General features: G+C 38.0%; 1 protein-coding gene and 2 pseudogenes across 2 annotated transcripts; 1 reads left to right on the plus strand and 2 right to left on the minus strand.

Annotated features, from left to right (window-relative positions):
• Window positions 1-20,023: 20,023 nt before the first annotated feature.
• Window positions 20,024-20,886, minus strand: LOC149832117 (lipid phosphate phosphatase gamma pseudogene; annotated as a pseudogene). The gene has a single exon (XR_016433080.1). The product of XR_016433080.1 is annotated as a lipid phosphate phosphatase gamma pseudogene (transcript).
• Window positions 20,887-27,255: 6,369 nt separating this feature from the next.
• LOC149832118 (xyloglucan 6-xylosyltransferase 2 pseudogene) lies at window positions 27,256-27,798 on the plus strand (annotated as a pseudogene).
• Window positions 27,799-36,668: 8,870 nt separating this feature from the next.
• Window positions 36,669-47,563, minus strand: LOC149832119 (uncharacterized). Its single transcript, XM_090013165.1, has 9 exons — window positions 47,470-47,563; window positions 43,635-43,957; window positions 43,255-43,493; window positions 42,941-43,122; window positions 41,472-41,643; window positions 41,194-41,396; window positions 37,338-37,460; window positions 37,147-37,262; window positions 36,669-37,033 (listed from the first exon to the last, which is right to left on the minus strand). The coding sequence occupies exons 1-9, from the start codon at window positions 47,561-47,563 to the stop codon at window positions 36,887-36,889; spliced, it is 1,599 nt and encodes a 532-aa protein (XP_089869291.1). The 3' UTR covers window positions 36,669-36,886.
• Between the last annotated feature and the right edge of the window lie 24,526 nt (window positions 47,564-72,089).

Raw genomic sequence — 72,089 nt, forward strand, 5'->3', positions numbered from 1 at the left:
TCAATACAAATAAAAGTTGTTACCAAAACGCAATTGTTGGTTGTTGAGAAGAAATCAAGACAAATCTTTTAACGTGGTTCGATCATTAGATCTACATCCACGAGGAATATATTTTACAACTCTGAGTCCCTGTTTATATAGAATCAAATATGAGCTCTTTGCAGTTTTGAGTTACCGATCTTTTAGGTAACTTACAGATTTGATCCTTCGATTTAGGATCGTGATTAACAATAGAATCACATTTGTGAACGGTTTCCTTATCATAGGAGATAAGATCCTTGGTTTTAGGATCTGGTATCATGTGACGCCTTCTATCCTTATCTATTCTGCAACCTTCTATAGTTATCAGATTTGGTTTCTTAACATCCTCCCTCAAGTGAAACTTGTCTTGCTTGATGTTGAGCTTGGTTCTAAAACTAGCAAAACTAGATGCACCAAGAGGTTTGGTTAAGCCATTGGTAATTTGATCCTTCGAAGATAAGAACTGAACTTGAACTAATCCTTTTGCCACCAAGTCTCGAACAAAATGAATATCTGTCTCAATGTGTTTGCTTCGAGTATGGAAGGATGGATGAGCCGCTAAAAAGTTTGTGTTGATGTTGTCACACCATAAGACAGGAATATTTGGAACGTCCACTTGAAGTTCTTTCAAGAGATGTCGCACCCACAAGACTTCAGCAGCAGCATTCGCAATGCCTCTATATTCAGCCTCGGTGCTTGAACGGGATACAATGTGCTGCTTTCTTGAACTCCATTAAATAATGTTTGGTCCAAGGTAAACAGCATATCCGCATATCCTGAAGTGGATCTTCTATCCATGGGGCATCCACCCCAGTCAGCATCTGTGTAGACATAGATGTGCTTGTTTTGAGAGGCTTTGAATGTGAGCACATATTGAATAGTAGTTTTCAAATATCTCAAGATTCGTTTGACTGCACTCCAGTGCAGATCGGACGGTCTATGCATAAACTGGCATACCTCGTTGACACTAAAGGCAATATCTAGATGAGTAATAGTTAGATACTGTAGGGCACCAACAATGCTTCTGTAAAGAGAAGGGTTTTCAAAATCTGGGCTATCCTTAGTAACAAGCTTTGAAGATGAGGACATTGGCGTGGAGATTGGTTTGCACTCATGCATCTGGGTCTTCTTTAACAACTCAAAGATGTATTTCCTTTGAGATAAAATTATCTCCTAAGGCTTATATAAAGCTTCAACTCCTAGAAAGAAATGAAGTCTTCCAAGATCTTTTAGCGCAAATCGTTGATTGAGCATCTTGATGACCTTCTCAACCATGTCAGAGAAACTCCCTGATATTAATATATCATCCACATACACCAATATATAAACAATTGTAGTATATTGATGCAAAATAAATAAAGATGGGTCAACCTTTGAGCTTATAAATCCAATCTTTCCAAGGTACTGACTAAGTTCTTGAAACCAGGCCTGAGGAGCTTGTTTGAGCCCGTAAAGAGCTTTCTTTAGCTTGCACACATATGATGGTTTATCACAGTCAATGAATCTTGGCGGTTGAGCCATATAGACTTTCTCAGAAAGGGTACCATTAAGGAAAGCATTGTTAACATACAGTTGTCGTATGTTCCATCCCCTTCCTAAGGCAAGAGATAACACAGTACGTATTGTGTCTGGTTTGACGACAGAGCTAAATGTTTCAAAGAAATCTATTCCTTCTTCTTGATGGAATTCTTTAGCAACAAGGCGGGCTTTGAACCATTCAAAGGTGCCATCAAACTTATGCTTAACTTTGTAAATCCATTTGCAACCCACGACATTCTCAGATGGTGATGGTGGGACAAGATTCCAAGTTTGATTTTTGTGAAGGGATTCAAGTTCATTCATCATGGCGGCTCTCCACTTGGAGCTATGATAAGCTTCGTTAAGGCTTTTTGGTTCGACATCTTGAGTTAGGTTGGAAATGAGCTCACTGGAAAGAACATACTTAGGATTTGGTTTTAGGTTTCCAGTTTGGGCTCGTGTCACCATATGATGAGCACGCTGAGGTTGAGGAGTTGATTCTTCTTGAGGCTCAATACTTTCAGGAGGAGATTCAAGGGTTATCTCTTTGATTCTATCATTTGAGTCACCATGGGTAGATTGAGTTGTACCTTCTTGGTGGTTGTTATCTGGTTCTTGTTCCCAGGTAGAGATAACAGGTTCCTATTCCCAGGTAGTGATAACATGAGGTACTTGGGTTGCCTCATTTCTAGCACCTTTGATATTTTCCTTTTGAAAGGGAAAAAGGGCCTCATTAAAAACATCACGAGACACAATAATTTTGAGATTGCCAGGATCCATGCAAATATATCCATGGTGATTCTCACTGTATCCCATGAACACATGTGGTTTGGACCGAAAGTTGAGTTTGTGTTCTTTGTAGGGCCGCATATTTGGAAAACACTCACAACCAAAGGTCTTCAAAAACTTGTAGTGAGGTGTTTTCTGAAACATGATTTCAAGAGGGCTTTTGTTATGTGTGTTGTTGGAAGGTAATCTGTTAATGAGGTAAACAACAATACAAAAGGCATAAGACTAGAACTTAGTTGGAACATTACCATGAGCAAGTAAGGTCAAACCTGTGTCAACGACATGTCTGTGTTTCCGTTCTGAGATGCCATTCTGTTCTTGAGTATGAGGACACGAGTACCTATGTTTGATTCCAGCCTGCTCTAGATAGAGATCCAGAGTCTTGAATTCACCCCCTCCATCCCTATGCAGATTTAATTTTTATCTGTTTTCCTGTCAAGTTTTCCACCAATAATTTAATTTTTTTAAAAATGTCCATGACTTCTGATTTATATTTGAGAAGAAATATCCAAGTAAATCGGGAAGCAGCATCAACAAAAACAATATAATATTGATATCTGCCTATACTTTGAATTGGTGCAGGACCCTAAATATCGAAAAAAAATTAATTTCTAGTAACTCAAGTTTACTATAGTCGATTTTCTCAAAAGGTAGTTTACAAGCTTTTTCAGATTGACAAGAAGCACAAATCTTAAACACAGAATCAATGAAGGGCAGTTTAAAATTCTTAATAATTTTCTCCACCATTCGGAGGCTCGCATGTCCTAAACGATTATGCCAGATGGTTTGATCTGCTTTTTCTCCCACAAAAGTTGTCTTCTCTTTAGCCGTATCAAAATCCAGTAAGTAGATTCCATTCTTCACAGGTCCTCGAAGTAGCTCTCTCTCGGTTCTAGCTTCTTTAACTCTACACTCCCTTGAATCAAATTCAAATACGATATTATTGTCTTGCGCAAACTTTTGAATAGATAAGAGTTTCTTAGTAATAAGAGGGACGTGCAGAATGTCCTTTAACACGATTTTAGATTTATCAATTTCAAAGGTAGAATTTCCAATATGTAAAATTTTTAAACTTGTACTGTTTCCCACCTTGACAGAGTCATTGACTGTGTAGGATGAATAGAGAGATAAGGAGTTTAAGTCAGGTGTTACATGGTGAGATGCTCCTGAGTCAGGATACCATGACTCATCCTTGTCGATGTCAGCAGCAGAAGCATGATAGGCGTGCGGCAGGCTGAAGGTTTCAGATTGGATCTGATGACAATTCTTTGTTGTGTGACCTGGTTTGTCACAGAATTGGCAAATAACTTGCTAACAATTATCATTGCCCTTTTGATTATGTTAAAAGAAATAGCTTCTTCCACGACCACGACCTCTAAATCGGCCTTGACCTCCTCGATAGTTGCCTCTTTCATTGTTTGCATAGTTTTGATTGAAACAGTTAGGATTACCTTTCTGAGCAATATTGACTACGGATGGTGGTTCAAGATCTTTGTCCCCTTCTCCACTGCCAATGAAGGCTTCATGAGTGAGGAGGTTGAAAAGTTCGTCTAAGCAATAATAGTAATGTCTTTCTGTTTTTGTTCCTTGTTTTATTAGATTCTTTCCTTATCGATGGTTCTAGTAATATCTCCATTTTAGACAGATCAAATTTTTCTGATTGGAAAGAAATCATATTATTCACTTTGGGCTATATGAATTTAGATCTGACCCTTAGAATTGACGAACCTCCCGCTCTTACAGAGCAGAGTACAGCCGATCAGAAGGTTGCCTCTAAGAAGTGGGAGCGCTCGAACAGACTTAGCCTGTTGCTTTTGCAATCTCGGGTGGCTAAAAATATTCGAGGTGACATTCCTCACTATGAGACAGTGAAGGAATTTCTGGGAGCCATTGAGGCTTAGTTCGTCACTTCTAGTAAGGCAAGGGCCAGTACGCTCATGTCAAAATTAGTGTCTATGAAATATGTTGGTGACAGTCACATCCGACAGCACATTTTGAAAATGAGGAATATTGCGACTCAACTGAATGACATGAAGTTCGTCATCTCTGACTCCTTCTTAGTCCATCTGATCTTAACCTTGTTACCTACTGAGTATGGACCCTTTAAAATCTCCTACAACACACATAATGATGAGTGGTTTTTTAATGACCTATTGACCAAGTGTGTTGAGGAAGAGGAGAGATTGAAGAGTGAGAGGGTACCAAGTGCACATATGACCTCTCATAAGGATAAACAGAGGTCGAGGCCAAAGAAAAGCTCATTCAAAAAAAAGAATCAGAAGAGAGCCCACTGAGCAGAGTTCAAACTCTCAGGCGAAAGCTAAATCCTAGTTAGGAGGCTCTTTTATAAAGTGTTTCTTTTGTAAAAGGAAGGGGCATAAGAAGGTGAACTGTTTGAAGTACAAGAAGTGACTCGAAAATAAAGGTAATAAGTCATTTGTTTCTGATGAGTGCAATCTAATTTATGTTCCATTGAATAGTTGGTGGATTGATTCTGGTGCCACGGTGCACATTGCCAACTCTTTGCAGGCATTTATAAACAAAAGGGAACCAACAGAGCATGAAAGAAGCATCTTCTTAGGAAATAAGATGCGCTCGCATGTCAAGAGTGTTGGGACCTGCAGAATTGTGTTGGAGTCAGGATTCATATTGGATTTAGTCGATACATTTTATGTGTCATCTTATAGTCGGAACCTAATTTCAATTTCAAAACTTGATAAGTTTGACTTTGTATTTAAATTTGAAAAATCTGAACTTATTATTATGAAAAATTCAATGAATATAGGTTCTACATATATGTGTGATGGTTTGTATCGATTAAGAACCAAATTCCAAATTCGGGAATTTCACTCCATTGAGAACACAATGATTGACAATAAATGTGGCCTAAAGGATGATCGATCCTATTTGCTTTGGCATCGGAGGTCAGGACATATCTCGAAAGAGAGACTCCAAAGACTCGTAAAAGAGGAAATCCTCGGATCCCTTGATTTTACAAATATAGAGCCATGTGTTGACTATATAAAGGCTAAGTAGTCTAACACATATAAGAAAAATGCCAAACACAATAATGAAAAATTAGAAATAGTGCATACGGATGTGTGCGGCCCTTTTTCATCGTGTTATACGGGTGAAAAATATTTTGTCACCTTTATAGACGATTACTTACGGTATATGTATCTCTACTTATTAACTGAAAAATCAGAGGTCTTTCAGGTTTTTAAGGACTTCAAGAAAGAAGTAGAGAAACAAACCAGTGAAGTTATTAAGGTTGTCAGGTCTGATAGAGGTGGCGAATATTATGATCATTTCACCGAGATGGGACAAAAGGAAGGTCTATTAGCGCGGTTTCTAAAAGAGAAAGACATTGTACCTCAGTATACCATGCCTAGTAGTGCTTACCAGAATGATGTAGCTGAAAGGAGAAACAGTACGCTTAAAGAAATGGTTAGAGCGATGTTGAATCACTCAAACCTCCCTTTGACCTTGTGGGGTGAAGCTCTTAGAACAATAGTGCATATTCTGAATAAGGTTCCTATGAAGGTTGTTCAAAAGACTCCTTACGAGTTATGGACAGGTAGAAAACCTTCTTTATCATATATGCACATATAGGGATGTCCAACAGAAGCTAAATTGTATAACCCATATATAAAAGCTTTTGATCCTAGGACAACTAGTGGATTTCTTTATTAGTTATCTAGAAAGATCGAATGACTTTAGGTTTTATTATCCATCTCATACACCACAGATAGTGGAAATAAATAAAGCAAGATTTTTTTAAAATGGCTCTGTTGGGATAGATGCATCGCAAAATATTGATTTTGAGGAAATGCAGGATTCAGGATTCAGGATTGCTAAGGATAAATACCTGATTTTCTCTATCATTGTTCCTTCGAGTAATGTAAGAGAAACTTCAGTCAATGAATATCAATCCAACTAGATGCGGTTGTTGATGAGGATATACAATAACAACAGGATACAAAGGCTCATTTTGAATCACCTATAGCACATGTATGATGATCCACCAGAATTAGGAAATCTGCTATCCATCCAGACTATGTGGTGTATTTACAAGAGTCAAATGATTTCATAGACATTGATGAAGATCCCTTCACATTTGCAGAAGCCATTGAAAGTGAGAGATCAACACATTGGATTAATGTCATGAAAAAAGAGTTGACTCTTTGGCAAAGAACCAAGTGTGGGATCTAGTACCTCGACCTGATGGAGTTAGACTGGTTGGTTATAAATGGGTTTATAAAACCAAAACAAACTCTAAAGGTCATGTGGAGAGGTACAAGGCTAGGCTTGTTGCAAAAGGTTTCACACAGATAGAGAGAATTGATTATAATGAGACTTTTTCTCCTATCTCAACTAAGGAATCATTGAGGATAATCATAGCCCTCGTAGCTCATTTTGATTTAGAGCTGCATCAGATGGATGTGAAAACTGCCTTCCTGAATAGGGATCTAGATGAGGAGGTATACATGCAACAACCTCCTGGTTTCAGTATAGATGACTCGAATAATTTAGTTTGCAAATTGAATAAGTCAATTTATGGACTTAAACATGCCTCCTGCCAGTGGTATAAGAAGTTCAATCAAGTAACAATGAACTTTGGATTCACTGAAAATGTTGTTGATCAGTGTATTTACATTAAGACTAGTGGGAGTAAGTTTATAATTTTGGTTTTATATGTTGACGATATTCTTCTTGCAACTAATGATTTGAGTCTATTACATGAAACAAAAGATTTTCTTTCCTCTCATTTATATATGAAAGACATGGGTGAGGCCACTTATGTCCTTGGAATCGAGATCCATCGTAACAGAACTAAGGGTGTTCTTGGCCTCTCTCAGAAATCCTATATTCTTAAGGTTCTTAAAAGATATGGGATGGAGAATTGTTCTCATTGTTCGGCACCTATAGTGAAAGAGGATAAATTGAGCTTAAAGGATTGTCCCTAGGATGATATTGCGAAGGCTCAGATGGATGTTGTCCCATATGCTTCGGCAATTGGAAGTTTACAGTACGCGCAGACCTGCACTCGACCTGATATAGCATTTGCTGTGAGAATACTTGGTAGATATCAGTCAAATCCAGACATTGCGCATTAAAAGGCAGCGAAGAAGGTTATGCGCTATTTACAATGAATGAAAGACTATATGTTGACCTATAGGAAAGCTGGTCACCTAGAGGTCGTTGGATACTCTGATGCGAACTTAGGAGGATGTATTGACAGTCGAAAATCTACTACTGGATACATTTTCCTTCTATTGGGTGGTGTTGTTTCATAGAGAAGTGAAAAGCAGTCTACCACTGCTGCAAATACCATGGAGGCAAAATTTATTACTCTGTACGAGACTTCGTCACAGACCATTTGGATAAGAAACTTCATTATGGGTCTTAGTATAGTGGACTCTATTGAGAGACCACTAAAGATCTTTTGTGATAATGAATCAGATGTGTCCTTTTCAAATAACAACAAGAGCTCAACATCGTGTCGACACATAGAATTAAAATATTTTGTTGTTAAAGAAAGAACTGAGAATCATCTGGTATGTATTGATACAATTGGGATGAAGGAAATGACTATGGATCCCCTTACTAAAGGGCTAGCACCAGGATTGTATTCCCAACATGTAAAGGGGATGGGTCTTTTTGTTTCATTCTGATGTATGACAGTACATTATGTGATCATATTTGTGTTTATGTTCTGATTCTTTAAGGTTTTGTGTTATTGTTGATTTTGCATAAAGAATCTCTCATATGGGTTAGAGAGAATAGCAGAATAACAATATTAAAAGGACCAATAAAATAGGTGAGAGACCAACCTATTCATAAAGGTAATTTTCTACATGCCTAAGCATTGAAGGTGAATTGTAGCGTAGTACATGGGAATATGACATTTCATAAAAGAGTGTTCATATCCATGACTCATACGATTCATCCTTGTGATAAAGGGTGGCATGTGAACCCACATGAAGAGTTAAATCGAGATAACGGTATACACCTCAATTTAACACACTTTGGGTGTTAATGGATCAAGTGGGAGAATGTTGGACATTATGGGTTATGGATCCAACCCACAGTGTGACCCGGTTTGACACTTATTAGTGGGTCACATTAATGGCCACGTAATGGGGTTAGCGGGTAGGAGTTACGTGAATGTGGAGAGACCACATTCACGTAAGTGCCTTATTCTCTCATTATATAAAGGGTTAGAGGCTATGAAGATGATGAGACACTCATAGCATTTATCCTACCAAAAACAGTTCCATATTTTGATATAGTGGAACAGGATCTTGCTCACCGTCGATTTAAGGCCTGGGCTCATTGTGCGCGTCGACCGGCGGAGGAAAACGCCGAATTTTCTACACGCACTCCATGACGAATTGAGGTACTCTTCCTGCATTTTGTTTTACAGGATTCACCAACATGGGAATATGTGATTAGACTAGGAGAATATGATCGGGTCCCCTCTTTGGGGAATCTTCAGAGGGTAACAGCATTAGCGAGAAATGAGAAGAGACATATAATTAGATATCTTTTCTTGGTTAAATTTTATAGCTGCAATGTTTCTGGCTAAGATGCCTGCACTCGATCTGCGTTTGTTACTGAACTACATGGTATTTCTTATCATTACAATCTTAGCCATAAGCTGCCAGTGTCATGCATCATGACCTTGTTACCCATGTCACAAGGAGACACTATAAAGGGTCCCATATCTAAGCAACATGACATGACGTATGGACATGCCACATGATGTGCCATGGCAAGTCCGACGATATTTGAATATATTTAATATTGTTTTTAGTAACAAATATATTTACATGTTTTGGCCATCATGTTATAGTTCCTTGAGATCCACCTTGTTAGGTGGGCCATGTTTTGGCCATCATGTTAGATCTTTTAAACTATTCATGATAAACTGTTGACAAATACACTTCAATATGGTTCCCTTTAGTTTTGCTAGTATTATTTAGTGGGTTTAAAAAGTGAAGATTCATGGGTATCTTTTTCTTTACATGTTTTCCATGGGAAACTCAGGGCAGTGTGCCATTGAAGAATGAAAAAACATCTGAAAGGTTTGGAATAGTATATTATCTGAATGAAGTAATGGTTTAGAAGATGAGAAATATGCAAAGGTGAAATTTGATGTAAAAAGCAACACGCACGTGGACAGCTAAGCTCTTCTTTCTGTGATATATTGTTGTGTACCGTCACTGTAACTGGCCCTAGTAAGAACTGGTTAGGAGGCAATGTAAGTGAGATGGGAGTTCAAGGCACGGTGCCCCTGAACTTTGGTTCCAACTTAATGAAAGTAAATTTCTCCATCCTTTGTGTTTTGTTTTCTTCTACAAATATTTTTTTTTTCATCAGACATTGCTTTTTATTTTGCTTTCTCCATCAACTGGCCTTTAGGAATCATATAAAAGCACAAGGTCGGCTATTTAATGAGATGGATTAAATCCAAAAGGCGTCACTTATGGGCTTGCAAGAACACACTTTAATCAAGAATAACATTTTTGAATAAGCCACACTACCTTCACAGGGGTCAAAATAAGGAAAGCTTTTAAAAGAGTGAAGAATACAAAGGCCTATTTATAATACAAAGAGTCACGGGGGAGCAGCTCAAAGTAGCTGCTGACTATTAGGAATAGCTCCAACAGCTGGTTGGAGCTGCCTCATCAATCCAAAAAAGAAGAAAAGTACAAAAAGTAAAAAAAAAAAATAGAAAAGTTGAAAATAAAAAGGTGGTAAGCTCCTAATGGGCCAACGCCTATTACAGTGAAAAGATCAAAATATCCCTGATGGGTATTTCGGTTTATATATATATATATATATATATATATATATATATATATATATATATATATATATATATATATATATATATATATATATATATTAACACCCCCCTCAAACTCATGGTGGAACAACTGAGAGTTTGCCAAGTAAGAAGTGAAATCTAGGTGACAGGAGCGCTTGAGTGAAGAAGTCCGCTAGTTGGTGCTCAGATGAAACGTAAGCCAATGTGACGGTCTTCCTCAAAAATTCTTCACGAATGTAGTGACAATCTATTTCAATATGTTTTGTTCTCTCATGGAATGTATGATTGCTTGCAATATATACAGTGCTCTTGTTGTTACAACATAATCTGGAGGGTTTTGCAATGTGAACTCTCAAATTCTCTAGTAGTTGTCTCAACCATACTAACTCAGACGTAGTTGTTGCCATGACACGATACTCAACTTCAGTGAAAGAGATAGACACCTTCTGTTTTTCCTTGCATCGCCATAAAATTAGAGAATCATTTACAAAAACATAAAAACCAGTGGTTAAGCGTCTATCATTCACATCCTCTCCTCAGTTAGAATCAGAATATGCAATGACTTCTAACGAGGAAAATAAAAATAATCCATAATTGATAGAATTCTTAATGTATCTAATCATTCTCATTACAGTAACAATACTCATATGTACTATAGTAGAAGTATACTGAAATTGACTAACAGAGTAAATAACATGATAAATATCAAAATGAGTGATAGAGAGATAAGACAAAACTTCAATCATTTGTCTGTATGGAGTTGGTTCTTTCAGAGGTTCTCCATCATCTTTTTTCATTTTTGCATTTATGACATCTGGAGTATCAACTCGTTTTTCATCTGAGAGTCTTGATTGTTCTATGATTTCTACTGCATACTTAGTCTACGACAAAAAATAACCACGAGGTGATTAAGTCACTTTTATTCTAAGAAAGTATCATAAAAAATCAAGATCTGTCATGTCAAAGTTGTCTTTAAGCACATCTTTGATATGATTAACTCATTGTTTGTCACCACTTGTGACTATTATATCATCTACGTAAAGCAGTAATATTACTATTCATGCATTGGAATACTTAACAAATAATGCAGTGTCAGTATAACAAGATTTAAAATAAAGTTGTGTCATCATACTACTAAACCTATCATACCAAGCTTTGGGAGCTTGTTTTAAATCATACAAGGTTTTTCGTAACTGAAGGATTTTCCCATGTGCTAAATTTAAACCTGGTGGAGGATCCATGTAAACCTCTTCATCTAGATTATCATTCAAAAAAGCATTTTTTACGTCCATTTGAAAGATAGGTCATTTTTTAATTGATGTTATAAAAATAAGAGTTTAAATAATGGTCATTCGAGCAACTGAAGCAAATGTCTCGTCATAGTCTATTTCATATTCTTGACTGTATCCCTTGACTGCTAGCCTAGCTTTATATCTTTCTAATATCCTATCCCATTTAGTTTTTATCTTGTATACCCATCTACATCCTATAGCTTTTCTTACTTTAGGTAATGTTTGGATTTCTCGTGTTTTTGGCTTTTCCAAGGCTTTTAATTCATCATTCATCGCCTTAATCCATTCTTGATGATTTTTAGCCTCATGGTAAAATGTTGGTTCTGTATACGAGTGTATGGCCATTAGACATGATCTATACCTTGGTTCAAAAGAATCATTGGATTTTTTAATACTCGAAGAATCTACATCTTGATTTTGGGAATAAGTTTCTAAAGCATATGGTGGATGGTCTTTGGTGCGTCGAGTATAGGTTTGTATATTATTATGAGATATGTCTATATCATTAAAACCCTCATTTACATTCTCATTTGCATCATGAGTGTCTTCATTTTTACTCTTATGCACATCATGGATGTTTTCACACCTTTCATGTTTATTGACAAGGTCAATAAGAAATGAATAATCACAACTCTCTTAGATTTTTCTTTGCTAAAACCATTTTCATTTTCAAGAAAGGTAACATTTCGTGAAACATATAATTTGTTTCTTTCAATATCATAACATCTATATCATTTTTTATTTTCGGCATAGCTTAAAAAACACAAAGGATTGCTTTTGGAGAAAGTTTATCATTCTTATTGGTAAGGACAAAACATTTACATTCAAAGACCTTTTATAATCAGGAGATGTTTTAAGTAAAATTTCAATAGGAGAGATATTTTCAATGTTTTTTTAAGGCATTTCGTTTATCAAATAAATTGTCATAAATGCGGCTTTGGCCCCAAAACCTTTTGAAACATTTTTTGACACAAGAAGTGTTCTAGTGGTCTCAATAATATGTCTATGCTTCCTTTCGGTTAGTCCATTTTGTTGATGAGCGTATGAACAAGATTTTTTTATGAATAATCTTATGTAAACCAAGGTAATTTTTAAACTCTTTTGGCACAAATTGTTCCCCAAAATCGATTCTAAAAATTTGAATATTGGTTTTAAATTGAGTCTTTGGATATCAATGATTTTTTTTAAAACAATCAAATACTTATGATTATTGTTTAAGAAAAAATATCCAAGAGTATCTACTATAGTCATCCACAAACACAACATAATAAGATACACCTCCTTTGGATACAACTAGAGTCGGTTTTCACACATCTGAATGCACTAACTCAAATGAATTTTTAAATATAAAATGTCTTAACCCAAAAGGTAAAGACTTCATTTTACCAAGAATGCAATCTTCACAAACAAAATCTCTTTCTTTATAACTTATGAGAAATTGAAACAAGTGTTATTTGGATACACTAGGATGTCCTAATCTTTTGTGCCAATTTTTTATCTTTCTTTTCCACAAAATTAAAAAAAGTATATTTTGATAACTCAAGATTTTCCATTATATAGAGATCTTGTAACGCCTCATATTTCCAAAACAAAGTTAAGCTGAAAATTTCATGAATTTCTTTTTTTTTTTTGCAATGGAACTTAAAAAAAGTTTTAGCAGCAGAAATGGATGATAATGAATCGTCGATTTTAGAAAACTCTGAGCAAGTCATAAGTATGTGGTCAAGCACTCATTGACCACCAAGGTATTCAATTTATCAAAACAACTTGTTTATTATAAATAGCACTGCTTGTAAAAGCAATATTTAGTTTTATAAAGGAAGCAGTACAACACTATCTTGAGAAACCCTGAAACTTGATGTCATTTTGCTCTGCATATCGCATCGCAGGTTCAACACTTGTAATCCCGATTAAACGGGGTCAGAACCATTGCTAGTATGGTAAGAAAGCATTCATCCACACATTCAATCAAGCATATATAATACGATGATCACTCAGGGTCACAGTTCGCAACAACGATGTTCAAGTCTCCACGACTTAGTGTATATCGCGAGAGCCTCATCAGGGCTATGATTGAACATCTCGCTCAAGTCTCCACGACTTGGCATGAGCCTCTTCAGGGACTCAATTGAACTCTTTCTGGTCTAAATTGGAACATCGAACTCAAGTCTCCAAGACTTGGCACATTTGTATCCCACGAACCCAAACGCGAGCTCCTAGAGCTTAGCTTAGTCATGTGGATACCACATGGGTCTCTAACAAGTCTTCATCAGGGCTATGATTGAACATCTCGCTTAAGTCTCCACGACTTGGCATGAGCCTCTTCAGGGTCTCAATTGGACTCTTTCGGGTCTCAATTGAAACATCGAGCTTAAGTCTCCAAGACTTGGCACATTTGTATCCCACAAACCCAAAAGCGAGCTCCTTGAGCTTAGCTTAGTCGTGTGGATACCACATGGGTCTATAATTAAATATATATAATTATATATATAACAATAAATTAACACATAAAGATTGTAAATTTTAAAGCAAAAATAAAAAAGCAATTCTTAACAACACAAACTTACCAAAATATAACACATAAAGAAGCTTGTGAGTGTGATAAACAACAAAACTTATCATAAATCTGTTTCATCGCCTGAATTAGAGGAAAGAACATGATTGATGTAGTCCATGTTGAGAGTATGCAAATTATGGTCTTCCTCCAAATCAAAATTTGCTGGATTTACATCCCAATTCTTGGATGGTCCACAACTGCATCAAAAAATGACTATATTAGTATCTAACTTAAAACTTTGAATACAAATATTTAAATACAAACTTTGAATATAAAGGAAAAAAAAGTACATATACTCTTCTTTGGTGCAACAAAAAATTAATCGTAGATTAAAGTGAACATAAACCAAATCCTCTGCTCTTTTACTAGTGAGTTTGTTTCTTTTAATGTTGTGAATTTGAGCATATGTACTCCAATTTCTTTCACAACAAGATGATGTAGCAGGTTGGGATAACAACTTCATTGCAAGACGTTGCAGATTTGGTGTCTCTGATCCATATGTTGCCCACCAATTAAGGGGATATTCCTCGTCCCTTGCCACGAGTGTTGCTAAAGAATCAAATCTCCCAATAGAAAACTTGTCAAACTCACTATTTACAACATTAAACATGTGAGGATCATTAAAAAGTCTTCTCAAACATATCATTTTATTTCTTGATATCTCAGGATCTTCATTTGGAGAAACACGACCAACACCTGTTGTCAACCATTTTTTTGCATAGTATTTTGGATTGAGAAAGTGTGTCATGCAATGCAAATGTGTATTGCTTTTATCTCGTCTTCTTACTAAAATTGAATATACATGATTGTAAAATTCTGAATCATCAAGTGCAATATCTTTTTTCTCATGTTTAAAAATGATATTTTGAACTTTTTCAATCATATTGTCCCACATTTCATAAATTCTATTAAGCATGGGTACAAATCTGTCAACTTCTCTCAACATTTTCCAAATTGGCTTTGTAAATTCAACAAAATATGTAATTTTATCCCACCAAAAATCATCACAGATGCATTTTTTAATAGCTTGAGTCTTGACATCATCTTCAGTATGATAAAAATCGCAATCTTGATCAGTCACCATCATCATCAATGCATTCTTGAGTTGCTTAATTTTTTTTATCATAACAATGAGAGAAGCAAAACGAGTTTCAGCAACTTTCAGTAACTTGAGATCAGAATGCTTATTAAATATAGAAAGGGCATGATGATGATTTACAATAAAATTTCTAATATTTCGAACATCATGCTCTATTTTCTCAATCCATAAACACATTTCACGTGCATGTGCATCATCTTTTGATGGATTGCATATACTCTTAAGTGCCAAATTTAAACTATGTGTTGCACAAGGAATCCAAAAAATATGTGAATATGTATCATCACTTGCCAAATTCATTCATGCACGACTGTAAACTAGAGCATTGTCAGTAATGATTTGCTCCACACTTTCTTCACCCACTTCTTTTATCACTTCGACAAATAATCTCTTTAAATATTCAACATCTTTATACTCTCCAGATGCATCAACAATCTTAAAAAAGATTGGCCCATTAAGTGAGTAAGCAATGACGTTTATCAATGGTCGCCTTTGTATATCAGTCCACCCATCAGAAACAATCGACACTCCATGTCGTTTCCATACAAATTTTTGGGTCTCTAACAAGTCTTCAATTCTATTTTTTTCCTCTGCAAGAATGATTATTCTTAGTTTTTTCTGAACTAGGAGGCACATAACCACTCAAATTACAATTAGTCAAAGATGTCATCATATCTTTCCAGTATGGACTTCTAGCTACACTAAAAGGAATTGAGCTCGAGTAAAAGAATCGACCAATCTTTTTATCAATTTCTGCTCTTGCCATGTTTTTGAATGATGTTTGTATTGTTTTATTGCTTTCCATCTTTCTTTTCTTTAAAAGCTTTTCTTGTATATCACTAGCAATAGGAAAAGACAAATTAATCGAATCGCTTCTCATTTATGCAATTTTTTTCTTTTCAGCTTCATCTTGTTCTTTCTTTAATTACTTTAACATGTCTGTGTCAACCCCAGAACATGCCATAATTCCTTGACCACGAATATGCAAAAGATGTGCTTTTACACGCGTATAAGAACCTGTGAAAACATTCTTACATAGATTACAATGAAACTGCACATTCCCACCACCACCACTAGCTTTTATCCCTTTTGTCACAAGCCTCCAAAGTGGTTGCTAATCTTCTAATTCAGGGTTAGAACTTGAACCAAATGTATTGACACTACCGCTAGAACTCGCCATTATATTTGAAAAGTGAAAACTGAAAAGAAAATAAGTAAATAAAATAAAATTAATAAACACTTCAAAATAATAGTAATAGGAGCTCCAAGTTCGTTCCCCATGTGCAAATCAGGTTCAAACCAGACACTCTTCTACGAGGGGATGATGCAGAGAGGGGGTTTGTTCCCTCTCTGCAAACCAGGTTTGAGATAGGGGGCCTACCTCCTGTCTGACGCAAAAAAGAGGGGGGGGGGGGCTGAACCTTATCAGTGGCAGGGGCTTCGCCCTTGCCACCTTTTCCAAAAAGCCAAAAGGCAACAGGGGAGGGATTGAGCCCCTCTTCTGCGAGCGTCGGGTGTAGGGAGGGAGGGGGGGGGGGGCTACCAGAAAATAAGAATGAGGCAGGGGCGGAGCCCCCTGCCTCATTCTTTTGTCTGGCAGGGGGTAAGAAGGAGGAGTGGGGGAAGGAGGGGGCTCGACTGACAGGCCGAGCCTTGCCCCGCCGGACATAAGGGAAACGAGGAGGGGCCGAGCCCCTCTTCTGCGAGCAGAGGGTGCAGGGCGGGGGGGGGGGGGGGGCTGCCGGAAAACAAGAACGAGGTAGGGGCGGAGCACCCTGCCTCGTTCTTTTTTTCCGGCGGGGGGCGGAGGCAAGGGCTCTGCCACCTATCGAAAAATAAGGAGGAAGGGGGAGCCCCCTGCCAGACGAAGAGGAGAGAGTGGAAATGGGGGGCATACCTGTTGACGGAGGAAAGGAGGAGACGATGGCTAGTGTCGCCTGCGGCTATTGTCGTCGGAGTGGATCGCCGACGTGAGGAAGCTGCAGGAGATGAGGGGAGGCAAAATCGACAAAGTAAGCCCCTCCCCCTTTCGTAAACCCCTTTTAGGGTTCGAGATGAAGTTTGGATATGGGTCGGGTCCAAATCCGAACCCGACCCAGATCCAAAACACATTTCGAAAATGGATATTTTTGGACTCGGTCAACATTGACTGAGTCCAAAACGAGGACAGACTCAGCCTCGATACGTTGAGCGAGTCTGGGCCGTGTCCTAAGTCGTACCCGTGTCGGGGCGTGTCAACTTGGGTGCGGCGCCTCCCTATCCGAGTTCGTGTGACTTAGGTTGTAAGTATTGTACCGTATCGAATGATACAGTATGATATGTATCGTTACTTTTAGGTTTTGCGATACGATACACACTTGAATTGCGATTCGAGTGTGTATCATACATGTATCGAGTGTATCAAACGATATACCATTTATCATGTTGTATCATTCGATGGACACTTTAAAAAGGCCAAAAGTTAATGTTTTCATTTTGGGTTTTAAATACCTTTCGAAAGACAACTTTTATATTTGTCTAGAGGCCATTAGAAATGCATTTCTACCGTTTTTTCACCCAAAGAAGTGGGTTAAGGTAAAAAAAAGTGCATTTTCACCATTTTTTCACTCAAAAAAATAGGTTAAGGTAAAAAAAACTTTATTATGAGTAAAATTACAAAGCTACTCTCCAAAAAAATTTGGCTCCCCTACAACCCCCCGCCAACTATTGCCATAATATTTTTGTTTATATAATATGAAAGTATGAGTCTTGTGGCATGTTCTTAATTGCAAGATATTCAATATTGTGCACTGTTCTTGTGAGATAGTTGATGTTTGATGATATCTTATGCAACTCATAGAGACATAAATGCTTAATATGTGATTTTATTGTTGTATTTTGTGCAATTCATCATTGTTTCATGCGATATGATTTTTTTAGAATTGTTGCTAATTTTTCTTGATTTTTTTGGATTTTTTAGAAATTTTTATTAAAAATTTACGATATTTTTATGATACAATACAATCTTATGTTACTTTAGGCCCGACCGATATGGGTAACAATACGATACTTACAAACTTGCTTTACAGTGACTACTTGCCAACAAGCCTAGTGCCCCAGAAAACACTTGATATAGGGCAAGGTGTATCTTTTGCCCAAATGACTTCTTTTATGTTCTCTAATGAGGTTATCTAGTACTTTTCTAACAGAAACAATAATTATTTTCTTCTCTAAACTCTGGTTGACATTGATTCCTTGTGTATACGGTGAATTAACTTCCACATTTCCAACTGCCTCATAGTTGTGAGATGGCTCATTTGCAGGCAATGACAGACCTGGACGCATGGTTGAAGGTCAAACATTCACTATAGGTATGTAATGCCATTTTCAATCTATAAAGTCAGAGAAAGTGTTTTGAAGATTGTTGTATACCACATGTTATTTAAGTTGCTCTGGGACAGATCTTAACTGCAAACCCCAATCATAATTGCATGGTGACTTATTGTGGACATGTTCAGAAAAGTAGTGTCTTGATTGTGTAGTTCAAGGGATTCAGTATGTCTAACAACTTTTCAACTGAAGTCAGCAAAATATCAATTTTCTGAAGTGGAATCAAGGCTGAATTATCGTTATTTTTTTCACCAGTAGGTGCATGTTACCATTTATTTCATACTTGACAGTTGACACACCACAAGCTTTGATGTGGAGACTGTGTACATGTGTCTATGTATGGATGTCGTGTGCTTTCTTGTGTCGTGCACCTAAATTGTTTTATTTGCACTGCCAAGTTGGTTAGTTGTATAGTTTTCATCATTATCATATATCTTGATGTTTTTTGAGTTATCACTGATCAACGATGGTGGTTGAGATGCAGCTGCAAGCCTGCAACATTATTTTTGTTTTATTCCAGCATTAGTTCAGAGCAGATTCAGCACCCACATCACAATCTCCTTCCCCCCATCCTACTTTGCCTCGCAGTAGTTTCAATATGGGTGTAGGCCACATTTATCATTTGTATCACTTTCTTCATCTTACTGTCTTTTCCCACATCATCCTTTACCATATTGGCTGTCTAAAGAAAATCATGACAGCTTTATGTGCCACATATAACTGATTTTTTCTTGTTGATCCAATCATGTATTTTTTATTCTTGAATGTGGGGAACTGCAGAACCGATCCTTACAATGGGGAGTATAGATTGTGTTACATGGGATGAAAGCTGGACCACACAGCAGATGGCAGCCATGCTGCACAGTGTGAGCATACAATTTTGATCACTAGGACTGGTGCTGAGATTTTGACCAAGTGCTGATGTCAAAAAAAATGGCATGCTTCAGGTAACATATAATTGTTATCTTTTTTCCTGGAGACAAAAATGTCCTTTGTAATTGTACAGATTTTTGTCATTTTTAATGCAACAATCTTGTTTGATTGGTTGTCTCATGCTTCAGTGTTAACTTGTGTGCTTGTGTGTGTGTGTGTGTGTGTGATGCTAAAAGTAAAAATGCACTTTTGACTGGGTGAGATGAACACGATTCTTAATGGATGAACTATGGATATTTGTGATTCCTTTGAGTAATGTCTTGAATTTTTTGAGAAAATTTTAAGCATATGCCTCCGACTCTTTGTCAGTTATTCTCAACTTTTTTCTTCTATTTGTTTTTTCTGTTTCATCTTCAATTAAGAAAATGTGTGCATGATATGCTGAAATTTCAAATTTTCATCTCCAAAAACGTGTTAGTGGAACTCGCATACAACAATCCCTAAGAGGAAAATGAGAACATCCATGGAGGGCGATTTCTACTCTATATATAACAGAACAAAAGGAAAATGAATATATATATATATATAACAGAACAAAAGGTTCACATTGGCAATTTCTACTCTAGTCCAACAATCCCTAAGAAAGCATCCATCGAGAATGTAAAAGCTACAACAAATTTTTTCAATGCTCGATTGGGTCTTTTGATTAATATCAGAGACAATGACAAAGAGAACATGAAAGGAAAATATATTATCAAACAAGTTGAAAAGAAAGAAAAAAACAATATCAGAATCCTGCCGTATACTAAAATTGGGCAGGCGAGAAGACCCACCCCCAAGTAAATCGGTCTATTCCTTCCTCTTAAATGCCCTCCTTGCGGCCCTAGCATTGTCATACTCGAACTTAAGAAGATCCGGTATATGAGATGTATCTTTGATGTAAAAGAACCGTCCAATTGCGCTCTCTTCAATCGCAGGAAAGTACGTTACAAGCACCGAATTCACCAACCAGAACCAGATCCCACCGAGGACGATCCCGAGCGCAGCTCCGGCGAAGACCTGGGCGACAGTGTGATAGCCCAAGTAAACCCTGGAATACATGGTGAGGATGGCCAAGGGCCACGGGATCAGGGCGAAGACGAGGCCGTACATGGAAATCCTGGAGGCGGCAGCGCCATTGCGGAGGCAGGTGATCCTAAGGAAGGTGAAGTAGACAGCGAAGAAGAACATGTACTGAGAATGGCTGGAAGGCCAGCCAAGGGAATCGCAGGCCTCGAGCAAGGCGCAGGTCCCCGGGCGCGACTGCTGGACGGATTTCTTGATGAGCTCGTTGAGGAATTGGGAGATGATGAGGCCGAGGGCGAAGAGGATGGCCTGGAGCTCTCGATGGAAGATGAAGTTGGAGACGAAGCCGCCGAGACTGATGAAGACCGGGATGAGCGAGATCCACGCCAGGAAATACCCCAATTTGTCCCCCAATTGGTAGCGGACGTGCGTTAAGGAAACCGCCTTCATGCCCATCCCACTCTCTCTCTCTCTCTCTCTCTCTCTCAAATGAAGACGTGAAATTGGAAGAACTTGATATTCAAGTCGGTGCTGTGTCACGAAATGGCGTTGAATTTGGGACAACATAAAAATATTAAAAAATAATAATGGTTTAAATAATCAAAGCTAAATACATTTTCCAGACCTATTTTGGTCAATCAAACAACCCTAAAGTGCACAATCAACAACAAAAAAAAATAAATAATAAATAATTTTATTAATCTTGAAATTATTCAAATATCTACAATGAAGCGTCACTAGAGTACACACACATATTTACATCCATCAGTATCCCACGCCACACACACTCTCTTATATAGGACGAGAGACTAGCTTAATTAAAGGCTAATTTGAACCTCTTTCGGCCAGCCGTTAGGCAAGATCTCAATGGCCAAAAAGAAAAAAAAATGCAAAAAAGTCGTCTAAATAATGAACAAAGAATTAAGAAACCTAATCTATATAAAATACTTAATCTACACTAAAAGTATACATTTAAGTGTATTTGACATAAAACCTAATAGGTATACCTTATAAAGAAAAGCATACTCAATGCATATGTCTTGTACACCTCAAATACAACCTTAAATACAAAAAGGAAACAATTACAAGAGGAATGCCTATAAGCATACATTAGTACACTTAGTTAAATAAAAGAAGAAAATAATATGTACAACAATCATTATTACACATACCTTAACACCCCCTTTCAAACTTATGGTGAGCCCAAGGAACAATGGAAGGTTTTCAAATACTAACATGAGATCTTCAATTACAAACCATCTTCCATAAAATAACTTCAATCATCATTAGAACTCTAGACACTCTAACTTTAAGTTTCCAAGAAACCTTAGCCCAAGCCATAACTTTTTGCGTTGACAGAGAGCAATATGAAGCAACTGCTACAACAAAAAATCATCATAACAATATATATTTTAAATAAAAATGGTTTTTATAATTATATTAGATAAATATATGTGGAGAGATGATGGTCAAGCATACAAAATATAATATAAAATATGATAAACAGTTTAAATAAAGGTAAAAAACCATTGGAACAAGCGACAATCAAACCCTGAAAATCACATAAAAATAACAATACAAAGCCAACAAATAAATATGAGAAAGATATCTCAAAAACAATTTTGTCAGGCCGGTACTGTACGATAAAAATGATGCATTTTAAAAAAATGCTCTACAATTTATCAAATTGCTAAATAGACAAGTCTGCAGCTTCTCAAATTTTTAAGACCTTTTTACCCTTTTCATTTGTGAACCTCACGAATTTCGCAACCCCTATGCGAATTTTCTCAAATATCTGCAGAATAGCCTACGTTTTCATATCTATATCTCAGTCATCCGACATTAAAAAACATATTTTAATAATCGTTGAAAAGCTGAGTCACAAATCTCAAAATTTCATGTTTTGAGTCAGAACCGAAAACCCCTCTAAGGTTCTCGTTTATAAGATCCAAAACCAAAACAGAAAATTGTTTTATAGACTGGTACAACTGAACAGTCTTAGTTCCAGAAGGCAATCGTTCGTAAGATTAATGTGATCTTGGTGGCATTGAAAAGTTAATGTCTTGATCTTCTTCTGTTATTTTTTTTGTTTCTTCAAATTTTTGACACAGGTGACTAGAAAATAGCATATAATTCAAGGTCTGTGAAAATAGGGCATTCAGATGCAATAAGGGGTTGAGAAATAGGGCGTCATTCTTTTACAAAATGAAGTCATTCATACATTGCATTCATTTCTTTATTTCAAAAATGAAAATTCTCATACATTGCATTAATTTTATTCTTTTACAAAGTGAAGTCGCTCATACATTGCATTCATGCCATTCTTTAAAAAAATGAAGTCTTTCACATATCTTTTTGGCTATCACAGTTCGTTAGAGCAGATGCTTTCTACATCATCATCATTCATGTTCTCTATGATAAGAATGTAGCTCTCATGAACAACTCATGGACTTTTGTTTTCTATTCCACCGTACCATAAGATCTCATTGTCGATGCTTTTATAAAAAAAAAAAAATCCATCGTCGATGACGTGTCGTCGATCTTTTCACTGTTGATGCTTTTACCGAAAAAACTCACTGTCGATGAAGTACCGTCAATTTTCTCACCATCGATGTTTTTATAAAAAAAAAAAAAACTTACCGTCGATGAAGTGTCGCCCATGCTTTTACCGAAAAACTCATCATTGATAAAGTATCGTTGATCTTTTTACCACCAATGCTTTTACCGAAAAAACTCATTGTAGATGAAGTGTCATCGATCTTCTCACGGTCGATGCTTTTATCAAAAAAACTTACTGTTGATGAAGTGTCACCCATGCTTTTACTAAAAAAACTCACCAACAATGAAGTGTCACTCATGTTTTCGGGGTTTACCACCACCGGTGAACCACTGCCGATGAATCGTTATCAATGAAAATTTTTTGCAAAGCCTGAATGTCACCAAAATATCATTAGAAGATCGCCAAAAGGATTGCCAAAAGAACTCTAGGGTTATAGAAATAAGGCATCTGAATGCAAATCAGGGGTTGAGAAACGAAATGTCATTTATATAAAATAAAATTTTACAAGAAAAAAGAATTTCACAATCCCATTGCGATACTCCTTGAAAATTTTGTAGTATAAGAATTTCACAAGTTTATAGTAATTTCGCAATACTTCATGCAATACTCCTTGAAAATTTTGTAAGGCAAAGGATTTTCGCAAGAAAAAGAAATTTTGCAATACTCTTGCGATACTCCTTGGTAATTTTGTAATATAAGACTTTCACAAGTTTATAGTAATTTCACAATACTTCATGCAGTACTCTTAGAAATTTTGTAAGGCAAAAGATTTTTGCAATACTTGAAGGATTTTCGCAATGTGACTTGAGATACGAGTTTTACAAGTTTTTGAAAATTTTAACTTTTAGTGTCATGACCTACAAAAATAAAAAATGTGCACCTACGAGGGTAACAGTTTTTAAAAAAAAAATGAAATTTGTCCACTTGACGGATTTGGTAAATTGTGGGGCATTTTGGGAAAAAAGTTTTCATTGTAATTACCATAAAAAAAATTGAAAGAAAAAATATCATCATGTGCCAAGAGAAAATAAAAAGACCAAAAGATCCCATCACTATAGGCTAAGACATGATATGAAACGTATATCAACATTAGACACCAAATATCAAAAGCGACAATCATATAGAGACATAATAGAATAATTACTCTAACTTTATAAAACCAACGGGGCTCCACTTGTTTGGTAGGAGCAGTTAGTGCACGTCACCTTGTGTTGGGACGTTGCAAGTTCAAAACCCAATGCTACGGTTGATTACTAATAAGCGGGGGTCTGCCTAACCGTAAAAAACAAACTCTACCTTTATAAAAGAGAGATAAGTGTATAAAGTTTATGTAGAAATTTCAAACTTTTTGCAAGGGCAATATATAATCCATTACTAGAATAATACACACAAAAAAATGAAAAGTTTTAAGGCAAATATATATAATCACTAGAATATGAGAACTGCACAATATGGGCATTTCCGACACTTTTTTTGCAAATTCAACCATGTGGATATGCTTGGCATGATGAATTTGCTAGGAATCACCATTGGATAGTGTATTTTAGATGAAAAAATATGATTTTTGAATGCTTAAATATTTATGAAGAATATGAACCATTGATTTTAAAGCCTTAAAAAATTATTATTTATGCATCAAGATCAGATGATTCAAGTGCATGTTCTTATGATACCAAGTATGTAGATCACATCCATATGGTTAGATTGGAGAGAAAATAACAAAAATTCATAAAAATTGTGGTTCACACATTAGTTCTCATATTCTAGTGACAGAGAGATAGAGGTACAAAGTGTTAGATCCTCACAATGATGGAGCTCTAACACCTTCAATCCCTTGAAAACCTGCAAGTTGTTTCATTAGGTAAGAGGAGTGAGTGAATGAAAATAATAAATAAGAAGAGGTGTCACCCACTGTGGTTGTGATTGGTTTTGTTTTGTTTTTGTTATATAAGACTCCTTTCAGCTCCCTGCAGTGATATAGTTGGACAACAGGTTGCTCAGGATTGCGTTCATCATCACACAACATCCACCTCATGTAACAATACTGTTGACTAATGAGGGTAACAAAAATTCGTGCGAAAGCAATATAGGATTTAACAAAGGCACAATCAAATCACAACACAAGGGTTTACGTGGTTCGGTCAACATGACCTACATCCACGGGGCATAGAGAGAATAATTCACTATAATAAGAGTAGAGAGTACAACGTCCAATAGCTTGCCTAAAGCTAAAGAGAATAACAAAAAAATGAATCATAGGAAGAGAGAGATACAAGATTACCTCTCGGATGCACAACCCGAGTCAAAACCCACACCACAACCAACACCTCTCTCTGAGGATCAATGTGTGGTGATGAACCTTCTTCTTTCATCTTCCTCTCTCTCTCTCTCTCTTCTTCTCTCTATGCACGTTGCACACAGCCACTCTGCTCACAACACTCTGCTCTTCTCCCTCCAGCACACAGCCTTTGCACCCCTATTTATAGATGGCATAGAGCCTTCTAGACTCATTTCAGAAACTGAAGGGGTTGGCCCTTCAACTTCCTGCATTAATGGGAAGTGGGTGGCTATTCTGCTTCTCCACATCATTAATGAAGGGATAGGGCTAGCCCTTCAACTTCTTCTGCATTAATGGGAAGTAGTGGGTGCTTATTCTACTTCTCCACACCATTAATGAGGGATAGGGCTGGACCCAACAAATACTTCATTCGCAACCATCTTAATTGTTCATGGGCAGCTCTACCGAACGATCACTTCTAAAGTTGCAGTTGGTCATATGAAGCATACTCAGATTGTCCATTGTTGCCAAAGCATCAATTCTGATGATAATTCTTTACCCAGGCTTGATAGAAACCAATGCCTGGATTCTTGTGCTTCCATCCAAAATTAGAATATAATTAAATATTTATTGACACTGAACCAATCTCCCTTTACAGATGGGACCCATCCTCACCTCCACCATTCATGAGTTTAATAACAAAGGAGGACCAGGCTGAGATAACCCTCCAAGTAGGGCTAGTAAACGAGCACTGAACAGGCATGTCCATGCTTTGCCTTGTTTACAAATGAACCAATGGTGGCTCAATTTGTACTTGTGTGATATACATGTGTGAACTATCTCAAGAGGTCTCATTGCTCGTTTCAAACCATCCTATGAAAAACTCTAGTGATGGTGCTTTTCAAGGATACAACCCCTCACAAAATTAATTAAGATAGTCTATTAAAAGCAACCATTTTACCAAGCTTAACTTGTTCAACAATTTCAAAGCATCAAAATTGAGGTGTTTAAACCTCAAATGCACCAACGCATTTTAACACTTCGGTATATGTCAAGTAAGAACATCTTATTCTTTGACATGCCAACTTTAGCAATCAAATTATCATTTTGCTTTTTGACAGTGAGAGTCAAATTCTTTAAGTGAATATTATATATATTTTAATAGTTGACCCATGATCAAAATATTTTTTTTTATGTTTGAAATATAATAAACATTGGAGATAAAACTATCGAGGTGGTACCCCATATGGTAAGCAGAGTCCTATGTCATGGTGAAGGCCCTAGTTCGAATCCCTCTGCCACATGTGGTGACTGTTGTTATGGAAGGAGGTCTGCCTAACCTCAACTTGCCTTTCAAAAAAACAAGAAACATTGGAGATAAAGTCATGCTTATCATTCTTTAATCAAATAAAAATATTTTATTTTTTTTCATAAAAAATTGAAAAATATCACCAATGATTACCTTAATAATGATTGATTCATCAAGCTCCACAAATATCTCGTTCTTTTTGCACATGTGATTGCTAGCCTCATTATCAAGATATTAAGAGTTGCATCTATCAATTTATTTTCATGCCAACAAAAGACTTGAAGTCACCTCATTAACCTTTTTTTTATGCAAGACTTGTTTGTTACACTTTATTCTTATCAGAATCCTTAAATTTGTCACTACAAGAAACCTATTGATTAGCGACGACCTAAATCCATCGCTAATCCATTGTTAATCTGTTGCTAAACATCTTAGCAATGGATTTGCATCGGATTAGAGACGGATAGCCTCCATCGCAAATTTTTTGTCGCTAAGTAGCGACAAAACTTATCCATCGCTACTTTTGTCGCTAATTTATGATGGATTAGCGAGGAAAATGATTCATTGCGAGTTTGTCACTATTTTAAATTAGCGATGGATAATATCCATTGCAAGTCCTTCGCTATTTTAAATTAGCGACGGATAATATCCATCACTAATCTGTCGCTAAATTTAAAAAAAAAATTGCTCCATGTCGGGTAGTATTCTGGCAGCAATAGGCCAGACTTGGACTGATTCGTCGGTGGCGGCGGAGGAGGAAGACAACCCACCACCAGAGCCCAGCAAGTCATACTCCCTCGACTCCAAGATCTTTGATTGGGACTCACAGAGGTCGGAATGGATTGCCCGCCACCCGCATTTCCTCAATTTCGTCTCCCCCAGCAAGCCCCGAGTCCTCCTCATCACCGGCTCGTCGCCCAAGGCATGCAAAAACTCGATGGGTGACCATTACCTTCTGAAATTGATCAAGAACAAAATTGATTACTGCCACCTCCATGGCATTGAGATCTTCTACAACATGGCCCTCCTTGATGCCGAGATGGCCAGCTTTTGGGCGAAGCTCCCGCTGATTCGGAAGCTCCTCCTCTCGCACCTGGAGGTCGAATTCCTCTGGTGGATGGACAATGACGCCATGTTTACTGACATGGTCTTCGAGCTCCCCTGTGATCGCTACAAAGACTCCAATTTGGTGATGCATGGGTGGAACGAGATGATCTACGATCAGAAGAACTAGATCGGATTGAACACTGGTAGATTCCTCTTACGGAATTGTCAGTGGTCGCTTGACCTCCTCGACGCTTGGGCTCTGATGGGGCCGAAGGGGAAGATCAGGACGGAGGTAGGGAAATTGCTCACAAGAACGCTCGTTTGGGAACGGTTTAAATCTCACATCAGTTTAAATTTCAAACGGGGGAGAGAGGAAAAATTTTGTTCCTTAGGTGAGACGATTTAAATCGAAAAGTAGTGACGGAATTAGCGAGGGAAAAATTCCCTCGCTAGCATTTTTTTTAGTGTTAACGATGGATTTGACGACGACCTATTTTCGTCGCAACTCCGTCACAAATTTACATGATCAGTTAGCGACAAAATGTTTATGTCGCTAACGTCGTCGCTACGTAGCGACAGAAAAACCTTTGTTGCCAAATCTGTCGCTAAATGCTACGGGTATTGCGACAAAAACCTGACGTCGCTAAGCCATCGTTAATTCGCGATGGATTTGGCGATGAAAGTTTTTTGTCGCTATTTTCGTAAATATTATAGATTTTAGCGATGGATTTGTTTCTCTTGTTAATCCGCCGCAAAGTTGCAATGAAAACAATCTGTCGTAAACTTCCGTCGTTAATGGCCATTTTTCTTGTAGTGTGTATTCGATACTAATATGACAATACTTCTTACAATTAAAATATTGAATATTAGAGTGATCATACCTTTGTCGGTTACTCATCCTACCACCATAGCCTCTTGCTTGCACTTGTCCTCTTTTAACTCACCTATGTTTGATTGACCACAACCTCTTTGACGTTTAAATTTATGTTCATTTCTTATTTTCTTAAGTACGTATTGTTTTGCAAAACTTGTTTCAATGAAACATTAGTATTCTTCATATATTTTTGTTCATGATCTTGAAGAGAGTTCACTAGTTGGTCAAGATTCTAGATTTTATTTAGGTGTTTTTCTCCTGCTTTGGCATGTGAAAGAGACCAAACAAATGATGATAAATGAAGTTAAGTGCTTGATTAGTATTGTTTGGGCAGGCTTGTATAAGTAAGAAGCTTGCCTAAAATTTATTTTCCTTTCAATCTTTGCTTGGAGATCAACCCAAACTGTTAGAAAATCTATGCAAGACGTGGATCCCGTGGGGCCAGCAAGTAATCAGTTTCCTAATGGCGGTGTGCAAGCTCAACTTTTTCTAATGTAGATGGTAAATTTATGAAAACTAAAGGCGACGAGGAAAGAGTGATGACCAAGGAATATGACCAAACTCGTGAAACCTAATTATAATTAGGCAACCTAAGGAAGGGATTCCCACAAAGAAAAGAAGCTAAAAGACTCTGCCATAATTTTAGTATGAAGAAACATATTACTTTATAAGAAAATTGTAATTCTCATACGAAACGTGCAACTTCCTTATGCATTACTAAATAAAAAATATTATCTACCTTGTCTCTTGTCATCACAAAATTATATATATATATATATATATATATATATATATATATATATATATATATATATATATATATATATATATATATATATATAGGAGAATTAAAACCTCTCCAATGGAAGCCTTTCCAAACCTCTCCAATGAATTTCCTTTTTGGTGTTTTTTTTTTCAAAATTCTGACCGTACTGATGTGTTCAGCATGATTGATTTAATATAAATCTATACTTGGATCATGAATTTTGGATAAAAAATAGTATTTATAACTTCAAAAATTTATGAAAATTGTAAGATGTTGATTTTGAAACTTATAAAAACGAATCAAATGCTCCAAAAACTTATTCCTATAAAAACAAACATACAGAACACATCTGTATGGTTCCTATAAAAACAAACATACCGAACACATCTGTATGGTCAGAATTTTGAAAAAAAACACCAAAAATCTAATAAAAAAATACCAAAGTGTGGTCAGCTCATATTCTTGATATTTATAGACCAAACTCGATCCATTTTAAGGTTAGCACATTGCACGTTGATCATATTCATACTTTCATACACTAGAAGGAATCATAATGTGGAGAGAGAACAATGCCTAAGCTTTAGACCTGGTGATTGACCACACCGATTAGCCAATGCTTACACATTCAGATAATACATGATATAGGGAACATTAACCTTTCCTCTGCCATTTGCATGAGGTCGTATATGGGTTTTGGGCTATATAGAAGGAATAATTATAAAATTGGGCTTATTTTCTGTCGAATGCTTGTTTGCGAGCTTCTTGAGATCCCTTTTTTCTTCCTTTTTTTTTGAAAGAGACATATATTAAAGATCATCAACAAATAACAAGTGGGATATCCCTAGGATAAAAGCACTCTGAGAATGTGAGATGATGAATTGTTTAACCGTATTCAACCTAGCTGATGATTCTAAACATCGTTCCAATTAGAGAAATTGGCCTAAACGAGTCAATATCTTTAGCGGCACTTTCCTTCAGAATTAATGAGGATCAGGAGGGACTTGGCTAGAGAGAGTGCGATCTTGGCATTTGAAACGATAAGCTGAAGATCTGTTTTTATAAAACTCTCAAGTTGCTCTAAAGAACTCGATAGAGAAGCCATCCAACCCAAGTGTATTGTCACGCGATTAGGACCAAACTACCTCACGAATCTCCTCCATTGTGAAAGGCTGTTGCTGTCAAGAACAATGTTGTCAGTATCGGTATCGGCGGCCCTGAATCATTTGGCCAACGATTCAGGCGAATTGGCCGACACCGATTCTCAAGTGAATCATTCTGAATCAGCTAAAAAATAATTTAAAAAAATATTTTGTGTCAATCAAAACACCGATGCATGTTAAAACCTTTAAATAATAATAAAATAATTAATTTTAAGATTTTTTATATTTATTAAAAAATATCCAATTCAGGTTAGTATCGTATCGATTTTTGCTGATACTATAAGTATCAGGCAGTACAGGCAGATAATGACAACATTGGTCAAGAACCATGAAGCTGAACTAGGACATATTAATTCAGGATCCCTTGATTAATCTCTCTCTCTCTCTCTCTCTCTCTCATCATGTTCAGGTGCTCTATGACAAATATGGCCAGATTTATGAAAATCTTGTGATAATATCGTGAGAAATTGCCTGAAAGTTTAAAACGGCAATTTCTTGTGAGATTTTCAAAATATCGTGAGATTTATGAAAAAACATAAATATCATAATTTAAACACGATATTTACGTTTTAAACAGCTATTTATCATGAAAAAACCATGTGTTTTTTTTATTTTTAAATATTTTTTATTAATATTTTCTTATAAAAATATATTTTTTATTGTCAAGATTTTGCCAAAAAAATATGCGAGATTTATGAAAAAATTTCAAATTCTAGCAAGTTTTTTGAAAAACTTTAACGTTTGTCACTATGGTCAGGTGTATGCTGCATAAGGGAGATGGACAATACAAAATGTTTGTTAACTAATTCATTGCTTCTGCAGTAATAAAAGGAATAAAAACGATCAAAACAACCTATCTGGAACAATCATTAACTGGATCTTCATCTCGAAGGAGAGGTAAGCACTTCTTGGTTGAAACCCGAATTACCCTATATATATCCATCCCTTAAATACCTCAGCACTTCGTCATCACCCTTTAAATCAATCTTGCTGAAAGGGTGATAAGCGATAATGTCCCTTGTCCTTTGCCTTCTCAGCGACTATCTTGTTGTCATCTGACATGATATGGATGGCAACCTCAATATTGCTTTGGCCCACAGACTCATTATGATGATGATGGAAGATGAAGCAAGCTTTTCACAGTCGAACAGATTATTTGGAGAAATCTTCGGAAGCACAAATAGTAAGTAGTAATCCTCGTAGCTTCCAGGAATTCTACAATCCACCAAATGTTCTAACGTGGCCTGTTTGTTGAAGGAAAAAAAAGAAGAAGAAAAAAGCATGCATTCTTTAGAGCACGATAACGATATGTTGAATAATTAGTTAATAAAAAAAAATGGTGTGATGAAATCCAACTAACCTACCAAATAATTTTAATAGAAAGTCTACTTACATGTGAGAGCAACACATTTTCTTGAGAATTTGTTATAGAAACCATAAATCTAGCACCTTTAAAACTAGTGGGAAAATTGTAAAAGAGGAGAATCCTATTTTTTCATTATACGAACCTAGAGGGAAGGGGATCTAATGTAATGTCTCGAGATTTTTAACCTTGAAAAAATACGAGAAAAAAAAATCTTTTTTTGATTGAAATTAGCAGCGAAATCGTTTTAAACGTGATTTTGAAACCTCGGGCGGGTCACGTTTCAAAGATTTACAACCATTGTTACTAAAATATAAAACCTTCAAAAAACTGAAACTTAAATAGGGTTTTCAATTCATTTACAAGTGCAGTGTGAAAGCTTGTATAGCCGGACTACAAAATTTCAAGAAAGCCAAAAAGGAGTAACTGGTTAGCATCGCCAACCCTTGTGCCCATCGCTATCAACATCATTCATCGCCTAAACAGATTAGGATATAAACTGTCAAACTCAGAGTCTGGTAGGTATGAATACCTCATACGGTTGCAAACATTATAACATTCATGTTTATCAGGTAACATAATATGCATACATTTATGAAATCAAATCAGGCATATACTCAATGCAAGAGACTTTGTTTCGAAGTTAATTTCACCCAGTGTTGTGAGAGGCGTAAGCCTCAGTACCTGAAGTGTACGCCTCAGAGGCCAGGCGCACGCTCAAGGTACTGAGGCGTTGCTGTGATGCGCCCCTCATCAACCTCCGACCAGTTGTGACCACCGACCACCGGAGTTGCTGTGCTGCAGCTGCTGCTCAGTCTTCTCCGGCCACCGGGCGACCGGCATATCCCTCGCTTCCGTACCAGCTGGGCGCGTGGTCCTTCTCTTACTGCCTCCCCTCCCACCGCTTCACTTCCATACCAGTTGTGAGAGGCGTACGCCTCAGAGGCGAAGCGCAGGCTCAACGCCTCGCTTCGCCTCATCGCATTTAACAACCTTGATTTCACCTACGGGTACGCACAAGAGTTTATTATGCCAAGTATTTTATTACCCTGAGCAATTGATTGAAATCACTTAAAAGAAGACAGAGTAATAACCAAGAGAGAGCTCTCTGAATGCCGGCTCCCATCTAAAATTGACCAATATAAGGATTTACAATCTAATCTTATGCAGAAGTGTGAACACTATCACCTAGGATATTTTATCGGTAGCCCTACGTACCTACTAACTTGGATAACTGCATACTACGAGTTCTTTGCTACTCGCAGAGCAAAAGCTTAATAACTGTGTTTGATAACTTCTTTATGTGAATATGTAACTCGGGAGTGACTCTGCAATTATCTATCACACCCTTATCTCAAGGTTCGACGGTAATCAACAACCCCTCGTCGGACATGCCAGGCCAACGAGCAGTCATGCGGATGGCAAGATAGCCACTTGACCCACCGCCTGCCCCGGTTCTCTGCATTGAACTGGTTTGGCTCTGTGACACCTGTTGAACCCAGTATCTCTAAGTACTAGGCTAGGTCGAGACTAGTTCTAGCTGGTTCAGATCCTAATCGAACTAGGTCGGTGACCATACGTACTGTTTTGGGCCCTCAGATCTCATATCACTCTTCAGTGGACCCAATTTTCTCAATTTCTTGGATCCAAAGCCATGTTTCACTCCTGTTTGAACCGAGTTTCACCACATTTTTGGATCCCAACCCTAAGTCCTTTAGTTTTGGGAACCAGAAATCTTCCCCAAGCCCTGAGTTTATTTAGAGCTCCAAGATAACAACATTTGGAATACGAGTTGAAAGAGCCAGTTCATTTGCTCTTAGACTTTCTTACGTTGGATTAAGCCTACACTAGATCCATTTGATCTAGATCTGTATCAGGATCCAGATGACTTGGGTTGGTTTGGGAATAATATTTCGAGCTCTTAACCTAAAATGTTGATCAAAATTGAAAAAAAGCGTAAGAGATATCCAGACTTGATGACAAATCTCCTTCAACCCGGTAAAAATGATACAGGAGTGGAACAGAAGACCTAAGTCCAAAAAGATCTATTTGGATCCAATTTATATGTTGAATTTTTTTATCATTTGAATCTTTTATATTTGGATCATTTTTAGTATTTGGTTCATTTATAATAGATATTGACTTATGTATTGGATCTAATATCTAGATTTTATTATATTATAATTAATAAATTTAATCTTTTAGAGGGTAATTAGATTAGAAAGTCTAATTTAATTAGAATTAAAAAATCCCATCTATTTATAGATAAGGGAGCCATGTAGATCGGGAGTTCGTTGTTGGATGATTGATTATTATTATTTTGTTGAATTTATGTATTTTTTTTTTGTATTTTCCTATTTTCTCTGGGTTTTCATGCATAGGAGTAGAATAACGTAATTTTTCATCACGAATGGAGGATTTGATTTGCATCACCCGGTCTAACAAACTCTGAACAACAAAGAGGCACACATTTTTTTCTAGCCGCACCTCCCCCTACCACAGTGATCTTTTCAAAGTAACAAGGCCTTATTTGAGGTGGACGGAGTCATCTGGTGTGGGCGATGAGAGGAGAGAGGTGTTGAGGACCATGGTGAACTTTCGCCCTTCTTTTTTGAGAGAGACATCATTTATTGTTTACTGGCAGCATAAACCGGTTCAACCGGTTGGTGACGCCCATCTTGAGAGACTGAGATGGGCGGTACAAAGCAGCGACTCTACATGAAAAGGATGCCCCTCCTTCATTTATATGTTTCTTATATTCGGTTGAGCTCAGCTGCTCAAGTACCAACTAGAAGGTTAGCAGCTTTTACAATAGTTTAATGATCTTCTAAGCTCAGCCCTTCAACCAAGTGAATCCATCTCTCTCTCCAGTGAATACATCCTTGGTTGCCCGAGGATGTGCTTTGGGCGAAGGGTCCTTCCCCCCGTTCGCGAGTCCTGGCTTGGTTAATTTTGCACGATAGGATCCAGACCCACAGTAATTTAAAGAAGTGGGGCATTCAACTCCCGAGTTGGTGCGTGCTTTGTCAAGCGGCATCCGGAAGTATTTGTTAAGGAGGAGTCATTTGCGCTAGATCTGATATTGGGGCCGGTTTGTATTAGGCGCAGCAAGAGGTGGAGGTTCATCTGGCGGACGTGGTTGCTTACCTCTTGGTGGTTTGTTTGGATGGCGCGTAACGATGCTCATTTTCGTCATATTCGAGTTAACATTCAAAACCTGGTGCATAAAATTTTGGTAGATGTTTATGCGATCTTGCGTATGCATCTTAGTGATCTTTCACTCCCTCCTGCTGATGCTACCTATCCTTTGTCACAATCTGGGCACGCGGCTATGGCGTGAGCCCATTTTATCTGTCTTATGTTCTTTTCTCTTGTGCTTTCTTTATTTGTTTTGGCTTTTGTTCTTGTTCAGTTCATGGGTTCAACATTTTGTTGATCTTCATGAGTGGTAATGTTGAATTACTTTCGGCTCTCTCTCTCTCTCTCTCTCTCTCTCTCTCTCTCTATATATATATATATATATATATATATATATATATATATATATATATATATATATATATATAGAGAGAGAGAGAGAGAGAGAGAGATGCCACTTTCCCTCAAAGCCACAATAAGGGGCAAGTGCTTCTGCACGTTGGGAGGCCTTGTTGGTAATCGTGGATTTTTTTTTCTTTTGTTTATCTCCTTCTATGACCCTCTTTCATGGGAAAGTGGGTGAAACAAACGCCCCCAAGTCATTCTTGGCAACTAAGAAATATGCACATAATCTCTCTCTATACATATACGTTGGCTATTGATGCATGGATTACAATCGGTTCATTGGCAAATTCTTTTGTTTGGTCTTTAATTTTAGTTAAAGGTTTTTTTCTATCTTTGCACACGCACACTCTCTCTCTCTCTCTCATATTGTTTTTTGAGGGAAACAGGCATATATTTTGAAAATCAATGCTTCAAAAATTCATAAGCAATAATCATCTGAGTTAACTTGAAAAAGGGTGAGTTTACAGCTGACGCTAATAGGCTAGGGCTTTAAATGGAGGGTTATAACTGGGCGGGTACACCTCACTCAATCGGAGGGTCTTAACAGGTTTGGCTTCATTGCGGCCAATTTAAGTAGAACTGTGGATGGTGTTATAGGTCAGAAAACCTAAACCTGAATAGAAAATGGTTTGACTCTTCAGTATAAAAAATTTCTGACCCCAACTTGTTTGTACCCCGCCTGTCTTCACTAGACTCATTGGTTCTTTAGGAGGCATTTGATTGCATGGACAGCAACGTTCACTGGTGTCCGTGCCTCATGTTTCTGACACAAACGGTGTAGAACGCCTAAAACATGAAGACCCACATGTCCAGCAGGACACCTTTTAGGTGTCCTCTGATTTTCCACCCAAAACGGTGCAAAAAGCAGGGAAAGTTATCGCGTTTGGTGGCACAGACGAGCCCCACTGAAAACCGAATGGTTTTTCGTAGGGGGAAACTTCTCCCACACCACCAAACACACCCTCAGGTGGTAGCGTAGCAAACACCCTCGTGCCACAAAAAGCAAGGAGTATGTGCCCCACCATGCACAAACTAGGGAGTTTTTTTCTCATAGAGAAAAGGCCCTAAAATCAACGAGGGTCCCTTTCCCCTTTTTTGGGAAAATTTTCACCGACGAAGGCTCTCTGACATGTGTTGCCGCCAAGCTTACCACATAAACGTGCCTTTAACAGCAGGAACCATTGTTTATACATCCTTGATTCCTTTGTCAAATTAAAGAGGGTACATCAAAATGTTGGTCAAAAGGTTCAAATTCAAGGATCCTGCTATTTATTTCTACTTGTGGTTATATTCCAACAAAAATACACAAAGGGAGGTACCAACCTTGAAACATAATCAAAGAAAGTGTCAATTTCTTTTAGAACTATCACACGCATTTACATCTGCACTAATTGTCCTCAAGTAATCCTATGAAATGGTTATAGATAATCCTACCATGTTTCAATTGATAAACTATCCAGTGGAGTGAAAATATGAGCATTAAAAGAGAAGAGAGCAGTATGGGTATGAAAATGTCTTCCTGTATACCTATGTGATGCCTCTAGAATGGATGTTGGATTGAGAAAATGCTCAGCCCAACCACAAATGACGGATCTTGTGCCAATCGACTTGTTGATTCCGATGAACCAAAAAAGCCCACAAGTGGAAGATGATGAGAACCAAACACAGTAACTCCAGAATCAGCAAAACCATATTCAAGAGGAAGCCCGCAGAAACCTGCGCAAATAGCCAGCAATTAGTGATGTCAGACAAACACAAGCTCTTCATATTGCATTAGCTCTATCGGAAATTATCATGGTCATATTCAGAAGACACTGAAAAAAGCTGACCTTGGATCTCTCTGTTAGATTCTTCCTTTGCTTGAGAGGTAGATTGTTCTCAGCATGTTCTAGCGCATCCATTAACATATTAAGTATTGACAATCTGGTAGCAAGATTCCACTTATCTGCAGGTTAACAGACAAGATTTAATCAATGTTCAATCACAAGAAAAATAGTCTGAACAACTTAATGATTGTTACCAGGGATGTCATAAATGTTCAGTGGCGAAATGCCCAGCACTTCTCCCAGTTGCATACGGACATCAGCACGATCAAAGATCTCGAGTAGGTCACCATGTGTGACCACCAGCACTGGTTTGTCATCTGGGCTCATAACAAAGAAAATCATATTCAACAAATGACTTTTTGGTATATTATAGGCCTCTTCTGAATCACACATTAAAAAAAAAACTGGTTTAATCTCATATGCACAAAATCAATTTGATATAATAAATCAAAGTCCACAAGCTAGCAAACTGATGTTGCCTTATAAGTGTTTCAAGGAACCACTGCAATTGTTTATCAATAATCTAGAGTCCTAGACACAATTAAGGAGGAAAATTCTGGCTGTACGCAAATATATCAACAATAAAAAGAGCATCTTGATTCTTGATCCATTGAGAGAAGGGCAAGATAAACCTACATTAGTGCAAGAGTTTTCGCCAGCCACTACAACATAGATGTAGCCCGCTTCCTCAATACAAGAAAAACAGTAATTTATTCAAACAAAAATTCAGTATTACCTATGCCTGCAAATTCTTTCGTTATAGAAATAGAAAACAATAAAACATTGCACTAAATCTATGAAAAAGTGACAGGCTAATAACCTTTCTTTTCAACAGAAAAGTACAATTAGGACCCGCGCATTGGCAGCAATAACCTACAAGTCAGTTCTTGCAAGGTACAGAAATGTTATGTTTTTGCCTTGTTTCCCACATAGTCACAGATATAGGCAATATTTTGAAAATATTGTGATATTATTACTGTAAAATGAACAAACGATATTAAAGGCAAAATACCACGATATTTTCAAAATAGCAGCAAGTTATATATATCGTGATAATATCGCTGTCGCAAGTTTGCAACCCAGGCAGCAGCTTTTTTTAAAACTGTAGGTGCAGAGGTATTTGGGGGATTTTAAAAAAAAAAGAGGTGTCTTTAGTTTTTCTTTATTAGGTTACTTTGGGTATAAAAATATACCTTTTTTGTTAGGGGCTTGGGTTACTTTTAAGAGACCCAAAACAAAAGAAAAGTAAGAGGCTGCAGTCAGTGAAAGTTTAACAGATGGAAAAAAGAAGAGAAACGTAAACAGGGGGTTGCGCCATATCGTTAACTTCCCCGGCAGTTCAGCACTCCACCGTGAACAGGGAAAGAAAGAAGATGAAGGAAGGAAAGAAGAAAGAGGAGGGAAGGAAGAAAAGAAGGAAAGAAAGAGGAAAGGAAGAAGGGAAGGAAGAAAAGGGAAGAAAAAAAAGGAAGAGGGAAAGGGGGCTTTACATTTATTTATTTATTTCTTATGTTTTTTTTAAATTCTGAGATTTATTAGAAAATCAATAATATCCCGATATTATGCACCGCCGAAATATAGCCAATACCGATATTTGTGACAATGGTTTCTCATCATACAAGAGGACAACAGAGCTCAAGAACTAGAATATTTTAACAATAACAAATAAGACAACTTCAATAAACTTAGATCTTGACAATTTATCGTCTTGCCTACAAACAGCTAAGAAACCTCAAGAGCCCAGTGCATCAACAACCTAGAAGACATCCCTTGCAAAGACCGTCCACTAGAGACATTATGTTATTGCCTTTCCTCATCATATAATAAGGAGTAACAGGACTCGCAACTGAAACATTTTGACAAGCTACATTAAGTCAACTGAACATCCTTGGATATCTACATAGCTCTCATCCAATGGTATCAAGAGTAGTGCCATGTGCCGACACTCGGACAATGCGCAGCTTGAGGATGCTGTCATCATTGGTCGTGTGTAGTGTTTCGAGAATTGTTTTCTAAAACTTGGGACTCCATCAGTTGTGCAGAAGGGTCGCTTTGCATTGGATCTTATCCTCGTCCCTCTATAATTAGACACGAAAAGAAGTGGAGGACTATTTGGAGAGTTTGGTTATTTACAGTGTGGTAGCTCGTATGGATAGCCAGAAATGATGCTACTTTTTGGGATGTCCCGTTCAACCTTAACCGTCTGACTCATAGGGTCTTGGCGGATGTGTATGCTATCCTCCGCATATACCTCAAAGACCTGCCTCTGCCACCTACCGATCCCCATCTAGATGTATGTGGTCCTTGATGAGTTTTCTATTTGTGTTCGGGTTTTTCTGTTTTTGTGTTAATGGTGTTCTCATGTTGCTGTTGTGTTTGTGCTTGTGGAACTCAACGCTTTGTTGAGTTTCACTTTTAAGTAATGTTGATCGCTTTTCATCTCTCTCTCTCTCTCTCTCTCTCTCTCTCTCTCTCTCTCTCTCTATATATATATATATATATATATATATATATATATATATATATATATATATATATATATATAGAGAGAGAGAGAGAGAGAGAGAGAGTGATGGATAAGTGCTTAATGCATAGGTGCAGAACCCTTGCTTAATCACGCTGACCGTCCATTGTACGCTTGATGGACGGTCAGCGGAAAAAACACTAAAAAGACGTCTTTTGAAGCAAAAACGAGCAAAAAAGACCCTTTAGCAGAGCGCATGATGTACGGTCAGCACGATTAAGTAGGTATTCAAGCACCTATTCATCAAGCAGCTACGCATTTCACTATATATATATATATATATATATATATATATATATATATATATATATATATATATATATATATATATATATATATATTCCACTCAACTTCTCAAATAGCTCCACTTTACTAAAGAGGTATTCCTTTGAAGGATGGCAAGATTCTTAATCCCAATGTATTTTGGTAATTCAGCACACCATACATATGCAGCGGAACTTACAGCATAATTAACAATTATCTTTGGATAGTTTACAAAATATACTTACTAACTCACATGTGGTTGTTTTGGGTAGGGTTATCTGGCATATACTCCTGATTCTAGGTTAAAGGATCTGGGATTTGCATTGGTTGTACTTGATGGAAACAGATCTCTAGATTACAGTTGCAGTGTTTTTTCATGATCATGGCAAAAATGACTGAACAAGTACATGAGTGCAGTAGAATGACAGAACAGTGTTCATCCTATACCGCAACTGGGAACCTGTTATGAGATTCTTTTCTCCCATCATAAATTGGTAAAATATAACTGCACAGATGGAGAATATGCACTGCAGGCTAGGAAGCACAATTTACAGATGTATAGCCAAGCATTAGTGAATGCAAAAACTTCTATTAGAATACACATCCCCTACAAAATGGGGGAATAGTATCAGCTGTCACTTTGGTAGTCAAGAAAAGAAAACCCAGTAGATATGAATGACCAAGGAGAAAACTTAATCATCAAGATGTTAACGAACAAAGTAGATGCCAAGAGTACAGCTTTATCACTTTAATGACAGGAAGAAAACCCAAGGAAAGTTAAGCACAAAGTTTTCAAAAGTTGAGAAGGAACTTAGCACTTAGAACAAAGTTGGTTTACTTGTTAGTATACTTCTCACATGAACAAAGGAGCAGAAAATTGATTCATAATCCAAAAGCATTGCTGGTGTAAACATGTTCAATTTCTGAATAAGGGCTGGATGCACTAGAGAAAATAAAAAGACAGACTGGAAACTAAGATTTCATAGTGTTGGAGATTTTTCCTCTGGCACCCAGAATTCCTTTCAGCACTAATCAAATATCCTAATTCACATATTGGATCAAAAACTAACTGTTCATTAGTTCACCACCACTGATAATCCATTAAACTATATGACAATCTTAAACACAATGAATGAATACCACAATTATGAATACTATAATCAGGTAGCAATAATATTAAACCCAAACAACAACAAAAGCAGCAGCAGAAATAATGACATCTGCGGCAGGTAAGAGGTGTATGAGAAATTGCAGAGACATACCTCTAAATGACAGATAGGGGCAGTTGAAGTTTTCAGCAAGCCTTTTAAAATATTCCTTGTCACCACTTCTTATCGCTTGTAATACTGAAATTCCATTCACAACAAATATGACAAAATTCACTGCCTTTCCAGCGTTGAACAAGTAATCAAGTTGCCGCCCTCTACATAATATAGCTTTACGGGTATCTAAATGGTCCGATTTTCTGTTCAGAGCATATATTGTTAATAGGTAGTCATCATCACATAGAATTGAAAATAAAACAACATGAAGAGCATACCTCAAGACTGGTCCTCCATGATGAACACCTGCTGTCATCCATTCTTTAATGTTTTCTAAATTTTCATTTATATCCTCTGATAGGCTTCGGCTATCATAGATACAAAATGAAGGAGAATTCAAGGGAATATCATACTCCTGGAGAAAAAGGGTACCATTCCCAGCTGAATTATCTGCAAAACAGTGCATTGAAATCAGCACTAGTTAGTAATTGTGCCTATATATAGGATCATCCAGAATGTCATTATTTCCACATGATGGAGGTATAACTGTAATATTCAAGATAAGAACAAGACACTGGTACCTTTCCACTAAATGAAAGGACCAGAGCTAAAAGTTAGCTTTTAGTCCACAAAAGATATCTTACCTTTATATACAACATTACAAAAAAAAATTAAAACCAAAGAGTAACATGACATGAAAAGCTGGAATCGTACAAACTGGGTTGTGATCAATATAGATACGAACACCCAGATTTTCATTTAATTATATGAGAAGTTATTTTTGCATTTTAATGTGTGGATATAATTAAGAAAGGTCAAGCACCTTTTTTTAAATTTTAAGAGCCAGGCTAGATCACTAATAAGTTAAATAATGTACTTATCAGAATATAATAGAAGAAACATGCCAAACTAATAAGTCTTTGTAGACATAAATGAGCAGCCTGTCTACAAATCACCAAAACACACACACAAAAAGTCATACACTGGCATATTATCTTCTTCTTGATATTTTCCACAAGATAACTTCTCAACAGGGATTTTGAAGAAATTGAAGAATCTAATTTAGAATTAACTCATGATAAATTGTAACAAGTTAAAATCAATTTGTTAATGTTATCAGCAGGAAAAGGTGATCCATTTGGAGTCAAATATCCATTTTATTTTTCTTAAAAGTTAAAAGAGGATTTGATAACAATATTGTTAAAACTTTTGTATTACATTAGAGATGATCTAATAGCATGCACATTTTACAATTAAGAAAATGGAATAACTCAAAAAACATGACAGTTCTAATAAATTTGCTAGATGTGGATTAAGTAAACTGATAAGAATAAAAAAAGACCACAATATGCCTTGATTTTGTCTTCCAAAAACTAAACTTACAAGCTTAAATGCATAGAAATTATCACAGTTCCAGGTACTTAAAAATTCACCATAGTTTTGAACTCAAAGAGAGATAAAACACACATATTGAATTATAAGCATAACACTAGAGATTTTCTCACAAAGAATTTCACAAAGTAAATTCATCATTTTCTGCTAAAGCAACACAAACAGAGAAAGAGAACTAGGTTTTCCTTATCCTTCTTTTTATTTGTTCTGCAGCAGTGACCTGCTACAAGCACATTAATGAGGCAAAAGAATTCCATAAAAAATTGAACATATACCAGATAAACCTCGAGTAAAATTATTCCAATTTTAACACATATAAACAAGTGTAGAATTCTTCCATCAGACAGGAACTTACAAGAAACAGAAGCCCCCTCGGTGAAATAGCACTCCCTTTCAAACACCCTCAAAATACTATTAATAAGTTTGCTCTTCCCTGAACCCCTGGGACCGACCAACAAGAGTGTGGTGATCTGTGGAATCTCACGATCATACAAGTTCATGCCATCCCTCTCGGTTATATAATCTCCAGGCTTATATCTGCACAAATTATACTTCAATCAAATTCCAAATCATTCATAACGTTCCAAAAACAGAAAAGGACTCGCATACAAATTCGGTACACAGTGAACGCGAAATTAAAGATAGCAACAAGAAGGATGACATTGGTACCTCAGTATATCTTTCTTCAAAGCTCTGTATTCATCATAATCGGTGGAAGTTTGGTAACTCTTCATCAAGCACTTGTACATTCTTGATCTCTTCTTATCAGCTCCAAGATTCAATGGTGCCTCTGTCACGATCTGTCGAGACCCACTAGAAATAGTACCATAATCACTCACTTCTGTTTTATCCTCATGATCTTCACCCTCATCCTCTTCCTCATAATCACTACAGTCTTCTTCTTCCTCCTCTTCATCATCATCTTCTTCTTCTTCTTCTTCCTCATTATCTTCTTCTTCTTCCTCATTATCTTTATCTTCTTCTTCATCATCTTCGTCTTCGTCTTCGTCTTCTTCTTCTTCTTCTTCTTCTTCTTCTTCTTCACTTACTACGCCATCTTCCTCCTCTTCATCCACAACTTCTTCTACTTCAACACTTATTACGGCCTCTTTCTCCTCTTCATCCATTACTTCTACTTCTACTTCTTCTTCTTGCTCTCCTTCTTTCGCGCCACCAACAACACCACCGAAAATACCATGAGTTTCTGCACGACGGTATGCATCCACTGAATTCTCTGCACTCACAGAACCTTCGGCGTTCCCCACAAGGTTCCAATGAGAGCCCCATAAAAAGCGACATGGGTCGATGGGGAAGTCGACAACCGTGAAGTTATCGTCGAAATCTTCGTCGATCATCCCCTCCCCAACAACACCTGAGAGGTAGAAATCGTGCATTCAGAGAAACAGAACCACAAAGAAAAGAACAAAAGAAGAGTTAAACGTCGGTGGCCAACGGCCTTACCTTCATCACCACCACCCATGATGCTTTTCTTCAACTCTCGAGAGTATATGCAGTGGGATTTTCGAGGGAAGGAGAAAGGATCTCTCCTAGTTATATACACAACAGAGAAGAGAGAGAGAGAGAGAGAGAGAGAGAGAGAGAGAGTCCGCTTCTTTGAGAAAACTATACAAAATTCGAGTCCCAACGACGTAAAACTTGTTTCTCCAAGTCCTCTACTCCTTCAGCTTGAAAAATGATATTCTTGATTTACATGTGTGTTTGAATAACCAGTCCTTATCACCGTGCTGCCACGTTTCCACATTAGTAGGACTTTGAAATTTTATTAGTAACAATAGGCGAGGACAACGGCGTTATTTGACAGCTGGCAGATGGAGCAATTGAACTTGACTTTTAGGTTGCACCAAGGAAATCTGTTCATTAGTATTGAGAGAGAGAGGAAGTACCGAAGTAGAATCGGTTAAGGAAAGTGTAAAATTGAGTCCTACAGATGACAACCACCAGTCGCCTTTACTTTCGGGATTTGGGATGTGATTTACATTCCTTGATATAGATGAATACCGATTTGTAAGGTATGGTTAGGACTCTGCGAGGCTGGAGTCAAAGGCTCAGTGTTTTAGTCTAGGTCTAGGATGACTTGGACCAAGGTCGACTAGAGTCTTCCTATTCGACCTAGTTTGGTGCAACCTAGAATGACCAAGGTCAAGTTCTTGTGAGTCTTTACGTGGTATGGACCTGCAAGTTGTGCAGGTTTAAACCATGTCAAATTTGAAAGTCGCAATTGGTTGATAAGCGCCAAATTGTGACTGGGTTGGAAAAAGTGAATGCAGTGATGGAACTGTCTAACTGGGCTAAGATACAAACTGAATCGAGGTTGACCCAGCTGATCCTATTAAGGTTCAAGGGTCCAGAGGGACTTTGGGTCTCGCGCAACAATGCTTTTGAGGGGAACCAAAAGAATGGGGAAACTCCCAATTGCGATCTTTGTATGATTAATTCATTCACCATGATCTTTTATTAAGAATTAGACACATAAATTCATAATTTCTTCAATTATAAAATTTTGGTGCATTGTGGTGGTTGATATTTAAATCTCCTGAAAATCTGATTGCTAAACAAATCACAATAAAATGTTTGTTAGCACAAGAAATCATGTGGAACATATCGATTGGGCCTGACCCATAAAAAATCCAAAAAACATAAAACTATTAAGTACTTTTTCCCAAACTTTAGTATTTTTACATTTATTAAAAAAAACAGGGGTGAAGCGTATTGAATTTCTGCTGCTATGCGTATCGGCCGATACAGGCCAACACCCACCGATACTGATAACATTGGTTTTTCCTAAAGGAGTATGGGAACCAATATTCCCCCAAAACTAATGACACAAAGTTCAAATTAAAAGATATGTTGTTGTTTTTTTGTTTTTTTTGTTTTTTTTTATAGAATTGAAGATATGGTACTTGCGAGCAACACTTTTATTATAAATACTTAAAGAGTAATGCTACGGTGCCCGCCAAGCACTTAAAGAGTGATTTTTTTTATAAAAATCATTGTAGGTTGTATCTTCTAGATGCACTCAACATAGTTTATTTGATAGGGGTCATCCTTTCGATCATGTTCTTTTATATAGAAATCAGATTTTTTAAGTTATAAAAAATTGATACATTGTGAGCCATTGACTTTTAAAGGTTTTAAAAAACATACATGTATGTTATAATCGTGTGATCCAAAATTATTTTATACTAAATAATATGGTTATAGACCATATCTATAAGGTTTGATCAAGGTGTTTTAGGGAGCACCCTATCATTCCTCATGCTAAGTTAAATAGTTTCCTTTGGTAGTAAGGAAAGATGGCCCCATGGGAGTGACGACAGTCTCCACCATAACTGCCACGAGTCAACTCTCTCTCTCTCTCTCTCTCTCTCTCTCTATATATATATATATATATATATATATATATATGTGTGTGTGTGGATTTTGGATAAAACCCAATTCAGTGGGACAAATATCACGAGATTTATGATAATATCGCAAGAAATCGCCTGGAAGTTTAAAATGGCAATTTCTTGCGAGATTTTCAAAATATCACGAGATTTATGAAAAAACATAAATACCGTGATTTAAACACGATATTTACGTTTTAAATGGCTATTTATTGCGAAAAAAATCCTATATTTTTATTTGTAAATAATTTTATTAATATTTTCTTATAAAAAATATTTTTAATTATTTTTTTATTGCCAAGATTTTGCCCAAAAAAATGCAAGATTTATGCAATTTTTTCAATTTCTTACAAGTTTTTGAAAAACGAGAAATTGCCGATAAAAACTTTTGTCACTATGACCCAATTAAGACACATAAATTAGTTTCTTTGATAATATAAAAAAATCAGCAATCTACAATGTTAAAAAGACTACAGTTCTAAAGATCATAATTTTAGGTTAAACGAATATGAACAAAAGACTGTGTTACCTTACAAACAAACTATGCTGAATGCAACTATTAGGCCAGATTGAATCGATATCTCAAGCATTAATAATAATTGGCAGATAGCTGCCTAACACTTTTTTGGTTTACTGTCAGCTTACTAAGCTTTTAAAAAGTTTTTTTAGATATTTTTCTTAAGTTGTCTGACCATGCATGTGTTTACATGATTGATTTTATAGAAATCATCTTTTGGATCATTTGATTATAAGACGTAAGTAGGTTTTTATAAGGTTTAAAAATCGACAGTCTATAATTTTTATAATTATTCAAATATTAAAAATCATAATTTTTTTATCAAAAAACGTAAAGTAAGTGTCATTACCTAGCAAATCGAAAATCAATAGGAATCATCGTTTCCTAGAAAATTAATAGTTTTCTATAATCCAACCTTACAGATGTGATTTACATAGTTTGCTTAGTAGGAATCATCTTTGGAAACACCTAATTATGTCATGTGAACAGGTTTTTATAAGAATTAAAAATCAATGGCTTAATTTTACAAATTTTAAAGCTCATAAAATCATATTTTTTCATAAACTAAAGCTTGATCCAACAATCATAAATAGATCATGTTGAACACATAAGTTCAGATTTATCAAACATAGCTTTGAAACATTGAAAATCAATATTGTCCACTTCATGAAAAGTTAGTAATAACCAATCTCTCTCTCTCTCTCTCTCTCTCTCTCTCTCTCTCTCTCTCTCTGGAAGTTGTCCCTTCAATCGAGAACCCTGTCGTTCTCGGTGGCCAGCATCCGGCTACCGTACCCCTCCGACGCCGAAACCCTATGGGTTGCACATCGGATCTTCTCTTGAGCAATCACAAAGTGTAACTTCCCTCCATTGGTTTTATGATCTCTCTCTCTCTCTCTCTCTGGAAATTGTCCCTCCAATCGAGAACCCCGTCATTCTCGGTGGGAAGCATTCGGCTACCGTACCCCTCCGATGCCAGAACCCTAGGGTCGCAGACGAACCTCAGCCTCTCCTCCGCCCAGAGGCCGAAGAACGCCGCCCCGACCCACGTCATCTCCCCAACAACTCGGTGGGGACTCCGTGGCCTTGTACCTGGAACACCCCCCAACTCTGGCATGCCTCCCCGATCTCCAGACGTACTTCATCGTCGGAGCCCCGAAGGTCGACGACCGGGAACCCGAAAAGCGAGGGCTGACGGTGGGTCAGAGGCCTGTACTCCGGCGGCTGCATATACGAGGGTGGCACGTGCGAGACGTCGAACGCTGCCAGCGCTTGGACTCTCTGTGGGTGGCTCGGGCGCTTCCTCCTTCGTCTTCCTCTTGGTACCCACCTAGCCATTGAAGCACCTCTGTCCACTTGAAGCCTTCAAGCATTCATAGACATCGATGAAGGGTTTTCGAGCAAGTTTTGAGCTCCAGAGATCATCTGAACCCATCCCTTTCATTCTCTGATGATATCGCCCCCCTTCTCTCCTGTCCTGCAGTCCATCCTGCACGAGCCACTGCACTCCGCTATCGTTTTCTGGCATCGATGACTAGCTCGAAGCCTGAAGGAGGATTTCTTCTCCTCATTAGGGTACCACCCTCCCCCCCCCCCCCCATTAGACGGTCATTCACCCTCCTCTCGACTGGTTCGGTCGGTGACTGGTCCCTCTTGTCGTCCGGCATCTCTCTCTCTCTCTCAGCCCTCTCTCTAACCCCAAATCCCTTCTTCTTTTCATTCACAGTCAGTGCAGTCTCCGTCGGACGCTCTCTGTTGCCCTCTGCTGTGTGCGCTCGTCGATTGGCCTGTGGCCGGGGCTCGCACGACCCAGAAGGGCCTTTCCGGTGATAGTCAGGGCAGTTCAAAAGTTGGGTGAGTTGAAGACCATAGCAATAGACCGCAGCAGCAAGAGACAATCCTATCCTAGTCGGGCGTGTATGTGATTTATGACAATGAAGGGTTCCTCCAGCTCATCGGGATATCCAGGAACATCTCCGCCAGCATCTCAACCCACCTGAAAACTGTTCCTCACCTCTTCAGTTCACCTCAGTGGATGTCGTAGGCAACATGATTGCTAGTCTGCAACAACCAGGCTTCAGCTACTGGCTTACGGTGGCAGTATTGATCGTAGTTTGAAGAAGGCGTCGAAGTCTGCATTTCCAGCGACAGGCTCGGATGTTGGATGCCCTAGCTTGTGCTGAGTTTCGTCGGTTGTGTCGATCACCGCCGGAGTCCCAACCCTCGCAGGTGTGCCTCTATCTTGTATATTCCCTTTTTCAGAGTTTCGTAGGCTCCTCTATTGGTGCCTTTCGCTGTTTGGTTATGCACCCCTCATCAAGCCGCTTTTGGGGGCTTGCTCCTAATCTCCCGTTGAGGGTCAACCTGCGAGCCCTACATTTCATCAAGGAAGCCTTGAATGACTGGGGTGCAGCCTTTATGTTTCGCCGGTGGGGATTAGATGTTGCCTTGCCTTTCAGACTCAATTATTGGTTCTTCTCTAATCTTTCGGAGTCCCTCCGATCATGCCTAGATGTGGGCTCTCTTCGTATTTTGGACATTAGGTTTTTCCTGCGAGCTATTAGGCGGGAACCTCTCGAAGTGTGCTCTGTTAAGGCTATGCTTGTTTCGCCTTTCTTCATTCATGAACTTCCAGTATGGGTTGCTGATCGAGGATGGCAGCAGGTCCCATATACTTGGTAAAGCTCCTTCCACGTTGTTTGATCTAGATCTCAGTTGAGTCATGCCAGGTCGGGGGATTGGTGGTGTGCTGCTTGTTTTTCTCTAAACTTTCACAAACGCTGTGATTGTCATAAGTGTGGCTCTTCTTTTCTCTCTCGTCATCATCCAGTCTGGAAGCAAAGGCGATCAAACCCCTCATATTCCCATTCGTCGGGGCAAAATCTAGTCACTAAAGATTTTTTTGGGTTGGAGCGTCATCCTGCAAGTCAGAATCATGAACGGCCTCCCCGAAAATTATCCTTCTCACCGTGGGTGCAGATTGGCAATCTTCATAACCCGACGAATTCATTTCATGCTGTCAAGATTGGGTCTATTTGGGTCCTGATCTGGCCGCAACACTTTGGGCTTTTTTTCCATCATTTGCTCCAGTTATGTTAGCAACATCTTCAGCATATGATGGCATCTCCCAACCGTCGTAAGTTCTGCTAGGGGTGGGCCCAAAAACATATGGCTCTGCCATCAATGTTTACTCTCCTGGAGATTTGTCGCTCATTATTTATAATGCATGGAGCTCGATGTTTGATTCTTTTTGTGCTAATTTTCATGACAGAATGACGGCGCGGTTGGGTAGACATTCTCGTGGAAAGCATAGAAAAATTTTGCCATCCTCTCCATCGCAAGTTCTGTCAAGGGTGGGCCCACAAAAAATTTACCATGATAGCAATGTTTTCCCTACTGAAGTTCAGTCGCTAATTATTTCTCAAGCTCGGGGCATGGTGTCTGCTTCTATTTGTACCACTTCCCGTTACAGCTTAGAGGTGCGGTTGGGCACGCTTGCGCATGGTGGACAAAGGACGAATCTGCAATCGCCCCTTATTATTTTTTCCTCCAGACGACTCTAACTATTTGGTTATCAATCTTATTGCGTTTAATGCTAGAACCAATCTGGCAATCAGATACATGGTGCTTGGCTCCTCGGTTTCACGTCCTCTTCTTGTATCGCATTATGTCTCTGAGGTTTTTTCATCTGCCAAATCTTTTGATCTTTCGCCAACCGAGGTCTCATCCGATAGTCCAGTGCGGGGTCAGGGTAGCCACTTGCTTATGCCTTTGCTTCAACAATTTTCTTAGTCCACAGCCCCTGGGTGTCACGGTTGCTGATGCAGCTAAGTTGCTAGATATCTCTCTCTCATCTTCGCAGCTGCAAGCTATAGTTGTTGATATGGAGTCTACGATTTCAGCTATCTCTGCTATTATTGGGGACTCTCTCTGCCACTCTGGTGGAGCAGACTGCGAGCAGTTGAGCATTTTCGATGGTCACTTGAGGTCGTCTGTCAGTGTTGGGGGTGTTCGGCAAATCATGCATGGTCAGCGAAGAAGGAGGATGCCTTCGTCAATTATTTTGGCCACTGATGCTAGGTCCCCAAAGAGGTTGTCTCGGTGCCACCAACCTCAGGTTTTTCCAGATTTTGTTCCATAAAGACTGTTTGTTGGAATGTTAGGGGCTTAAATTGTCCCACGAAATGCCTGTTTCTGGCTAATTGGGTTAGGGAGGAAAAGCCCAATCTACTTGCTTTATGTGAAACTAAAATGGAGGTCATCTCGCTCGTGGTCGCCTCTAGCATCTGATAGGGAGCTGACTATTTCTTTAAGCATGCGGTCAATCATGCAGTTGTAGATAGCTGGTAGAAGGGTATTGGTTTCTGTTGTTTATGGCCCTAATCTAGCCACCATGAGGCCCGCATTTTGGGATGATTTGGATAGGGTTGTCGTTTCTACCGAAGATTGTCACCTTCTTATGGGAGATTTCAATTGTTTGTTATCTATTCATGATTCTAATAACCTCGTTATTCCTAATCCCTCTATGCGAGGTTTTCAAGACTTTGTTCATCAACATTTTTTCTACCCTATTCCTTTAATCGGAGAGCGCTTCTCTTGGTCGAATGGGCGGTCTCGTTCGTGTTGTAGAGTCCTTGATAGGGTCTTTGTCACCCCTAATTTATTGGACCTCATTCCCGACGTTAAGTGCGTGTTGTTTACTCTCTCTATCTCGGATCATGGGTAGATCATCACTCATTGGGGGGATGACTTTCAACCCACCAAGAGCTTTGCATTTGAAGAATGGTGGCTTCAGGAGCCAGATTTTCTCTCGGTTATTTCTAATTCTTGGAACAAACTTGTTGATGAGCATTGCGCGGCGCTCCAGGTTCAAAATAAGCTTTTTCTTCTAGCTAAGGATATCAAAGTTTGGCTTCATAGTCGTAATGTGGAGAAATTTCAGCAAATGGCGGCATGGGATCAGGAGATTTCTACGTTGTATCAGTCTATGTCTTCTCCTGGCTCTCTTTCTGATTTGCAACTTCTCAGTCTCTAGGTCAGGTCCTTAGAATTAACTATGCTCTTGAAAAGCTGGAGGCTCAAAGAGAAAATTCATTGGAAGCAGAGGTCTAGGGTAAAATGGCTTGCGGTTGGTGATGGCAACACTAATTTTTTTCACTCACATGCTTCTCATCGTCATAGGAGGAAGGTTGTTCCTTCTATCTCCATTGGGGGTATTTCTTATCTCAATCAGCACGTTAATCTGGCAGTCTCGCTATATTTTAAGGATTTATATTCTGCATCGTTAACTGCGGAGGGTGTCTTTGGTAATGTCCTAGTTGGATCAATTCAGCCTGAGCAAGCCAGATCTATGCAAATAAGGTTCTCTGACGATGAGATTTTTAGGGTCATTAAGGATCTGTCGGGTTGGAAAGCGCCTGACATTGACGGGTTTCATGTCGACTTTTTTAGAATCTTTTGGGATTGTGTTAAATCAGACGTGGTGAGCATGTTTGATGAGTTCTATCGTAACTTCAGACTACCTTATCATTTTCATGTTGCTATTATTTTGCTTATTCCGAAAGAGGATGAGGCCACTGATATTTCACGATTCCGCCCAATCTTAGTTATGAGTACTCTCTATCGGATGTTTGCCAAGGTTTTGGCGAATAGGCTGAAATCAGTGGCTAATCAAATTTTTTCAAACTCTCAGTTTGCCTTTATCCGTAATAAGAGGGTCCAACACTCGTTCATCAAGGCGTCCGAGGTTGTTCATTCCTTGCAGCATAGCGGTCAACCTTACTTTGTCCTTAAATTAAACTTTCATAAAGATTTTGACTCTGTGCATTGGTCATTCTTATTTCAAATGTTAGCAAATTTTGGTATTGGTCATCGTTTTTCTGGTTGGGTGCGGGAGCTGGTCTCAAATGCCCAGACCATGTTAAATATCAATGATGTTAGAGGAAACTGGTTTAAGCTGGGGCGGGGTTTGCGGTAAGGGTGCCCCCTCTCGCCTTTGTTGTTCAATGTTGTTGTTGAGGGTCTTGTGGTCTTGCTTAAGCGGACTGTGGTATCATGTTTCATTGATCCTTTGTAGGTTTCAGACTTTTCAGGCCATATTCTTACTTATGCTGATGATATGATCATTTTTGGTCATGCAAATGTTCAGCAGATGCTTAGGTTCAAGCTTATCATTCAGTTCTTTCTCTCCCTATCTGGGCTTTCTCTAAATGAGACCAAATGCTCTATTACCATGTTCAATGTTCATGCCAATATGCTTGCAGCTGGAAAGAGAATTTTTAATTGCACTATTTCTGACATGCCTATTATGTATTTGTGCTTGTCGTTACAAGTGAAACACCTCTCTTCTGTTGCTTGAGCTCCGACGCTTCAAAAAGTGAAGCGCAAATTGCTTTCGTAGCAGTCGTCTTATCTCTCCATTGTCGGCCGTGTAACCTTAGTCAGACATGTTCTTTCAACTATTCCAGAATTTTTCATGTCTATGTTTGTGATGCCTGTGGGAGTAGAGAAGCAACTGATGCGCTTGCTGGCAGTTTTTCTATAGTCTGGGTGTCAATTCAAGGGTAAGCGTCACTTGATTGGTTGGTGTTCAGTGGTCTTACCTCGGCGTATGGCTGGTTTAGGCATTCCTGTGCCTAGACTGCAGAGCATTGTTCTTGTCACCAAGCAATGTTGGTTGGCCCACCAACCGGATAACCCTTGTGCTCATTTGCTTCTTGCTAAATATGAGGCTCCTGCTCTTATCCCAGTTCGTCTGGGAACCTGGGGTTTGGCACTCTCGCACTTGCGTAAATCGTGGTTGAGAGCTTTAGCCTGCTTTAGAGACCATTTTGAGGACTCCGAAAATTTTGATCAGTGGTTGCAGTGGGCGCTGGCACCAAGCGAAGAGTTCCTTACCAAAAAAGTCTATAGATCGTTGCTCCCCCCGGGGGCTGATTGGTTGCCCGAGGATGTGCTTTAGGCGAATGGTACTTCTCCCTGTTCTCGAGTCCTGGCATAGTTAATTTTGCATGATAGGATCCAGACCCACAGTAATTTAAAGAAGTGGGGCATTCAACTTCAGAGTTGGTACGTGCTTTGTCAAGCAGCAGAAAATATGCGTTTCACTTGTTCTGGTCTTGCCCAATATTTGTGGATCTCTTTAGCAGGACCTGGAGGCATCCAGAAGTGTTTGTTAAGGAGGAGTCTTTTATCCTAGATATGATCTTGGGCACGGTTTGTATTAGGCGCAACATGAGGTAGAGGTTCATCTGACGAACGTGGTTTCTTACTTCTTGGTGGTTTGTTTGGATGTCACGAAACGATGCTCATTTTTGTCAAATTCCGGTTAACATCCAAAACGTGGTGCATAAAATCTTGGTAGATGTTTATGCGATCTTGCGTATGCATCTTAGTGATCTTCCGCTCCCTCCTATTGACGCTACCTCTCTTTTGCCGCAATTTAGGCAAGCGGCTCCAGCGTGAGCCCGTTTTATCTGTTCGATGTTCTTTTTCTCTTCTGCTTTCTTTATTTGTTTTGACTTTGCTCTTGTTCAGTTCATGGGTTCAACATTTTGTTGGATGTGCTAGGCAGGATGAATTTGCTAGGAATCAACCAATGGATCGTTTATTTTCGATGAAAAAATATAATTTTTGAATGCTTGAACATTTATGAAGAATATAAGCCACTGATTTTAAAACCTTAAAAAAATCTCATTTATGCCTCAAGATCGGATGATTCAAGTGCTCTTATAAAACAAAGCATGTAGATCACATCCGCATGGTTAGATTAAAGAGAAAAACATAAAAAAAATCATGAAAATTGTGGTTTGCATGTTAGTTCTCATATTTTCAGTTTTCATATTCTAGTGACTCATATAGAATCACTAGAACATGAGAACTGAAATATAAGAACCAAACTATGAGAACTGAAAATATGGGCATTTACAACAAAATACAGAAAATAACATATTCTATGTACTTGATTTTATAAGGATCAACTCTTGAAGCGTTCCATTCTGACACATGAGTGAGTTTTTATAAGATTAAAAAAAATCAATGGTCAAAATCTTTGTAAAATTTTGAGGTTTCAAATATCATTTTTTTCATAAAAACACATGATCCAGGTGTGGATTCCTCGTAAATTGACTATGCCCGACAAAAATTATGAGGTCAAAACTGTGAAAAAAACACTAAAATGACAGAAAAAACCCATTTAGCTCGTAGCATTTTGCAGCTAACATGTGAGCAGCTACCAATTTCTCTATACGAGTGATTGGTAGCTGCTCGTGAGGAAATGACAGTGCTAAATGGATTTTCAACCTTTTTTCATTTTATTTTTAACTTCTGACCTACAGGTGGGTTTTTTATAAGGTTAAAAAAATCAACGGTCCAAAATCTTTATAAAATTTTGAGGCTTCAAACATCATTTTTTTTATCAAAAATACATGATCTAGGTATGGATTCTTAATAAATCAACCATACCCGACACATTTATAGGTTTGAAACAGCGTAAAAAGCACTGGAGAAGCCGAAAAACCATTTAACACGTTCATCTGGCACCTAACGTACGAGCAGCATGCCAATTTCTCTCTCTCTCTCTCAATATATATATATATATATATATATATATATATATATATATATATATATATATATATATATATATATATATATATATATATATATATATATATATATATATATATATAGAGAGAGAGAGAGAGAGAGAGAGAGAGAGAGAGAGAGAGAATGAGAATGGGTGAGTACACACGTGCAAGTATGCCGATTGTCAAGGCTGCCGTCTTCATATTTTATTTATTGATGCTTTTTCTTTTCCCTCCCCTTTAAGAAAGCTTTCTAGAATTTAGACATTTCTTTGGGTTACTTGTCATAACTCATAACTAACATCAAGTTTCGATTGAATACTTCCTTTCGTGTACTGGCAGCAATGGTACGTTTTGTGTAGTGGACGCAACATTAACCAGATTGGATCATACGAAGGCCACCAGTATCAACAAATAGGGTCAGGTCTAGGTCCGGATTGCCCTAATCCAGGTCTAGGTCCGGATTGCCCTAATCCAGCCATATAAATGATAACAGGCGAGCTCGAGTTTATATGCTCATTTGCATACGAAAGAGCGTCCTGTTGGCTCAAGTCTCATCTCTTATGTTCAAGCTAATTGTAAAAAAAAAAAATCGAATAATAAAGAAAGGATGAAAATTACCTTTTATCCAAAAATACCTTTTTTAATTGTGGGGATGCCGTATACGAGTTTTGATCATCCTTCGCCTGACGGAAAAGTAAGATCCAAGCAAGTTCTTCGATCTTCGTAGCCCGAATTGTACTATCGAGAAGCTCAAAGATTCAATAAATATTAAAGTGTATTAGTATATGTTTTAAAATAATAAAAAATAAAGATAAACAAACAAATACGAGTGAATAATCTAAAAAATTATCCTTTTCGAACTTCAAGGTTTATTAAGCTTTTAGGCTTTCTTTTGGTCCGATACTATGTCCCTATAGGTACGAGGGTTCTTCAACAGCTTCAGCAACACCTCTACGTAAATATGACAACTTGAGAGAGAAATTTATGACAGGGCTAGGGCTCGTTCTTTCTATCGCTAGCACTCACACAAGATCACTGGCTTTTTGGATTTAGATCCGGTCCAAATGAATCCAAGTGTATCTAGAAATGAAGATAAGACTCGTCAAAAAGGGTCCTTCATTTCTGAAAATCACGCAGGAGGGAGAAGGTTAGAATGGATAAGATAAAGATAAGCCAAATGGCTTATCTTCTCCTTCGAGAGGTGGGACAACAGAACGTTTAGTTGTCCCAAGCTGGGGGCAGCCAAACAAAAAGTCATTCTGAGATGAAACGACGCCAAGTGTCATCGTCCATGGGCTAAATCAAACCAAGAAGATGGGTTGGACAGTGTGTGATCATCGCAAAATTTTTCCTCTCGTGATGTTCTCTCTCTTCCTTCTCTTTTTCCTTTCCAATCTCTTATTTTCCTCCTTTTTGAGGAGAGAAAGATAAAAGATGGAAAGAAAAGAGAGAAGAGAAAAGAAAGAAGAGAAGAGGAATTCTTTTGCGGGTCTCACTTGACCTTAATTTTGAAAATATTTTGAAATAACTCGCCTCCGTTTTTGAAATATTTGCGAGAAAATTGGGAGTCGGGATCCGCTCGTCGGTACGAGGTTCGACCGTTCCTGGCGCCTTTACCAGGGGTAATCGAACCAAGGGTCGAATTAAATGCCTTTTGCTTTGCAATGAATTTATCTAAGTATGTATCCTAAGTCAAAAAAAAAAATGCACAATGAATCATGCTTGTGAAAATGCAAAGATGTATGCTCTTTTTGAAAAAATGTTTTGAAGAAATCCCAAGTGAATCCGATAAAGTGAAGAAATGTTTTCTAACTTAGAACTTAAGATTAAAGTTCTAAGTTTTTAGAATAATCAGGAGCTTTGGGAAAATGAATTTGGATCTTTGAGAGAAATGATCTTGAAACTGAAAGAAAGAATTTTCAAAGTCATAAATGGGCTTTGAATCAGAATAGAAATGAAACTGGAATTGAATCAGAAGGAAAGATAGAATTGGGAAATTTGAACAAAATTGAGAAATGGAATTGATTTAAAGTTGGGTTTTCAAGATGAAATCCGAATCCAATATCTAGATTTTGAATAGGGTTCAAAGTTAAATTTTGGATTTAGGACCTGAAAATAGAAACTTGATTTGAAATTTGGAATGAAATGGAATTGGTTGGAATTAAAGTGAAATTTGGGTTTTGGAATTTTAGATGGAACTGGATTCAAAATTTGGAATCCAAGATGATGTTCGGATCCGAAATCTGAGATCTAAGATAGGGCTGGACTCTGGATCTTAAGATGGAAGTGGATCTGAAGTCTGAGATCCAAAGTAGAATTGGATTCTGGATCCTAAACTGGACTTGGATCTGAAATCCGAGATCCGAGGTGAATTGGGTTCTAGATCCTAAAGAATGGATTTTGGATCTGAAGTCTGAGATCCAAAGTAGAGTTGGATTCTGGATCCTAAGAATTGGAATTTGGATCTGAATCTGAGATCCAATGGTAGAATGGGATCTGAATCCTAAATGGATTTTGGATCTGAAGTCTGAGATCCAAAGTAGAGTTGGATTCTGGACCCTAAGAGTTGGAATTTGGATCTGAATCTGAGATCCAATGGTAGAATGGGATCTGAATCCTAAATGGATTTTGGATCTGAAGTCTGAGATCCAAAGTAGAGTTGGATTCTGGACCCTAAGAGTTGGAATTTGGATCTGAATCTGAGATCTCATGATAAAATGAGGGTCTGGATCATAAATGAAGTTTGGATCTGTGATTGGAGATCCAAACTAGAATAAGGATTTGGATCCTAAATGAAATTTGGATCTGTGATGGGAGATCCAAAATGGAATAGAGTTTTACACTTGGAAATCTGGGTCCTAGTTGAGATTAACTTTGTATTTTGGGTTTTAAAAGTCCAAATGGGACTTTTGAAGATGGATCTGGGTTTTGAAAAACCCAGATTGAACTTTAGGAAGGTTTGGATTTTGAGATTCAGAATCAATCTCAACTTTGATTTAAAACTTGAAGAAAATTTGATTTTGAATCAGAAGATAGATCAGAAATTTCAAAGTCAAATTGAACTTTGAAATTGGATGTTGAATTGAGTTTGGAAATTTGAAGTTTGAATATGAAATGATTTTGAAATTTCAAAGTCAAATTGGACTTTGAAATTGAGATAGGTTAGGAATTTGAAATAGAAAAGATGTTCAAAATCACTTGGGTTTTTTAAAGAATTTTGAAAAAAATATGATGCAATTCTACCCTATATGATGAATGAATTTGAATAAGTTTGAAATTGGACTTTGAAAAGCTATTTCATTCTTTAAATGAATTAAAATAAGATTGAAAATATAATACATCCTTGACTATGGTCATTGAATGTATTATATGATAATCTATATTTAAATTCAAAAGAAGAATAAAATACATTTTTAGTGCTTTTATAGAATTTAAAATGAAATCAACCCTCAATATACCCTGACTATGGCCATTGGCATATATCTTGAGTTAATCCTAAGTTAAATTCTGATAAAAGAAAAATATTTTGAGAAAATATGATGGATTTTGGAAGTGGATCCAGTGTGGATCCAATGTTATTTCGTAAAAGATAAGAATTCTAAGTTTTGTTCACACCCCGACTATGGCCGTTGATGTAAATCGTCAACTTAGAATTAACTTACCTCTTACGAAATGGTGCACGTGCCATTCGTGTTTCACCATTGTGGGGATTTTGAGAAATAAAGGAAAAATGCATGGAATAAACAATTCATGGTATTCTATAATGCTCATTCATTCTACCTAAAGCAAGAAATGTAAATTCTTATTCCAACCTAACTATTACAATGGATGAAATCAAATGTACAACCCCAAATAATGATATCTCTTACATGTTTCCTGCAAAACACTTGATTAGTATGAAAGAATAGAAAGGAGATGTACATACTACATGGGGATCAAGGATGAAAGGCTCATATGTCAATATATATATATATATATATGTAAAAAAAAAAATGGACAATGACTTACATACCCATATATATATATACGTATATATATATGTATATGAGCACATAGGTGCACATATACCTGTATATACTCATATATATATATATATATATATATATGTATATATATATGACATACATTTAGTGTAGATTTGGATGATAAGGAAAGCTAATGAAGGGATTAGGCAAATGAAGGGATTAGAGCAACTCATTGAGTTGCTGTAAAAAGGAATTTGCAGCTGGCCTATGAACTCTTGTGCAATGATCACAGGTGAGGTATGCCGATCATGCATAATTAAGGATAGGAGAATAATGCAGGAGATCGCGGCAAGGTGCCACTGATGGCAAACGACAGGGTCATTTGAAAGACTGCTGGTGATGATAAAGGCTGGGCAGTAGACACTGTGGGAATATCAGCACTCTCTGAAGTATAGTGGAAACAACACACACCGAATTGTAGCCTCTGTGATGGGACCAACCTATTCTAACAGAGTTTCGGACCAATCTAATCCCCTGTAACATTCACCTTGAGATCCCTAATAATGCTGACAATGAATAATCTGTGCTTGGACCCCCCTACTAGGCTCAAGCAAAACCCAGCAATACCACCTTCTAGTTTTCTATCATGAAATCGGCATAATGATGGAAGATTCCACACCAACTGTATGCCTAATTTGGCTGGTGACAGGCTATAGTGATTTTGTGAGGGTTGTGATTGGAGGCAAGAGATACCAGCAGGTTGGTGGAGGTGATATTAGTGGGACAATGAAAACATGAGTGTGCAGGGGGGGTGAAGATCCATCTCAATGTCCCCACAAAGAGGGATTATAATTTCACCTCTCAAAACATCCAGAATTTTCGTTTCACACTATAGAAGAGCTTGGTTACCAGCAATACCAGTTTGCAGAGAACACGAAGCACTGAGGAATACCTTAACCGGATGCTCCAGCCATGTTTATTTTGCTAACTGTGAATAAACCACCAAGTTAATTTCTTGATTGATCATGGGGCGAATACATCAACATGCAGGTATGATGTAGTGCATATATGTTACAAGTGATATGCATCGATCATGCACAAGACACAGCTGTGAATGCTATGCTAATCACAGATATCACAGTGTTTAAGCATATGGAGAAATGTTTAAATGGAGCAGCTGTAAACAAATGATTTAGAATGAATCAGGCAATCGATTGAAAGTATACAAAACCTGTCAAAAAAAAAAAGAACTATATCACCTTCTCTGCAAACTGAGAACAAATTTTCCAAAATATTGGTCCTGTATTGCTTTTTACTGCCAGCTTAGATCTGGATTTCCAGATCTGACTTAAGTTTAGATGAAAAGAAGACCTTCATTTTTAAACATTTATGGACTGAGACGTGAATGGTTGGTTGGCACCAACATAATCTTATTGCACTACATAATGAAGACTCAGTCAGATATAAGTAATGCAACATCGATTCAGAATAATAAAGATTGGAACCTGCTGATGTACAGATATGAACAATGAACAAATAATGAACTATAAATGATCATCAGCAATACTTAGGATAACATGCTATGAAAACTGCTTATGAAAATATAATACTACAAAGTAAAGTGCTGTGGGAAAAGGCTATGAACATCAGGTGTGAATGGAATAGAGAATAGATGTCAAAAAGAAAATGAGAATATACGCATATTATGTAGGATGGTTATGCACATGATGGGGTGTATATACAAGCACATATGGGGAATACAGGAAAACTACTAAATCTGGCAGAAATGTTATAAGGATACTTGTGGAAATAGGGAGAGTTGTTGTCCCCAGACGTATCTTCCAGCAAAATCATGGATGATGGAGGATTTGGCTTACAACAGGGCAGACGGTTAGGACTCAATCTTCGGTACTCACTACCAGATTATGGGATGATCCTTTCAACCCAAACAAAGCAGAAGCAGAGCTGACTTTAATGGAGAAACTAAAGAATGTTTCAGCATAATTTGACTGTGATTCGATCATCTATCCTTAGATGATTCCTGGAAAAACTTCAGCGGGGAAAACATGATTGCCATTAAAACAATTTCTTATACCTGACTCTTGCCTTTTCTAAATCTTCATCTGTAATTGTTGATAAAGATCAAGCCAACTTCAAATATATCTTCAGCCAGTCGGGGCATATAGGACTTAAACAAAGAGTGTAAATCACAATTGGGAGATATCGGGCCTTGTGCTTTCAGGCAGGTTTTTAGAAGTCTTTATAAAACTCATGAGGTGCCTTCAAGCATAAGATCTGAATAATCGTTTACAGGAAAAAAAATATACAGGACATTTTACTTGAAAGCCATTGCCCACATCATGGGATATATATGCTGGAACTCCATTTTCACCGAAAGTCCTGGTTTCAAACATCATTAGGGCCTGGTCCCTAGCTTAATCATCAGCGAATTGGCATTGCAATCTTAAAATGTTATTTGGGCAGGGTAGCTGCACAGCTCTCAAAACCATTCCATCTCTTGGCACTTCTTATTTCGAGATGTCATTATCTCCAAAAGACCAAATAATGATAACAGTAGTGCTGTAGAGAGGGAATGCACCCCGATCCTTAGGTGACGACCCACACACATGTAATGGGGTGAAGTTTGGGAAGGACAAGAAAATGATATTATGGCAAATGGATGATATGCCATGGTTGCTACATCATGATTAGCAATGAAATGTCAACAGATTGATTCGAAAAGGGGATTCTAATCTGTAGTATAACCCAAATGACTCTTATGATAATGATTTGTCTTCAAAAACAGAGAAAACACCATGCTGAGCATCACCAAACGAATGGGGCGAGCGAACAAAAACGAATCAAAATACTCGGATATAGATGAAATCAACTGAAAAATGATGACGCTCTGTGAACTTGATGCGAATGTTGATGACATGGATGTCATGCAATTCTAAATGCTAGGATGCAAGATGTAAATGGGAAATTTTCCACTAGCTGAAATGTGGGAAACGAAGAATAAAAAAAAAAAAAAAAAAAAAAAAATGTATGGGAACGAGGTAATTCCAGCATTAATATAGCAGTAAGAGGGTCGATCCTGCTATATGCAGGTCGACCCCACTATAGATGCATCAAAAGAAGGATGAAAGAAACTCAAAACGTAATCGGAATAGAAAAACAGGGGCAGTATTCACAGAAAATCTAAAACAGGAAGGAAAGATTACTCACCGTGAACTCTGTAGGGGTGGTCGATCAATTCCCTTCAATCGAACCCAGGTATCCACCAGAGGGGAATGAGGTGAAGAGGAGACGAAGTACGGAGGAGTTGCTCAAAGAAACACAGGGTGATCGACAATGGTGGGTCTTGCTTTTCTTTTCCTCCTTGAGAGTTGCTGGAGAGTGATGAAGTGAAGGAGATAGATTGCGAAAATGGATGTCCAAAAGACCGATCTCCAGGAAAATAAGGGATGATGAGAAGAAGCTTGGAGGCCTCTTCTTAAAGGTGTCGTGGAGGATTCGAGAATGGAGACGGTTGCAGATGGAAGGTGGGAAGCGGCGATGGCCTTTGAAGATGGACGATGGAGAGGGGAAGGAAGAAACGCGGGAGCGGGTTGTTGGAATTTTGTGATATTTCCTAAAAGAGGCTCCCCTTAAAAAGAAGTTTTTATAAAATAGTTCAGAGTTGAGTTTTTCAGCAAGAAGTTTTCTAAAAACCTTGAGAATCATTTGCTTTTCTTGTAATTTTTCCAATTTTTTTTTTGTTATTTTTCTATATATTTTTTTTTTGTATTTTTTTTTTTGAAATCCAAAAGCTTTACAAGAAATCGAAAGATTGAAACTAATTATTTTTTGATGTTTTTGTAAAATATTTACAAAAGGAGTTTTTCTGAGAATTTTAGAAACTATTTTGAGAAGATTTCTTCAGAAATGGGTTTTTGATCCAGATTTGGAGGAAATATGGATTTAAAGTGCTGGATTCGGATCCGGAGTTGATTTTGAATATATTAGTATGAATTTTAATTCAGAGAATCTGAAGAACTGGCTTGATTTTCTCAGAAAATGGGGTTAGGGGTAAAAGGGTCATTTTTACAAAACTTTGAAAAATTTGGGGTGTTCACAGATGCCCCTCTTTGCTACTAAGCCGGTTGAGAGCCGAACTTAGTGGCAATGACAACACTCCAAATTTTGAAAATGCCCCAGTCAGCAAGTCTGAACTGGGTGTGGAAGAATTTATTTTGAAAATATGGTTTTTCAGGCTTTGAAACCTTATCCTGAATGGTTTTGGGGAGACGAAATCCTCGAAGATGATATGATAGGGTAGAAAATGAGGAAATCGTGATGGGGCTTTAGACGTAAATTCTGAAATGGTGGGAAATGAAAATTTTGATCAGGTCTCATGGGTGAGACCAGATACTATTATTTGGAATGATTCAGGTTTAGCCCTTAACCTGGATGGGACGAAGATATATAAAAAAAAATGAATTTGGAAATGAGGAGAGGAATACATGAGAACCTTGATGGGACATTTTGGAAAAGGCCTTGTGAAATGAAGCCCGAGTATGATCCTATCCTGGATGGATATACAAAGCATGGATTCCTTGATGGGAAGCAGTCATGATGGGACTGGAAGAAAACACCTCGTCAAAACGAGGAATCTCATTGGAATGTGGCTCAGGTTTAACTCAAACCTGCAAGGAAGATACCTCGCGAAGCGAGGTTCCGGGTTAACTCTCAATTTGGATGGGAAATCTACCATACGGATTTCTCAAAAATGGAGAAAGCACGATGGGACCTTCGGAATTTGGACGAACAAATCCTAGAGGGGTTTTTGCGAAAGGAGGAAATATAGAGTCCCTAAAGCTTTGAAAAGGGGAAGAAATTGGGCGTCTCATTGCTGAGACTGAAATAACTTTTGAAATTAATGATCTTTCGCAAATGGTTCAGGTTTGACCCTTATCCTGAGTGGGGGAAATCTACCATACAGGTTTCTCAAAAATGGAGAAAACCATAATGGGACCTTCGGAATTTGGACGAACAAATCCGAAAGGGGTTTTCGCGAAAGGAGGCAATATAGAGTCCCTAAAGCTTTGAAAAGGGAAAGAAATTGGGCGTCTCATTGTTGAGACTGAAATAACTTTTGAAATCAAAGAATCTTTCGCAAAATGGTTCAGGTTTAACCCTTATCCTGAGTGGGTCATCCATACGGAATTCGTTAATGAGAAAACCGTGATGGGACAGGAGGAGATACTTCTTCTGAGGCAACTCTTTTTTGGGAAATACAAACAACGCTAGGTTGCATCAAAATGAATATTGAATGTTTATTTAATTCTTGGAATAGCTAGAAAGTTTTGCCAATAAGATAAAATCGTAGCTGATTCAAATGTTTGAAAATGTGCATGTATGTGCAAAGATATTTCCTCTTTTACCTAGAGTATTTCCTCTAATGAGGTTAACTCCTCAGTTCTAAGAGTCAGATTCAAAATTTTAGCGCTGATGATCTTCTTCAAGAAAGTTATCCATTTCCCTGATATGAGAATAGAAGAAATATTCTTAATTTCATAAAAGCAAGTAATGAAAAGATATTGATAAAAGAATTTTGCATGAGAAAAGATGACTTCTGACAACTTTGGTAGTTTGATATCTGGGTGTTTTCCCACAATAATCTTTTTGCACTCTTTTTGAGTCATTGGGTTTTCTCGATTTTTCTCATCATCCTTCATTTGGATGGGTCCTGACTTTTCTCTCTTTTTCAGGGAAGGGGACGTCACAAACTCCTTCATCTTGGAGATGTTCTGATCCTTCTTTTATCTCAGGGATTCTATTGATGATGTTGGCTAAAAAGGTCTTTAGATAATAGCTGGAATCAAATATCTTTTAGGGTTTGTCGGTAGGTTCATCACACTCGCCTTCATCTTAACGGTGATCCGAACTTTCCCTGGAAGGATCCGTCACAAATTCCGTCATCTTGGAGATGTTTCAAATCTTCTTTGGCCCCGGGGGTCTACTCGCTTAATTCGCCTTCATCTTGACGACAATTGAGAGATCCCTTTTGCGGATATTTGATTGCAACTTTTAAACGAAAATGAGAAGATATTGGGTTGAGTGGATTCTTCTTATAGCTCAAGATATTTCCACTACCTGATTGCCAGAAAGTCATTTTAAAACATGCGCCATAGCCAAGATCAATATAAATTCACTTCTGACTTTTCAATATCATTGAAGATTTCTTTCATTGATTATATCGAGGATATTTCTTACATCCTTTTGGTTGATCAACAGAAAAAGATTTGAATTTTACCTCTTTTTCGCAAAGAGTTTCACCTTCTTGGAAGGAAATACAGGAGGTAATCTAAGGAAATTCTTTTTGTGTAGTAAGCATATTTAGAATCAACAAAATGTTTTTAGCAAATTGGCAAAATTTTCATGAATTCTTTGTGAAATAATCACTCAATATAGATTTTGATGAGACCTTGAGCTGTAATTTAAAGAAATGGCATAAGAAATCAGACTTTAGAAAACTGGATTTGATGAAATACATGAGGTTTTGGAAATCCCGACCAGTTTATGAGAAACTGGATTTTTGATAATCCCGACCAGTGAAAACACTGGATTTCAAATCCCGACCAGTTATGAAAACTGGATTTCAAATTCCGACCAGTTATGACAACTGGATTTCAAATCCCGACCAGTGAAAAATACTGGATTTCAAATCCCGACCAGTTATGACAACTGGATTTCAAATCCCGACCAGTGAAAAATACTGGATTTCAAATCCCGACCAGTTATGAAAACTGGATTTTAAATCCCGACCAGTTATGACAACTGGATTTCAAATCCCGACCAGTGAAAAATACTGGATTTCAAATCCCGACCAGTTATGAAAACTGGATTTCAAATCCCGACCAGTTATGAAAACTGGATTTTAAATCCCGACCAGTTATGACAACTGGATTTCAAATCCCGACCAGTGAAAAATACTGAATTTCAAATCCTGACCAGTTATGAAAACTGGATTTCAAATCCCGACCAGTTATGACAACTGGATTTCAAATCCCGACCAGTGAAAAATACTGGATTTCAAATCCCGACCAGTTATGACAACTGGATTTCAAATCCCGACCAGTGAAAAATATTGGATTTCAAATCCCGACCAGTTATGAAAACTGGATTTTAAATCCCGACCAGTTATGACAACTGGATTTCAAATCCCGACCAGTGAAAAATACTGGATTTCAAATCCCGACCAGTTATGAAAACTGGATTTCAAATCCCGACCAGTTATGACAACTGGATTTCAAATCTCGACCAGTGAAAAATACTGGATTTCAAATCCCGACCAGTGAAAAAATACTGGATTTCAAATCCCGACCAGTTATGAAAACTGAATTTCAAATCCCGACCAGTTATGACAACTGGATTTCAAATCCCGACCAGTGAAAAATACTGGATTTTGAAAATGAAGGATTTAATCTGATGGTTTGAAAGTGATTGAATTTGGGAGATTATAACCCGAGGGTTGAGAAAATGATAAGATTTTGAGGATATTACAACCAGAGGTTGGGAAACTGATAGAATTTTAAAAGATTGAAGATCTTGAAGGTTTGAGAATGATAGAATTGAGGAGTCGCACCCTAAGGGTTTGATCTTTTGGAATACATGGCCAGCGAGAGCTGGATCTTTTGGAATATAGGACTAACGAGATGCTGGATCCTCTGAAAATACATGACCAGCGAGATGCTGGATCTTTTGGAAATACATGACCAGCGAGATGCTGGATCCTTTGGAAATACATGACCGACAAAAGCTGGATCTTTTGAAAATACGTGAAGTTTTGGGAGATTTAAGTCAAAACTTGAATTTAGAAGGAAAAAGGTCTTTGGTCAGAAGACTGATTTTAGAAGGTTACCGGTGTGAGAACCGGATTTTCCAAATGAGCTCAATTTTGAGAAATAACCAGTGCGAGAGCTGGGTTTTGAAGATGAGCTAGATTTTCAAAATGAGTTTTTAGAAGATAATTCAGGATTTATCCCCTTATCCTGAACGGGGAAATAATAAAAAGAATACCTCATTGAAAGGAGGCATCAGGTTTATCCCTTATCCTGAAAGGGTATTTTCAAAGATAAAAGTAGATGGAATTGTAATTAAGATTGAAAAATTTGTTGAAAACTTGACATAAACGAGCATTAGCTTGATGTAAATTTGATCAAAGCAAAATGAATCAAATGAAATGAAAAATAAAGATCACAAGACAAATTAAGAACTAACAAAATTTGAGGAGAAGAGCTTTTCGTCTAATCCTGCCTGCATATGATGGAAGGAGATGATTATAGATCAAAATAAAATGCCCCAGTATCATGGAGAAGAATGTAAGAATTGATAGAAGATCATTATTTTATTGAAATGACTTTTTTGAATAGTACAAAGGCTTTAGAATGAACATTTCAGGTGTAAAACTTCTTCAAATGCAGAGCATTGATGGGATCTGGCATTTCCACTCCATCTGCGTTGATTAGACGATACGAATTGCGAGGAAGTGCTTCCTTAACCACATAAGGGCCTTCCCAATTGGGTGACCACTTTCCCCTTGGTCGGTGCTTGAGATGAGCTGTCGATCTGAGCACCAAATCGTTAACTCGAAATTTTCTCTTAATGACGGACTTGGCATAGTGTCGAGCTATCCTCTGTCGATAAGCTTGAGCATGCTCTGCTGCCTTGAGTCTCTTTTCATCTAGTAAATCTAGCTGCACCAATCTCTGCTGCTGATACTGATCAAGTGGTAATTCTATAAGTGAAGCAAATTTGAGAGCGGGCTTTTGGATATGGAGAGGTAGCACCACTTCAGTCCCGTAAACAAGTTCTGAAGGAGTGGCGTTAGTCGGAGTCCGAATGGTGGTCCGATATGCCCAAAGCGCGTCATGAATTTTCTCATGCCAATCTCGACCTGTCTTCACAGTCCTTTCCAAAATACGAATCAAAATCTTATTGGTAGCCTCTGCTTGGCCATTCCCTTGAGGATAATAGGGAGCTGAGAAATGATGGGAAATTCTGAATTTAGAACAGAAGGTTTTCATCCTCTCATTTTTGAAATGGGTTCCATTATCTGAGACAATATCATGTGGAATGCCAAAGCGGCAAAGAATGTTCTTGTGAATGAAAGAAACCACATGGCGGCCTTCTACTGTGCGTAGAGTAACAGCTTCAACCCATTTTGTGAAATACTCTGTCGCAGCCAGGAAGTATTTGTGTCCGTTGGAAGCAGAAGGAGTAATCGGGCCAACAACGTCAAAAGCCCACATAGAAAATGGCCAAGGAGAAACAACTGATTGTAGATATGCGGCCGGAGCATGAATGTAAGGCGCGTGCAACTGGCACTTGACGCACTTCTTCACAAATCTATGACAATCCTGTTGCATGGTATTCCAATAGTACCCTGCTTGAACGATCTGTTTGACGAGAGTCTGATAGCCGACATGGCCACCACAAATCCCTTCATGTGCCTCTTGGATAACTTCCATAGCTTCTTCTTTGTCTAAACATTTGGCATATTCAAAACTGAACCCACGGCGGTAAAGGACATTGGCAAGGATGAAATATCTGGTAGACATGCGTTGAATCGCACGTTGCTCCCTTTTAGGCATTTCTGGTGAAAATTCACCAGTCTCAATGAATTTTTTGATATTTTGATACCAAGGTTTTTCCTTCTGATTAACCTGGTTTACTTGCATATTTGAATCGAAAGCGGGTTGCTCAAGTCTGCCAACTTCGAAAGAACGACATGACTCACCATCTTTGAAGGATAAAATGGAGCCTAGGCTGGCTAAACCATCAGCTATCTGATTATGCTCTCTTCTGATATGTTTGAGCTGAAATTCTTCGAAGCTGTCTACAAGAGCTAGGACGATCTTCTGATACGGAATCAATTTGGAATCTTTCACTTGCCATTCAGCGTTAACTTGACTGACAACAAGTAGTGAATCGCCAAAAGCATGCACTCTCTTGATATTGAAGCTTTGCAGAATTTTGAGGCCTTGTATTAGAGCTTCATACTCGGCCATGTTATGAGTGCATTGAAAACCAAGCTTGAGAGAATAAGGGATCATTTCTTTTTCTGGAGTGATCAACAAGACTCCAATCCCGATGCCAGACATATTTTTAGAGCCATCAAAGAACAAGTTCCAAACTGGGGGCTGTTGGACATTACAGATGTGCTCGTCAAGAAAATCATCTTCTGTTTTAATTTCTTCTGTCAGAGGGAAATCTGCCAACTGATCTGCGATCGCTTGGCCTTTAATTGACTTTTGAGAGACGTACTCTAAGTCATATTGCATCAGCAGGACTTGCCACTTTGCGATTCGTCCAGTGAGAAACGGTTGTTCCAAAATGTATCTGAGAGGATTAAGTTTCGATAGAAACTTGATTTCAGAAGCCAATAAGTAATGTCTCAATTTCTGGCACATCCAGACCAGAGCCAGACAAGTTTTCTCCATTTGAGAATACTTCTTTTCATAATCAATGAACGTTTTGCTCAAGTAGTAGATGACGTGCTCTATCAAACTGCCTTCTTTATACTGAGCGAGGAATCCACCACAGGCATTCTGATTGACTGAAATATATAGTAAGAGAGGCTTTCCCAGCTTTGGCGGCTTCAAAACTGGTGGATTGAGGAGATATTGCTTGATGCGCTCAAACGAGAGTTGGCATTCTGATCCCCATTCGAATTTAACTCCTTTTCTTAGCAAATGGTTAAAAGGCTCACATCTCATAGCCAAATTGGAGATGAATCTGCGAATAGACTGAATACGCCCTTGAAGACTTCGCAATTCTCTTAGATTAGTTGGAGGCGGCATGTCAATAATGGCTTTCGCTTTAGCCGGATCCACTTCGATCCCTTTCTTGCTGATGATGAAGCCGAGCAGTTTGCCGGACTCTACTCCAAAAACACATTTTTGAGGGTTAAGTCTTAACTTGTAAAGAATAATTCTTTCAAAAACTTGACTAAGAGCATCAAGGTGATCCTCTTCTTCTTTAGACTTAACCAAAATGTCATCCACATATGCATCCATATTCTTATGCATTTGATCATGGAAAATAACGGCCATTGCCCTTTGATAAGTTGCCCCGGCGTTTTTGAGCCCAAATGGCATAACTGTATAGCAGAAGGTTCCCCATGGAGTAGTAAATGAGGTCTTCGACTGATCACGAACGGCCAACTTGATCTGATTATAACCTGAATATCCGTCCATGAAAGAAAACATGGCATGACCTGCTATGCTATCGATCAAGAGGTCAATATTAGGAAGTGGATAATCATCTTTCGGGGTGGCCTTATTGAGATCCCTGAAATCAATGCAAATCCGAACTTTTCCATTCTTTTTAGGGACTGCTACAATATTTGCCAACCAATCTGGGTAATCAATGGCCCGGATGAAGCCTGCTTTTAATAAATCTTCAAGTCCTTCCTTGACTTGTTGCTCAATTCGAGGATCTAACTTCCTTAGTTTCTGCTTGATTGGTATGGCTTCTGGCTTCAATTTGAGTCGATGCTCAACCAGCTTGATATCCAATCCTGGCATATCTTCATAAGTCCAGGCAAATACTTCTTGATGCTTTTTGAGGAAATGGATGAGTCTAGCTTTTTCAACTTCGCTTAGACTCGACCCGATTTTGAGAATTTTTGGATGATCTTCCGACCCAATGTTAATATCCTCAGTTGGATCCTGAACCAAAGATGATGGTTCATCCTGCTTCTGAATGTGAGCAAATTCTAGCAAATCCTGAATAGTGGAATCAAATTCAGCTGGCTCTTCAGTCTGTTCCGCTGTCTGACTGACCTCTGCTCTGTTTTTCATCTCAGGAAACCTTGTCAATTTTAGATACTTGGGATTGATAACAAATCTTGTCATTGATTCAGGAGTTAATGGTCCTGAAAATGTAAGAAAGGTTTTTAAGAGAAAGCACGAGCCAAATCAAATTTTTGTATAAAGCAAAGAATAATGACACAGACAAAGCATAAGAAGGAAATGATAGATGCTCGAAGAGAAGATTTGATTTTTCATTGATTGAAGTAAAGTATTTACAAGACTCTTGACAAAAGATGGGACTGTGTTGTCCCTACAAGATTTAAACAAAAGAGAAGAAAAGAAAGCAGGAGAACTAAGGCATCATCTTCACTTGTTTCCTTTGACAAAAACTGTCTTTTTGCTGGAATCCTGGCCGGTAAATCCCAACCCTGAACTGTCCGCATGCCGAACTGGAATGATGGGCTCTATCATGCCGTCTTCATCTTTTTTCATGCCTCGGAATGGCTGGTATCCATGTTTTATCAGCAAATCAAATCCCTTTCTGGCTTTGGAGAACTGAGGAAATAAGGGATGATCTTTGAAGGAGGTGTAATTGATGCGTCCTCCTAGCTTGAAGAAACAAGGTCCCTGCCATTGGACCGTGGTTGCGACATTTTCCTCTTCCATGACATCTTTTAGCTTCAGCATCTCTAGACTGTCACTGAGATTGATCTCATCCGCTTCTCGGATGCTTGGAATATCAGCTGTGAATGTCGGACGAGGAATCATAGGCTGTGACAGCCTCTCTTCAGGATCTTCACCCAAAATGGTGGTGATCATTCCACCTTTGGACCACTTTATGCATTGGTGGAGAGTTGATGGAACTGCATTGGCGTTGTGGATCCATGTTCGTCCCAATAATAGATTGTAAGTTGGCGGCACATTGACAACATGGAATAGCACCGTGTGCACTGAGTAGTTGATAAAAATTTCCAGGAAGATCTTGCCCTTGGCAGTCTGCCCGTGATTATCAAAGTCGTAGATGGTGATGGGATCAGGCACATATTCTTCTTCTTTTAATCCCAATGCTTTCACTGTCATTTTTGGGCAAATATTCAGACTGCTGCCCCCGTCCACAAGTACGTGCGGGACAGTCATGCCCCTGGTCCTGACCACTATATACAATGCATTGTTGTGGAATGAATGAGGCTTAGGCAAGTCCTCATCTGAAAAGGTAATAGGCGCGT

Source organism: Nuphar pumila, chromosome 7, assembly GCF_984573655.1.
Source record: "Nuphar pumila chromosome 7, dmNupPumi1.hap1.1, whole genome shotgun sequence".
Lineage (NCBI taxonomy): Eukaryota > Viridiplantae > Streptophyta > Magnoliopsida > Nymphaeales > Nymphaeaceae > Nuphar > Nuphar pumila.

Excerpts from the sequence above, each read along its gene's own strand:
- LOC149832119 (XM_090013165.1), bottom strand. The coding sequence starts at position 47,563 with ATGACGTGGGTCGGGGCGGCGTTCTTCGGCCTCTGGGCGGAGGAGAGG. Across the intron at positions 43,958-47,469 it reads TCTGGCATCGGAGGGGTACG|GTGTTGTTGGGGAGGGGATG; the intron begins GTAGCCGAATGC and ends TCTACCTCTCAG. Across the intron at positions 41,644-42,940 it reads CGAGGGGGCTTCTGTTTCTT|ATAATTCAGCTGGGAATGGT; the intron begins GTAAGTTCCTGT and ends ACTGTTTTGCAG.